The sequence below is a fragment of the Ranitomeya variabilis genome, chromosome 4, assembly GCF_051348905.1.
Source record: "Ranitomeya variabilis isolate aRanVar5 chromosome 4, aRanVar5.hap1, whole genome shotgun sequence".
Lineage (NCBI taxonomy): Eukaryota > Metazoa > Chordata > Amphibia > Anura > Dendrobatidae > Ranitomeya > Ranitomeya variabilis.
The window spans coordinates 415,047,779-415,110,705 of record NC_135235.1 but is presented as its reverse complement, the minus strand read 5'-3'; the positions used below and the strand labels follow the sequence as shown (position 1 = coordinate 415,110,705).

The following is a 62,927-nucleotide window of genomic DNA, read 5'->3' as shown; positions in this document are numbered from 1 at the left end:
GGTCAGAATTTCAAAAAACGGCAAGGTCATTAAGGCCAAAATAGGCTGGGTCATGAAGGGGTTAAAGTCAATGGGTCCATGTAAAACACGTACCGCACACGGATGCTGTCCGTGTGTTGTGCAGGAGATAGCGCTAAGACAGCGCTACAGTAAGCGCTGTCCCCCCAGCTTGTGGTGCTGAAGCCGCTATTCATTTCTTCTCTCCAGCCGCGTTCGCTGGAGAGAAGGAATGAAAAATCATTGTTTTTTTATTTATTTTTTTTAAAATAAAGATCCTTGTCACCACCCCCCTCCCACCCCCTGTGCGCCTGCCCGCTGGAAATAAAATACTCACCCAGCTCCCTTGATGCTTCCTCTCAGTGCCGCAGCTTGTCCTGTATGAGCGGTCACGTGGTGCCGCTCATTACAGTGATGAATATGCGGCTCCACCTCCCATATATTCATCACTGTAATGAGCGGTACCACGTGACCGCTCAGACAGGAAGAAGCTGCGGCGCTGAGAGGAAGCATCGAGGGAGCCGGGTATTTTATTTCCAGCGGGCGGGCGCACAGGGGGTGGGAGGGGGGAGGTGACAAGGATCTTTATTTTAAACACAAAAAAATAAAAAAACAATGATTTTTCATTCCTTCTCTCCAGCGAACGCTGCTGGGAAGAAGGAATGAATTCTGGCTTCAGCACCAGATGCAGGGGACAGCGCTTATCTCTAGTGCTGTCTCCTGCGCGGTCCGTGTGGCACACGGGCAGCACACGGCTGCCGCACGTGTGCCACACTGATGTGCCACGTGAGCAAACGGACACGGATAACTCCGGTACCGATTTTTCCGGTACCGGAATTATCTGGACGTGTGGGACAGGCCTTAGCTGGTTCTTAAAAATAGGAGCCACCCCACAACATTTTTTTTTCATTTATTTATTAACTAAATACAGGTACAGTAAACTACACACGCACTGCCCTAATTATATATCTCAGTGACATATTTCTATCTATTCTTACGGTTTGAGCTGTGAATTTACTGTACTTGGCTGTTGAAATGTAAGGTTTCCTTGTGTGTGTAAAATTTGGATGGCATACTCATGGTCCGTGTGCCGTGCAATTTTTTTTTTTGTCTCGCACCCATTGATTTGCATTGGCGAGTCTCATCTGATATATGCGGCCACTCACAGCATGCTGCGATTTTTTTCTCAGCCAGATTCAAGATGAAAAAAAAAAATCGCAAATCAGCACAGAATAATAGAATAACATTGGTCAGATTGCAGTCTGCAGCCCTTACTTTTAAGGCTTCTGTAGTTAGTCACGTGCCTCACCTCACGTAGGGAGACGCAGATCAGTGGAGATTGTCCTGTTTAAATAAAACTGCTTCATCTTAGGTATGTTTTATCAAAGCTAGCAGATAGTATTGGATACAAAGTGGATCCGAAACAAAACCGCATATGCGTTTTATACCTGTGGATTTTCCTTTTTTCATTCGAGTTTGTGGGGACTATCTGCAAATAAAATTAATCGTATTTATGAAAAGAGAAAATTGACATATAGCAGAGTTCAAAATAGTACCTCAGGTAAGGAAAAAAAATCAGTGTGCATGAGATCTCTATAAATCCAAGCCACTTTGCAGGAACTGTCAGGCCGGGTGCCCACAATCTGGAACTAGCAGCACTTTGACAGCAATGAATGTTTGCTTTGTCCAAAACGTTGGCTTCTATTGAGCGCAGGTGAATCCTTTGTGATCACTGAACCGTGCGGAATCACCTCGTCCAATACATTATACGGGTGAAATTTATCTTGCGGAGGCTCGCGTCTCCACAAGATAGACATGCTGCGGTCTGGAAAGACGCATGTCTGTCTCCACAGGTGATCTGGGGACATCTATGGACGCACAGTAGACATGGGATTGCTTGAATTCCCATCCACTATGCTGTAACATCTGGACACTGCGGATGTATGCCGCGTCCAACCCGCAGCGTTTACTTACTGTGTTCACATACTGGAAGACGCTGCGTTTATTTTTGTGCAATGAAAATTGCATGAAAAATGCACCAGATACTTATCATGTGAACTTAAGGTTTATGAAGAGCACACTTATTACCTGCTTATAAAGACATTTAGGTCCTATTCACATCACATATTATGTATTTCTGCTGCAATTTTGACATCATGGCAAAACATAAGAAATAACTACAACATGTTAGTAAACCTTAAGGATATAATAAATGTGTTTTGCTTTGTTTACTGCAAAGCGGCCATTACGTCTGAACATGCCCTCACACAAGAGCAACAGAACGTGCACTCCGACCTCCACCCACACTGCCTACAGCCTGACTCCGCCTTCTGTGACTGGTCACATGGTCCTGACATCAGCAAAGGTCCTGCAGCTCACCAGCAGCCCTAGCACAGGAGCCCACCAGCAGCCCCAGCCCAGGAGCCCACCAGCAGCCCAGGAGCCCACCGCAGCCCCAGCTCAGCAGCCCCTGCCCAGGAGCCCACCAGCAGCCCAGGAGCCCACCGCAGCCCCAGCTCAGCAGCCCCAGCCCAGGAGCCCACCAGCAGCCCCAGCCCAGGAGCCCACCACAGCAGCCCCAGCCCAGGAGCCCACCACAGCAGCCCCAGCCCAGGAGCCCACCACAGCAGCCCCAGCCCAGGAGCCCACCAGCAGCCCCAGCCCAGGAGCCCACCACAGCAGCCCCAGCCAAGGAGCCCACCACAGCAGCCCCAGCCAAGGAGCCCACCACAGCAGCCCCAGCCCTGGAGCTCAGGTTCTTTATTCACTAGGATCCAGCATCTGTTGACGCTCAGTAAGTGTCTTTCTTGTTTCCTCTCCATATGAGGTACACTTACTGTCCCCTTATATAGGGTGTCTGACAGACCCTATAAACAGAACCCTTATATACAGGTGATTTCAGAGCGGATCCATAGCCTGTAACTCTGCCATATACTCCTGCGGCTGCAGGGCACACTGTATGGTTACTGCTATATGTCTCGCAGCGCCTCTCTAGACAAAATGTTCTGACAAACAAAGGTTTCTGGTCCTTGGGATTTTTTTCTTTTTATACATTTGTTCTGCAGTAAATATTCCCTCTGTGACTTTCTGCTATTGCAGTCGGGGGGTTTTGAAGGGGTTTTCTGGAACCTTAACATTGATTCTGATAAATAGGGGGATGGATGTGCAGTAACCGGTCACAGCCACTATTCTGCCATCCAGCTGCTGCTGACATCGGGAGCAGCTGATCTGCAGTGGTGTCTGGTCTTGTACCTCCACTGATGAGAAATTGATGATCTGTCCTAAGAAGAGGCCATCAGTCTAAGGGTATGTGTCCACGTTCAGGATTGCATCAGGATTTGGTCAGGATTTTCCATCAGTATTTGTAAGCCAAAACCAGGAGTGGGTGATAAATACAGAAGTGGAGCATATGTTTCTATTATACTTTTCCTCTAATTGTTCCACTCCTGGTTTTGGCTTACAAATACTGATGGAAAATCCTGACCAAATCCTGATGCAATCCTGAATGTGGACACATACCCTAAAAGTCCTGGACAATCCCTTTAAAGGATTATAGACCATAAAGTGCAATCATTGTTATTGCACACTGGGCAACTTCTAAAAGTGATTCTAGTTGTTACAAGTCAAGTCTTCTTCCTTACGGGTGCCCACCTTTTGGAGTAATTGCACAGTATTTTGACGAATATTTTATTATTCCACGTTAATAATAAAAAAAAAAAACAACAAAAACCCCTCATTATGGGTATGAACACACACAGTCTTCAAAGCACCACTCCAGCTTTTTTTTCTATTGCACCGCTGGAGTGTTGCTTTAAATGTAAGTCCCGAGCCCCCTGTCTGATACTCACCTGTCGCCCCTTCATTCTTTTCCAGCGTCGCTCCGGTCCATCTCCATCAAAAAGTGACCTGCTGGCGCCATCCAGTGACTTGTCAGTAAGAGGTGAAGCCGCTGGAAGGTGAGTATAAGTATAAGGTAGTTACAGGGGAAGTATACCAAAAAACACTCTATTTCTACACCTCATTGTATACTTAAAAAGCATTAATGCCATGCTGAAAAAAATGCATAAAAAATACTTAAAGTGTCAAGTCGCTTTGATGAATTGGGGCCATGGTATGTGCGACACAAGAAAGAATCAGGATTGGAGCAAAATGTGAAATCCTTAATGGGGTGAAAATCTCTCAACTGTAACTACATCTACATCATTATAGCCAATGCCCCCATGACAGGGAGTGCTTCCAATTTACCACTATATCTGCAGGCTCACAGCATTTCTGGTTGTACCACATTCCCTTTAAGCAGTTGGTTAGAAAACTATGCTAATTATTTTTTTTTCATTCATGTCTCTTTAGTAAAATATGTTTTCTGTTGAAGTCTTACAGTACATATCATAAGACCATGGTCCTCTACCTGACTGAACCACAAATGGTAGTCAAGGACAAAAGTGGGATGATAAAGAGTATATTAAACCTCACCCTGGAGATTATCTACCAACTGACTGGAGAGGTAAGAAATTGTGGGAGTTATAATTCTATTAATCACACAGAAACATTATTTAAGAGGCGAGACATTCTGAGAATGTACATAGTGATGATATCTGTCTATTCCTCAGGATTACACAATAGTGAAAAAGACATTTGGTGAATGTCTGTTTCCCAAAAATTGTTCCTGTTTGTCAGAAAGATGGAGCAGAACCCAGGGGCCTATGACAGATCTTCCACCTCACTCACTGAACCCTGGGACATACAATGAGCAGAAGATCCTAGATCTAACAAACAAGATCATTGAGCTGCTGACTGGAGAGGTGAGTGCTAGTGAGATGAGTTGGTGCAAATCCATTCTCAGGACCTGGTCCATCGGCCACTTCAGTAAGCTGTGACCGCTGGACGGGAGCTCTGAGAACCGCCTCCTACCTGACTGTATCCGCGGATCTTCTTTAAATTACCCGGCCTGGTGCAATGTCACATGTGCGACATGCTACAGTGAGGCCAGACTCCCCTGGAAGAAGGCAAAATTGTCAAAACGCGCGTCGGGGAAGTGGCACCACACCACAGCAGAGTTTATAACTTGTCTTGGTTACCATTTATTTTTGTCTACTCTTCGATCAGTCAATTGTGGTTATGTGTATTCATAATGTACTTTTTTGATCAATCTGCCACTTGGTGCTTAGATTATTCACAGTATGACATACCGGTTTGCAGATTCTACATTATATTTCCACAGTTATGACTTATATTTCTGTCATAAACTTAACATTCTCTTCTGCTGTGGTGTAGTGCCATCCATTGACAGACTCACTTTATTTATTGTTCATGTTTTTATCCTTAATGAAAATATCAAGAGTTTACTAACTTGATCCCTTTGCACAATTATTTTTATATGCTGTAGTATTAAAAGAAGAGCCGCAGAAGCTGGGAGGTAGGAGGGAGTTTTCACGAGAAAATTATTAGCCTTCTGAATGGATACCACGCAAGGAAACCCGCAATGCCGCAGTTAGGAAACCATTTGTAGAAAATAGAAAACTATCCAGCGTGTTGGATAAAATTCAGAAGTCTTTATTGAAGAATTAAAAAGTCGCACCAGTGTACATGGGCAGAAAAAATGTGCAAATCTAGCATACTCGTTTTGTCATTTAAGCCTTATTCATTGCATACAATTTTAACACTGATTATCTTTTTTATGTCATATCTTGTTAAAATAGTATGTAATGAATAAGGATTAACCCCTTCATGACCCAGCTTATTTTGACCTTAATGACCTGGCCATTTTTTGCAATTCTGACCAGTGTCCCTTTATGAGGTAATAACTCAGGAACGCTTCAATGGATCCTAGCAGGTCTGAGATTGTTTTTTCGTGACATATTGGGCTTCATGTTAGTGGTAAATTTAGGTCGATAAACGCAAAAATTATTTGTGAAAAAAAAATGGAAATTTGGCTAAAATGTTGAAAATTTCGCAATTTTCAAATTTTGAATTTTTATTCTGTTAAACGAGAGAGTTATGTGACACAAAATAGTTAACAAATAACATTACCCACATGTCTACTTTAGATCAGCACAATTTTGGAAGCAACATTTTTTTTTTTTGCTAGGAAGTTATAAGGGTTAAAATTTGACAAGCGATTTCTCATTTTTACAACGAAATTTACAAAACCATTTTTTTAGGGACCACCTCACATTTGAAGTCAGTTTGAGGGGTCTATATGGCTGAAAATACCCAAAAGTGACACCATTCTAAAAACTGCACCCCTTAAGGTACTCAAAACCACATCCAAGAAGTTTATTAACCCTTCAGGTGCTTCACAGCAGCAGAAGCAACATGGAAGGAAAAAATGAACATTTAACTTTTTAGTCACAAAAATGATCTTTTAGCAACATTTTTTTTATTTTCCCAAGGGTAAAAAGAGAAACGGGACCCCAAAAGTTATTGTACAATTTGTCCTGAGTACGCCGATACCCCATATGTGGGGGGGAACCACTGTTTGGACGCACAACAGGGCTCGGAAGGGAAGGAGCGCCATTTGACTATTTCAATGAAAAATTGGTTCCAATCTTTAGCGGACACCATGTCGCATTTGGAGAGCCCCTGTGTGCCTAAACATTGGAGCTCCCCCACAAGTGACCCCATTTTGGAAACTAGACCCCCAAGGAACTCATCTAGATGCATAGTGAGCACTTTGAACCCCCAGGTGCTTCACAAATTGATCCGTAACAATGAAAAAGTACTTTTTTTTTCACAAAAAATTTCTTTTAGCCTCAATTTTTTCATTTTCACATGGGCAACAGGATAAAATGGATCCTAAAATGTGTTGGGCAATTTCTCCTGAGTACACCAATACCTCATATGTGGTCACAAACCACTGTTTGTGCACACGGCAAGGCTCGGAAGGGAAAGAGCGCCATTTGACTTTTGAATGAAAAATTAGCTCCAATCGTTAGCGGACACCATGTCGCGTTTGGAGAGCCCCTGTGTGCCTAAACATTGGAGCTCCCCGACATGTGACCCCATTTTGGAAACTAGACCTCCCATGGAACTAATCTAGATGTGCGGTGAGCACTTTGAATCCCCAAGTGCTTCACAGAAGTTTATAACGCAGAGCCGTGAAAATAAAAAATCATTTTTCTTTCCTCAAATTATTTTTTAGCCCGCAATTTTTTATTTTCACAAGAGTAACAGGAGAAATTGGACCTGAAAAAGTTGTTGTCCAGTTTGTCCTGAGTACACTGATACCCCATATGTGGGGGTAAACCAATGTTTGGGCACATGTTGGGGCTCGGAAGGGAAGTAGTGACGATTTGAAATGCAGACTTTGATGGAGTGGTCTGCGGGCGTCACGTTGCATTTGCAGAGCCCCTGATGTGCCTAAACAGTAGAAACCCCCCACAAGTGACCCCATTTTGGAAACTAGACCCCCCAAGGAACTTATCTAGATGTGCGGTGAGCACTTTGAACCCCCAAGTGCTTCACAGAAGTTTATAACGCAGAGCCGTGAAAATAAAAAATAATTTTTCATTCCTCTAAAATTATGTTTTAGCAAGCAATTTTTTATTTTCGCAAGGGTAACAGGAGAAATTGGACCACAATAATTGTTGCCCAGTTTGTCCTGAGTATGCTGGTACCCCATATGTGGGGGTAAACCACTGTTTGGGCGCACGTCGGGGCTCGGAAGGGAGGGAGCACCATTTGACTTTTTGAACGCAAGATTGGCTGGAATCAATGGTGGCGCCATGTTGCGTTTGGAGACCCCTGATGTGCCTAAACAGTGGAAACCCCTCAATTCTAACCCCAACACACCCCAAACCCTAATCCCAACTCTAGATATAACCCTAACCCCAACACACCCCTAACCCCAACACACCCCTAACCTTAATCCCAACCCTAACCCTAATCCCAACCCTAACCCCAACACACCCCTAACCATAACCCTAATCACAAGCCTAATCTTAACCATATTTCCAACCCTAGCCCTAATTCCAACCCTAACCCTAAGGCTATGTGCCACATTGCGGATTCGTGTGAGATTTTTCTGCACCATTTTTGAAAAATCCGCAGATAAAAGGCACTGCGTTTTACCTGCGGATTTCCCGCGGATTTCCAGTGTTTTTTTGTGCGGATTTCACCTGCGGATTCCTATTGAGGAACAGGTGTAAAACGGAATCCGCACAAAGAATTGACATGCTGCGGAAAATACAGCACAGCGTTTCCGCGCGGTATTTTCCGCACCATGGGCACAGCGGATTTGGTTTTCCATAGGTTTACATGGTACTGTAAACCTGATGGAAAACTGCTACGAATCCGCAGCAGCCAATCGGCTGCGGATCCGCAGCCAAATCCGCACCATGTGTGCACATAGCCTAATCTAACCCTAACTCTAGTTCTAACCCTAGCCCTAACCCTAGCCCTAGCCCTAACCCTAGTGGGGGAAGAAAAAAAAATATTTTCTTTTATTATTGTCCCTACCTGTGGGGGTGATAAAGGGGGGGGGGGGTCATTTACTATTTTTATTATTTTGATCACTGTGATAGGTTTTATCACAGTGATCAAAATGTACCTGGAACGAATCGGCCGGCCGGCAGATTCGGCGGGCGCACTGCGCATGCGCCCGCCATTTTGGAAGATGGTGGCGCCCATGAAGAAGACGGACGGACACCGCGAGGCTCGGTAAGTATGAGGGGGGAGATCGAAGCACGGGGGGGGGGGGGATCGGAGCACGGGGGGGGTGGATCGAAGCACGGGGGAGCGGACAGGAGGACGGAGGGGAGCGGACCACAGTGCGGGGCAGAAAGGAGGACTGGGGAGCAGATCGGTGGCGGTGGGGGCACAGATCAGGGTTTCCAGCCATGGCCGATGATACTGCAGCATCGGCCATGGCTGGATTGTAATATTTCACCATTTTCATAAGTGAAATATTACAAATCGCTCTGATTGGCTGTTTCACTTTCAACAGCCAATCAGAGCGATCGTAGCCACGGGGGGGTGAAGCCACCCTCCCTGGGCTGAAGTACCACTCCCCCTGTCCCTGCAGATCTGGTGAAATTGGAGTTAACCCTTTCACCCGATCTGCAGGGACGCGATCCCTCCATGACTCCACATAGGCGGCACAGGTCGGATTGGCACCGACTTTCATAACGCCTACGTGGCGTCACAGATCGGGAAGGGGTTAAATTCCGAAACGCGTATGCTAGATTTGCACATTTTTTCTGCCCATGTACACTGGTGCGACTTTTCAATTCTTCAATAAAGACTTCTGATTTTCATTCAACATGCTGGATAGTTTTCTATTTTCTACAAAAGGAGTTTTCAGGACTCGCATCCGACAGCTACAGATTATCGATCTGGCTGGTGGACCGTGTCATGTGGATCGTTTTGCACCATCTATACTGCTGGGACATTATACAGTAACACAAGGGATGATGTGTCTGGATGATGACTGTATCATTGTGTGTCAGGTTCCTATAAGGTGTCAGGATGCCACTGTCCATTTCTCCATGGAGGAGTGGGAGTACATAGAAGGACACACGGATCTGTACAAGGACATCATGATGGAGACTAAACCGCCCTGTGCATTAGTGGGTAAGTGGAGAAGAGAACCGTTTTGAGGATTACCTATATTCGCCCTTCATCTGATCATCAAATATAAATATTGTATTCATTGTAGGTGTAAATCTGTAAAGCAGAACAAGCAAAACTCCATATGACGTTATCATTTGGTACAGCTTATCATAATATATTTTGGTTAGGCGTGATTGATAAAATTCTGAAACCTCTTCATATGACGCACCACTTTTCCACAGATAATGGATTAGCCTTAAACACCTGTACAGTAAATACCTTTACCACACTATCTTTTCTACTATGTGCTGATCTACCTCAGCTTAAAGATGAAAAATCAGCCTCCCACATTTTGTTTGCATTCAAGTTCCTGACACAGTTTGCCGACCAAATGCCAGGAGCCCTAGACCACCACATATAGTAGTTGTGAACACATGGGCCACCAGTTACACAGATGAACCAAATTGTTGGTGCCCTTCTGTTGAAGTAAGGAAAACCCACATTGGCCCCTGAAATAGCTTGAAATTGACAAAAGTAATTTTCAATTTAACTTTTACTGAATATAATCTAATGAAAATCAGACATTGCTTTTGAATTGTGGTTCAACAGAAAAATGTAAAAGAAAATAGTGAAATGGCTGAACGTACGTACTGAACGGAGGATACAGACAGAAAAAAGAGCGACTACCATTTCACTTTGCCAAGCGCTACATGCAGGCTCTGTTATCCGCTCCACCCAACCTCCCTTCATAAATGCGAGCAGTGCAATTTGCAGGAATTGCACGGGGTGACTACCCCCACCATCTGGGGAAGATAGACCTAATTTATTATTCCGAAAGTGATTTGTGTCAGTATGCTCCTTGCAATGGAGCTGATTTTGTTATGGAAATTGTGTGTTACTATGTAATTGTTTGTTATAATATGTTTCCACCACCCACCTTGCAAAACAGGATAATAAGGGAGGTTGGGTGGAGCCTGGATGAAGCACTTGCCAGCGTGAAACGGCCATCACTTTTACTCTGTCGCCTCATTGGGGGACACAGGACCATGGGTGTTATGCTGCTGTCCACTAGGAGGCGACACTGTGCATAATCTGAAAAAGATTAACCGTGGCTCCTCCTGTGCAGTATACACCCCTGGACGGCATCAGCCTTCTCCAGTTTTTGCTTAGTGGCGTAGGAGGCACACCTAAAATTTTTTTTTTTACTCCGTTTTTTCCAGCGGGATACAGGTGAAGAAAAGTGGGTTTCCTGTGAGACTCCCAGCATGGCTCCTTCCTCTGCCCCCTATTATGGGGTGCCCGGTTGAAGTAGAGATGGCTATTCCACATGTTGCTCCTTCCCCAGTCCCTCGGCTGCTGGTCCGAAGTCGAGGCCCCCCTCCTTCCCCAATTCCTTTTGGTTTCTGGGTTGAGGTCGAGGCGAGTATAAAGCCCCCTGATGGTCACAGCAGCACCCTCTCTAATCCCCCTCTGGGGGCATTAGGTTGAGACGCCTCAGGTAGGGCCTGTACAGGCAGCACTCTGCAGCTCCCAGCAATGAGCCAGCACACTGCGCCTGCATCCAGGGACCCCAGCCCAGCTGTGGGCTCCTGTCGGGGCCGGGGGGGAATGCAGGCAGGCATGGCACAATAGAGACACAGGGCTCCCTGCGCCCCTGTCTCTGCGGCAGCACCAGCTCTATACTGCCTCAGGGGGGCCCCCCTTCCGCTTACAGCCCCACCGCTATCCTGCCTTTAAATCCGGGGGGGTCCGGTTCAGATTCGACCCCCTCCCGGACTTTCGCGCCGGTCTGGGCATCAGGCATCTAATTTAGGCCCGACTTTGGCCTAGCTGAAGCCGCCGCCTCCTCTCCGCCCCCGGCCTGCCCCCCGGATGACAAATATGACACTCTACAGTGTCATAGAGGGGGCGGATCGAGACAGAAGGGGCGCGTTTTTACACAGTTCTGCCGCCTTTTTCCAGCTCTCTGCCCCCTTCTCCCCCTGCCTCTTCTTTCTGCTGCACAGGGATTAACCCTGCATCTCCCAGTCAGCAGGACCAGGCCAGCCAGTCTCCGGGGGGCACAGGCCTGTGGATCTTCGGCGCTGGACCTAGGGGCACACTGGTGGGGTAAGATCACAGCTGGGTTTCTTTACTCAGCTGTGAATCCATATTCCCTATAAGGCTCCCCTATAGGCTTCTCTGCATAACTATAGGGTCCTCTGCATAGCCAGCCCCTCTGCACTCTGTGCACTATGCCGGGGTCAAGGTCCAAGAGAACCAGGCAGAACTGCTATTATGCATTCTGCACAGCCTGCGGGACCACTCTCCCCAGTGGCAGCACGTACCCGCACTGCCAGGACTGTATACAGACTAATGTGTCAGAGCCCCAAGAGGCCCCTGCCACTGCTTCGGTGTCTAATGCCACGCCAGAATGGGCTACTCAGATGTCGCAATCTATGACGCAGTCTATTGATAAACCTAACCTCCACATTGCTTCAGGCTCTGCAGGGTCATGCCTCGGCTATGACCGTTACCCAGCAAAGGGACAGCTTGACTCAGGAACAAGAAGACCCTGGCACATCCACGTCTAGGTCGGGACGCAAGCGGACCCATAGATCAAGTCCATCTGCGTCATCCCATAGCACACGGTCATACCCCTCTAGGGAGAGACAGCGTAGCTGGGTCCCTGATCCCAATCCCCCCTAGCAATACAGCTCTAGTTGAGGACATAATCTCTTCCATCCATCAGGTGCTGGATATTTCTGATCCGCCACCAGAGGCCCCAGAACACAAGATTTCCTTTGAAGGACCTCTGAAGCCGCCTAAGGTTTTCTCTAACCACCCAGAGTTTAAGGCGATCCTTAAAAAGCAGCTCTCACAGCCTGAGAAAAAATTCGCTAATCGCAAATATGTGGAGGCGAGGTACCCCCTTCCCGCAGAAGGACACCAAAGAATGGACAGATCCACCCGAAGTGGACCCCCCAGTCTCTAGGCTAGCAGCACAGACCCTCTTTTCACTGCCAGATAGCTCAACCCTCAGGGACGCAGCAGACCGGCAGGTAGAATGCATGGCTCGTTCAATTTTTGAGGCAGCAGGGGCATCCCTGGCTCCCGCGTTCACCTCAGTTTGGGCTGCCAAGGCCATTCTGGCCTGGGCAAAAAATTTACAAGCTCTCCAAGCATCCGCTCCTGAGCTGTCGGACCAAGCGGTTCAAATAGCAGTTGTAGCAGATTACATGCTTCATGCAGCTCTGGATTCAGCAAGGGGAGTAGCGGGGATAGCATCAAACGCCATCACAATTCGGCGTATCCTCTGGCTGTGGGAATGGAAAGCAGACGCAGCCTCAAAGTCCCTCATGCACCTCCCCTACCTCAGTGGGCGACTTTTCGGTGAACAGTTGGACATGATGATATCCAACGCTACCGGGGGTAAGAGTACTTCTCTTCCCCAACTAAGACCTAAACGCACTTACAAGAAGCGTAACCAAACTCAATTCCGATCCTTTCGGAACTCCTCGTGCTGGCCCGTCTCGCGTCCAGCACAAAATCGTAACCATTCCCCACGCAGGGACAACTCACGATCGATGCAAAGGTCGGACAAGACATGGCAGTCAAAAGCAGGCCAGCCTAAGCCCAGAGGAGGAAAATCTCAGAATTTCTCCTCATCATGACTCACGGACTCCGGAAGACACCACACCAGTAGGCGGCCGACTTTTGGTCTTTCATCAAGTCTGGCTGCCTATTACAGAAGACAGGTGGGTCAGGGAACTAATGTCTTCCGGATACAAGATAGAGTTCACCTCCAACCCACCGGACTGATTCTTCCTCTCTTGTCCCCCCAAAACCACCAGCCAAGGCTCGTGCCTACCACCAAGCAGTCTCCTCGCTTTTTCAAGCAGGAGTCATAGTACCGGTCCCCACGACCGACCGCTTCCGAGGGTTCTACTCCAATCTGTTCGTAGTTCCCAAGAAAGGAGGCTGTGTACGGCCCATACTAGACCTAAAATAGCTCAACAAATATGTACGGGTTCGTCACTTCCGCATGGAGTCCCTTCGGTCCATCATTGCGTCCATGGAGAAGGGAGAATATCTCGCCTCCATAGACATACAAGACGCATACCTGCATATACCTATTGCATCTACCAATCAGAGGTTTCTCAGGTTCGCAATAGGCCAAGACCACTACCAATTCGTGGCTCTCCCGTTTGGACTCGCCACGGCTCCCAGAGTGTTCACCAAAGTCATGGCAGCCACCATGGATGTCCTGCACTCCAGAGGCATAGTAGTCGTTCCACACCTGGACGATCTACTCATCAAGGCTCCCACCTTCAAGGACTGCGAGCTCAGCTTCTCAATCACAACCGATACTCTCAGTTGCATGGGCTGGTTAATAAACCTACAAAAGTCATCACCAACCCTGAGTCAGTCCCTGACCTTCCTGGGAATGCTATTCAACACCTCCAGAGGTCTAGTGCTCCTTCCCAAGGACAAGGCACTGGCTCTCCGCCTAGGAGTTCGCACCCTCCTCCACAAACCCCCTCGATCTCTCCATTTTGCCATGAGAGTCCTAGGCAAGATGGGGGCAGCAATAGAAGCGGTCCCATTTGCCCAGTTTCACCTCAGGCCTCTCCAACTAGCCATTCTCAAGTCCTGGGACAGGAATCCCTTTTCTCTCGACAGGGAGTTCCAGCTAACGTCGTCAACCAGGAGGTCCCTGCACTGGTGGCTCAAGCCAACCTCGCTAGCAAAGGGGAAATCCTTTCTCACAGGTCAATGGAAGTTTCTGACCACCGACGCGAGCCTAACGGGTTGGAGTGCAGTGCACCTACACCACAGGGCACAGGCCAAGTGGTCCCCAGTGGAAGCGACCATGCCCATCAACATCCTGGAAATTCGTGCCATCCTCCTGGCATTGAGGGCCTTCCATCACTTACTGGCAGCCTCTCACATCAGAATACAGTCGGACAATGCCACGGCCGTGGCATATGTGAATCACCAAGGGGGGACCCGCAGTAACTAGGCGATGCGAGAAGTGTCACACATCCTCCACTGGGCGGAGGACACAGGGTCGGTTCTCTCGGCGGTCCACATTCCAGGTGTGGACAACTGGGAAGCAGACTTCCTCAGCCGACAAGGAATGGACTCGGGAGAGTGCTCTCTCCAACCCGAAATTTTTCGCCAGTTCTGCCATCGCTGGGGGACCCCGGATGTGGATCTAATGGCATCCCACTTCAATGACAAGGTCTCCAACTTCATGGCCAGAACACACGATCCGCGGTCGCTCGGAGCAGACGCTCTGGTTCAGGACTGGACCCAGTTCCAGCTTCTGTACATTTTTCCACCTCTCCCCCTGATACCCAGGGTGGTGAGGAAGATCAAGCAAGAGGGAGTTCCAACCATCCTAATCGCACCAGACTGGCCCAGACGTACATGGTACGCCGACATCGTACAACTTACAGCAGACGCCCCCTGGCGTCTCCCCGACCGCCCCAATCTTCTATCACAAGGCCCGTTCTACCACCAGAACTCAGGGGCGCTCAATTTGACTGCGTGGCCCTTGAGACCTGGGTTCTAATCCAGGCAGGGCTCTCGCCGGATGTCATTGGAACCATGATCAGGGCACAGAAGCCAGCCTCTAAGATTTATTACCGTACCTGGAAAGCTTTCTTTACTTGGTGCGAATCTCATGGCCAGACCCCATTCCCTTATTCCCTCCCCAAACTTCTTGGTTTTCTTCAATCGGGTCTGGAGGCCAGGCTGTCTCTGGGCTCGCTTAAGAGCCAGGTGTCAGCCCTCTCAGTGCTTTTTCAAAGGCGCATTGCTACCAAGCCGCAAGTTAGGACATTCCTTCAGGGGGTTTCCCGATTGGTTCCCCCCTACAGACGACCACTAGAAACGTGGGACCTCAACCTGGTCATGACAGCATTGCAGGGACCACCCTTCGAACCCCTTAAGGAGGTCCCGCTTCGCCTTCTTTCCCAAAAGGTGGTTTTCCTGGTGGCAATCACCTCGCTACGCAGGGTGTCTGAACTGACAGCACTCTCCTGCAGACTGCCCTTTCTGGCCTTTCACCGGGACAAGGTAGTCCTCCGTACGGTCCCATCCTTCCTTCCGAAGGTTGTGTCCACCTTCCACCTCAGTGAGGAAATTTCTCTGCCTCCCTTTGTCCGGTTCATAGAGTGGAGAAGGCTCTGTATACGCTTGACCTTGTCAGGGCATTGCGTATATATGTGTCTAGGACTGCGTCCTTCCGGAGGTCCGATTCTCTTTTCCTTCTTCCGGAAGGCGGCCGCAAGGGTCTGCAAGCTTCCAAAGCTACCCTTACCAGGTGGATCAAATCGACCATACAAGAGGCCTACCGCCTTAAGAATTCTCTTCCTGCCGGTATTACGGCACACTCTACACGAGCGGTGGGGGCCTCCTGGGCCATTCGTCACCAGGCTTCAGCACAACAAGTGTGTAAGGCGGCCACTTGGACTAGCCTACACACGTTTACTAAACACTACAGAGTTCATACCCAGTCCTCAGCGGACGCGAGCCTGGGTAGACGGGTTCTGCAGGCGGCGGTGCCCCAAGTTTAGGGGCCTGTCTGCACAATATTCGTCCATTGCTTCCCACCCAGGGACTGCTTTGGGACGTCCCATGGTCCTGTGTCCCCCAATGAGGCGACAGAGTAAAGGAGATTTTTGTGTACTCACCGTAAAATCTCTTTCTCTTAGCCTCTAATTGGGGGACACAGTTCCCACCCTGTTGCCCTTTACGGGCCATTGTTTCTGTTGAGTTCTCATATTGTTCCTTGAGCTCGTGCATAGTGGCCTTCTTATAGGCATGTCTATGTTATTCATGTTACGCTCCTCCTAATGCTTTTGCACAAAACTGGAGAAGGCTGATGCCGTCCAGGGGTGTATACTGCAGAGGAGGAGCCACCGTTAATCTTTTTCAGATTATGCATAGTGTCGCTTCCTAGTGGACAGCAGCATAACACCCATGGTCCTGTGTCCCCCAATTAGAGACTAAGAGAAAGATTTTACGGTGAGTACACAAAAATCTCCTTTTTCTGTCTGTCTGTATCCTCCACCGGTATATAATAAAGGAATAAAATTTTAGCCACAGGATGAGTGCCACTTCTTTTTCTCTTCCTATTTTTGTTGGACATTTCCAGTGAGGGTCAGTACAACCCTTACCCATCAATATCAGCAGGTTCAGCCGACATTAGTCTAATGGACTTACATAGTCTAATCATCTGGTGAACTTGTTTGTCAGTTATTGGCCACATATTTATAGTGGCTGATGAACAAGAGCGATTTTATGACTACTTGTTTGCCAATTTTTGGTCGATTGTAAATGGGCCTTTTTTCTAGTTATAGTATACGTCCTGTTTGTTCTAGTTATGCATTGGACTCGGTGAAGGAAACTTTCCAGATATATCTTGATTTACCTACTTTGCATTTCAAGCAACAGAAATAAATAAAAATAAAATCCTTTTATCTCCAGCAGATGGTTGTGAAAGAGATGTAAAAAATATCACACAAGAGTCTCCAAGAGGAAAAACCGTTGCACAGATTCTTTATCCACAACACCATAGCAGAGATCTGTCATCACCTAATTTTAACCAAGAGCAACCTTTTTCTCATACATCAGATCTAATTACGGAACACAGTGGACAAGAATTATTTCTAAGATCAGAGCTGGAGAAGAAATTTACACAGGAAGCATCTTTTCTTATTCAGAGGACATTGACGGACATTGCACTTCTTCAGTCTTCTGAAGGCATGAAATATTTAAAGCAAAAAGCTAATTGTAATAATCATCTGGGGATTTATAAACCTGTAAAGAAGTTTTCATGTGCCCTGTGTCTCAAACGTTTTAACCGGAAATCATATCTTGTTCCTCATCAGAGACTTCGCAAAGGAATGGGGCCATTTTCTTGTCCACAATGTCGAAAATACTTTTCTACAAAGTCAAATCTTGTTAAACATCCAAATATTCACACAGAAGAGAAGCAGTTGACTTGTCCCAAATGTGGGAAATGTTTCATCAAGAAATCAGTTCTTACTAAACATGAGAAATGTCACAAACGAAAGAAGCTGTTTTCATGTAGCAAGTGTGGAAAAGGTTTTCCCAACCAATCACAACTAATTCATCATCGGAAAATTCACACTGAAGAGAAGACATTTTCATCTTCTAAAATTGGACAAACTTTTACCAAGAAACACGATCTTGTTGGACATCAAAGAACTCGGTCAGAATGTGAGGAATGTATGAGTACAAAATCAAAACTAGTTCAACATCAAGAATTTCACTTGGGAGAGAAGCGATTTTCATGTCCAGACTGTGAAAAATGTTTCTCCAAGAAGCTGGATCTAGTTAAACATAAGAAAAGCCACACCGGTTGTAGGCCATTTTCATGTTTAGAATGTGAGGAAAGTTTTACAAATGAATCAAAACTTATTTCCCACCAGAGAAGTCACGAAGGAGAAAATCAGTTTTCATGTTCAGAATGTGGGAAATGTTTTAGCCTCAAGTCAGATCTTGTTGATCATCAGAAAAGTCACTTTGAAGAGGAAGTAGTTTCATGTGTGGTATGTGGGAAAGGTTTTACCCAAAAAGCATACCTTCTAGAGCACATTGAAATTCACCTAGAGCAGAAGTTGTTTAAATGTAATGAATGTAAAAAATATTTTTCCCAAAAAGGAGGCCTGATTGCACATCAAAGAATTCACACTGGAGAGAAACCATATTCATGTCCGGAATGTGACAAAAAATTTGCCCAGAAAGCAGGCCTTATTGCACATGAGAGAACTCATACTGGCGAGAAACCATATTCATGTTTGACCTGTGGGAAAGGTTTTGCCCAGAAAGCTGGCCTTCTTGCACATGAAAGAACTCACACTGGCGAGAAACCATTTTCATGTGCAGTATGTGGTAAAACGTTTGCCCAAAAATCGGGCCTTGTTGCACATCAAAAAAATCACCAACAGGCATAGCCAATTTTCTTCTTCAGAAGATAAATGCATTACTCAGATTTCAGGTGTAATGTGCCAGTAGGATAAGGCCACACATTGCAGTTTTTGTATAAGCAAACATGGTTTTAGCAGTGTTTTTTTTGTTTGTTTTTTTTTTGTTTTTTTTTTACAGCATAGCCCAAATTTATGAGAGCAATTTAATTGTGAATGGCGCTGTTTAACTGATATGAAATCAAAAATATTAAACTGCATGCAGTTTTGCTATGCACCAAAACTACACTTCATGGCTTTAGCCTTAGAGAATAAGGGCTTGTACACACGTTGCAGATTTGGTACGTTTTTGCCATGCAGATTTTCTAGAAAAACCTGAAGCAATCCTGATGCCAGCAAAGTGAATGAGAAACCTGGAGGATGATGTACTCGTTGCTTATTTGGGGCAAAAAATATTCTGCAGCATGTCCGTTCTCTATATGTTTCAGCCCTATGTTTTTCACCATTGACTTCAGTCAAATCAGTCAAAAGTGCATTGTGAAATCCTACGTTTTTGCAGCTGCATTTTTCTTGCCAGGAGATGCTGAAATGGTGTATACATTTTACTCAATGTGTGCACATACCCTAAAAACTGCTGTTAATGGAAATTTGCCACCTGATCTGAAAGCAGCGTAATGTAGAGAAAGACACTGTTTTTAGTGATGTATCACTTACTGGGCTGCCTAAGTGTAGTTTTCATAAAATTACTGTTTTATTAGCAGGAGATTATTAGAGGTCTAGTAAACCTGCTGCCAGATAGTCCTCCATATTCATGAGCTTTGTATAACCCTACTACCACCACCAATAGGGATCTTTTTGTGTACACTGTACATAGGCAGAAAACTGCCTATCAGTAGCCGGGGTGGGGTAATACAGAGCTCAACATTTTGATAACTAGTAGATTTACAGTAGACAAAATAGTGATTTTATCAATATTATAGCCAGCATCTCAGTAAGTGACACAACCTTGGAATCAGAATCTCTGCCCCTACATCATGCTGCTCTCAAATAGAATAGAAAAATCTGGTGACAGATTCCCTTTAATAGAGTAATAAGTATTTCTGCACCAGTGGTAAAAGCTTTGTCTGATTTGTATTCCATACAAAAAAACTGATCATTCTTATTTTTTCTGAGAACGTTATATCTAAAATGCTGTTTTTGTGCCATGTTTACCATAATACAGTATATCGTTAGTGCTTTGTAGATTGTCTGTATTCCTACATTTCTAAATCCTCATCAGATCCTGAACCTTGGTACAGTCCTTATACTATGTGTTATCACAGAAGGAAGGAGTTTTCTGTTAATACTATTGTTTTGTAAGGAATGTATCACATAATGAAAACATTGCAGTTACATTTCAGAATTGACCCAAAACCCCAACAATAAGGTTTGAAGTTTATTTCAGAGGAACTACTGGGTCCTGGGTTTTCAAAGTTTTTAAGCAAAGTACCCCACTATTCAAATTATATTAAAAACCTATGATTATAAGCCATGCTTTACATTTACACTTTTAGGATAGCTCTGAGAATACTGCCTAGAAGGCACAGGGAGTGTTTGCATCTACCATGGAAGCCATGCACAGTATTAAATTCCAAAGCTAGACAATGGCAAGCATTAATACAAATGTCATGATTTAAGTGACGTGACCAATATTAATGATCACGACCGGATAAAAGGGGAGCTAGACACCTAGATTCATTCAAGGGCATCTGCTGTCACATTTGACCTATCTAAACTATTAACCCCTTCCCGACCTGTGATGCCACGTAGGCGTCATGAAAGTAGGTGCCAATCCGACCTGTGACGCCTATTTGGCATCATGGCGGGATTGCGTTCCTGCAGGTCGGGTGTAAGGGTTAACTGAAATTTCATCTGACCTGCAGGTACAGGGGGACTTGTAGTTGAGCCCAGGGGGGAGGCTTTGCTCCCCCGTTGCTATGATCGCTCTGATTGGCTGTTTCACTTTCAACAGCCAATCAGAGCAATTGTAATATTTCACCAATTAAACTTGGTGAAATGTTACAATCCAGCCATGGCCGATGCTGCAATATCATTGGCCACAGCTGGAGACCGTGATCTGCCCCCGCCACCGACCGCCGCCGTCAGTCTTTCCTCCCCTCCGTACTGTCCTCCGCTGCCCTCCTCCCCCCTCCGTCCTGTCCTCCGCTCCCCTCGCTGTCCAATTTCCCCCCCCCGGTACCTATCGAGTCCCGGTGTCCGTCCATCTTCCCCCATGGGTGCCGCCATCTTCCAAAATGGCGGGCGCATGCGCAGTGCGCCCACCGAGTCGGCCGGCAGATTCATTCATTCATTCATTCATTCATTCATTCATTCATTCATTCCACGTACATTTTGATCACTGTGATAGACCCTCACAGTGATCAAAATAAAACTATAGTAAATAAACCCCCCTTTATCACCCCCATAGGTAGGGAAAATAATGAAATAAAGAAAATATTTATATTTTTCCACTAGGGTTAGGGTTGGAATTATGGTTCAGATTAGGGTTAGGGGTGTGGGGTTAGAGTTAGGCTTGTGGTTACGGTTATGGTTGGGATTAGGTTTAGGGGTGTGTTCGGGTTAGTGTTGGAGTTAGAATTGAGGGGTTTCCACTGCTTAGGCACATCAGGGGTCTCCAAACGCGATGGCGCCACCATTGATTCCAGCCAATCTTGCATTCAAAAAGTCAAAGGTGCTCCCTCCCTTCCGAGCCCCCACGTGTGCCCAAACCATGGTTTACCCCCACATATGGGGTACCAGCGTACTCAGGACAAAGTGGACAACAACTTTTTGGGTCCAATTTCTCCTGTTACCCTTATGAAAATAAAAAATTGCGGGCTAAAAAAATAATTTTTGAGGAAAAAAAATAATTTTTTATTTTCACAGCTCTGCGTTATAAACTTCTGTGAAGCACTTGGGGGTTCAAAGTGCTCAACACACATCCCTTACGAGCCCTGCCATGTGTCCAGACAGTGGTTTATGACCACATATGAGAACAAATTTTAGGATCCATTTTATCCTGTTACCCATGTGAAAATGAAAAAATTGAGGCTAAAAGAAAATTTTTGTGAAAAACAAAAAAGTACTTTTTCATTTTTATGGATCAATTTGTGAAGCACCTGGGGGTTCAAAGTGCTCACTATGCATCCTAGATAAGTTCATTGGGGGGTCTAGTTTCCAAAATGGGGTCACTTGTGGGGGAGCTCCAAAGTTTAGGCACACAGGGGCTCTCCAAACACGACACGGTGTCCGCTAATGATTGGAGCTAATTTTCTATTCAAAAAGTCAAACGGCGCTCTGCCGTGCACCGAAACAGTGGTTCCCCACAAATTATGTAACAATTTTTATTGCACTAGTACACGCTATACCAAAAAAGAAAAACACAAAAAAATCTTTAAAAACATTTAAAGGGCCACTGTCACCCCCTCCAGCCGTTATAAACTAAAAGAGCCACCTTGAGCAGCAGTAATGCTGCATTCGAACAAGGTGGCTCTTTTAGTTTTTGGTGCATGTATTCCCAAAATAAAGCGTTTTATAACTTCCCCAAAATACCTGTCTTTCGCCAGGGAGGCAGGTCCTCACCCCCCTGCTTGAAACGCCACACTGCCGTCACTCAAATCTTCAGGGGCGCCGGGCGCCGCCCCCTCCGCGCTGTTTTCGCATGAAATTGTATATTTCGTTGTCAATAGAAACCAAAGTCATCAACAAATGAGGGCCGTCCCCTGGATCATTCGAAAATCAAAAGGAAAAAGAAAAAAAAATACATGCAGGCAAATCCAGTTTGTGTGACATTTATCACTCAGCAGTGTGTGCAGCTGCTCCACATCTGGACAGGCTCCTGAGGAGACAGCGGATTGAGTCCGGACGGATGGAGCTCCCCCCACATCTCGACCATGGCATCAGGGAGCTCCCGGACTGTGGCATTACTTGGTGGCAATTGCTGCACTGATCTAATATACGATATAAAACCCCAGAGACGGCATTGGATTCCGATCTAGTGATATGAGAGGGCCAGACACTGGCATCAATGCTGCCATCATCTGGGAGCTGGCTACACATGCTCACCACATGGGCATTATCTTGCACCAGGAGCAACACAGGGCTGACTGCACCATTTAAAGTCTAATTATGGCTCTGAGAATTTAATCTTGGTACACAACACCATTAAGGGCCCTGTTGGCATCTTTTGGAGGTTTATTTAACCCTCCTTGGAACTTAGCCGGGTCATCACTGAGTGACCCACTACACAAGGCACAGGGTGGGTAGTATGATGGGTGATGCCAGGCACAGGGTGGGTCCTATGATGGTTGATGCCAGGCACAGGGTGGGCAGGGTGATTTGTGATGCCAGGCACAGGGTGGGCAGAGTGATGGGTGATGCCAGGCACAGGGTGGGTATTATGAGGGTGATGCCAGGCACAGGGTGGGTCCTATGATGGTTAATGCCAGGCACAGGGTGGGCAGGGTGATTTGTGATGCCAGGCACAGGGTGGGCAGAGTGATGAGTGACGGGTGATGCCAGGCACAGGGTGGGCAGAGTGGGTGATGCCAGGCACAGGGTGGGCAGTATGATGGGTGATGCCAGGCACAGGGTGGACAGTATGATGGGTGATGCCAGGCACAGAGTGAGCAGTATGATGGGTGATGCCAGGCACAGTGTGGGCAGTATGATGGGTGATGCCAGGCACAGGGTGGACAGTATGATGGGTGATGCCAGGCACAGGGTGGACAGTATGATGGGTGATGCCAGGCACAGAGTGAGCAGTATGATGGGTGATGCCAGGCACAGGGTGGGCAGGGTGATGGGTGATGCCAGGCACAGGGTGATGAGTGATGCCAGGCACAGGGTGATGGGTGATGCCAGGCACAGGGTGGGCAGGGTGATGGGTGATGCCAGGCACAGGGTGGGTATTATGAGGGTAATGCCAGGCACAGGGTGGGCAGTATGATGGGTGATGCCAGGCACAGGGTGGACAGTATGATGGGTGATGCCAGGCACAGAGTGAGCAGGATGATGGGTGATGCCAGGCACAGAGTGAGCAGTATGATGGGTGATGCCAGGCACAGAGTGAGCAGGGTGATCAGTGATGGCAGGCACAGAGTGAGCAGTATGATGGGTGATGACAGGCACAGGGTAGGCAGGGTGATGCCAGGCACAGGGTGGGTATCCCCATAATGTCTAAACCAGACCAGAGGCAGATACATATTACACCCCCACCCCACTCACTATCTGGGACTGGGTGCAAACAATGCCAGTGCTGCTTCTGCTGTCTGTGCTCCAGCTTCCAGACAGAAATGAGCCTGAGGAGTCTGAGGGAAGTGGTGAGTCACTGACAGAGCCATGCTGCAAGCAGCGTGGGGGCAGGACGAGGGAGATAATGTTTACTCACTGTGTACTGCTCTGCCGCTGTGAGTCCCAGGCCAGCAATGTGTGTCCCAGCCAGGTCGGGAGACAGGGCGCCGCCATTCCACCTCAACCCCACCCCCGGTAAGTGGACTGTGTGTCAGCAGGAAGTAGGGAGAGTCGGCACCAGCATCACCTGTACTGACTGCCGCTCTGCCGCCCCCTGTTTTCAGGGATGCACCGACATCCTCTCATTCACTCCTCAGCAGTAACTCGCCGGAGACCCAATACCCCCACAGCAGCCGGAAGACTGAGGTGGGTGGGCGGGGCGACCCCGAACTTTTGAAAAAAAAAATTATTTTTTTTTTAAAAAACTTGCTCAGGTAACGCCCCCCTCGAATTGTCCCGCCCTAGGCACGTGCCCTCAAGTGCCTAGTGGCAAATACGGCCCTGCATTAAGGACAAAGATGGTAGATATAACCAATCCTAGCAGTCATAATGAACAAAAGTATATCCACCCCAACATCGTGTTAACATGTTAACCATATCTACCTGTTGCATTTTTTTGGCATGACCGGTGCTCCTGTAGTATGTTCCATTTCTGCATTTTAAAGGTTTTTAAATTTATTTTTTTTTCTTTTTTTGGTATAGTGTGTACTAGTGCAATAAAATTTGTTTAAATTTGTTGCATAATTTGTGGTGATCCCTGCTTTTGTACGGTATGTCTGCTTTCTCCTTGGTTGGAATTAGGTTCTAATTAGACATACTGCAGGTTGATCCCTCTTGGTATATGTATTAGATTTATTTTTTGTGATGGTGCCCTCCCAAGTGTAGTGTAACAAACAGTGGTCCCCGCCCCCACATATGGGGTTTCAGCGTACTCAGGACAAATTGGAAAACAACTTTTGGTGTCCACCTCCTTTTACCCTTGGGAAAATAAAAAAATTGATGCTAAAAGATAATTTTTTGTGACTAAAAAGTAAAGTGTTCATTTTTTTCCCTTCCATGTTGCTTCTGCTGCTGTGAAACACCTGAAGGGTTAATAAACTTCTTGAATGTGGTTTTGATCAGCTTGACGGGTGCAGTTTTTAGAATGCTGTCACTTTTGGGTGTTTTCTGTCATATTGACCCCCCCCCCCATTCCCCCAAAGTCACTTCAAATGTAATTTGGTCCCTAAAAGAATGGTTTTGTAAATTTTTTTTTTTGTAAAAATGAGAAATCGCTGGTCAACTTTTAACCCTTATAACTTCCTAACAAAAAAAAAATTTGTTTCCAAAATTGTGCTGATGTAAAGTAGACATGTGGGAAATGTTATTTATTAACTATTTTGTATCACGTAACTCTCAGGTTTAACAGAATAAAAATGCAAAATTTGAAAATTGCTAAATTTTTAAAATTTTCGCCACATTTCCAATTTTTTCACAACTAAACGCAAAAATTATCGACCTAAATTTACCACTAACATGAAGCACAATATGTCCTAATCACTAGGATCCGTTGAAGCGTTCCTAAGTTATTACCTCATAAAGGGACACTGGTCAGAATTGCAAAAAATGGCCAGGTCATTAAGGGGTTAATATGGGCATACAGGCTATAGAATGGTGAAAAAAGTCCTACCTGTATATCTCATATCAGATGGCTTGTTGCTGAGAAATCATCTTTTGTCACTTTAAAAAACAACAACCAATCGACACATTGGCGCTCTTAGCGTGAATGGAATACTGATTATATTCTGGGCACTCATTACATCAAGTCCCTATATACAGTGATTAATCAACAGGTTGTGAGGCAGCAGGCCATTTCTTATGCATGCTAGACACATGATGACTGATGAGGTTCAGTTCAGCACAGAAAGTATACAATTTTTCCTTACACACAATTACTGTAAGTATGACAACCAATTTTATCTACAAACATGGGGCACTGCAATGGGAACCAGATTTGCCCTGAGTTACACAAATTTATATGTGGGTAAGTGGGAAGAAATTTCTTTAATGGGGGTCGGTTACGGAAGGGCCTTTCATCAACAACATTTTATTTATTTGGGAGGGTGGGAGGGGTCTCAGGCTGATCTAAATCTTCTCAATTTGGAAATGAATAATAATGATTTTGGCTTAGAATTCACTCCAACCATTAGTAAAATCTAATGTCCATTTCTTAGATCTTAATATCTATACTGACCAGAATCGCCTAAACACCAAATGTTATAAAGAGTACAAAACCTACAAGAAACAAAATGAGCAAAAACCCTGCTGTAACTAAATAAGTAAAAAGCAAAAGTGCATTTAAATAACACAGGGTTCTTAGTAATACTGTTTTTGGTCAAAAATAGCATAAACGCCATCCTACCATGACAAGGAAACTCTGATCGGGACGGTCATACCCTGTCTAAAATTAAAAACTTACCATATGTCAGAGTTAAACACAGTGTGTGAATAAGGGTAGATAAAAGGACCGGGTCCCAACCAGTGGACACCAGTCTAGTGAAGCCTTTAAATGTAATTTACAGCTCAGAAGAGGGAGGCCACACCCCGGCTTGCACAGAATGCAAAAATACAAAGAAAAAAACACAAAAAGCTTGGTTTGTGTTGGTATACATGCAGCACATAAACGCATGTCCACATTGGCCACAAAACATACAAAACCTACAAGAAACAAAATAAACAAAAACCCTGCTGTAACTAAATATGTAAAAAGCAAAGTGCATTTAAATAACACCGAGTTCTTAGTAACACTGTTTTTGATCAAAAATAGCATAGGTCCCTACCACGTATTCCATCAACATTCAGATCAGCTATTTTTAACTTCCTCAATGTTTCACCCATGTCCTCCAATATGTACCAACTGGTCTGTTCAAAGGGTTTCACAATTCCGTGAAGTTCTTTGTTTGTATAATGTTAAAGTAAAAAACTTTTCCACTTTGTAATGAGTGATTTTATACTCTTTTCCTTGTTACGTTCTGCTTCCAGCCATTCTAAGTGAAATAAGGTCTTCATTTGACCTATTACAGCTTTCCTATTTGGAATGGAATCACTCAATCACTCAACCAATCCTTTAATAAGCTTATTTTAGCTGTCAAAGTATGGAAAGTCAAATATTGGAGTTAATGTTTCCTTCCCTTTTTGTTGTGTGGCTCCATCTCCTTTCCAGTAATAGAAAAAGAATGGTAACAGGCGCAGTGATATATTCCCAATGCCCATATTTTCCACCATATGCTTTGTCTTTCCAGAACTCTTGTACTTTAGGGCAGCCACAGAGTCCGTGTAATAAATCGGACTCTCTGAGTTTACATTTTGGACAATGTACCAGGCAATCTCTCATTGTTCTTGATACTGATATGTTGAAGGCCAGTGTAGCTCTATGCATAATCTTAAATTGTGAGTTTCTCCAAACTTTATTCAAAATATTTTTCCGTACTACCTGCTAGTATTTTTTCCCCAATTTCCTCAACCTCTATTTGTTTATCCCAGGATCTAAATGTTTCCTTTATGTCCATTTTCCCAAGGAATTGCTGTTTACTTAGCTTGAATTTTGATATTATCTCTTCCCTACTCAGTCACCTATTTTCTTCTTCATGCAGTAGATTAGCAGAAAATCAAATTGTATAAATTATATAAATTTATTTGCATTTTGCAGTGAGAAATAAGTATTTGATCCCTCTGGCAAACATGACTTAATACTTGGTGGCAAAACCCTTGTTGGCAAGCACAGCAGTCAGACGTTTTTTGTAGTTGATGAGATTCACGCACATGTTAGGAGGAATTTTGGTCCACTCCTCTTTGCAGATCATCTCTAAATCATTAAGATTTTGAGGATGTCGCTTTGCAACTCGGAGCTTCATCTCCCTCCATAAGTTTTCTATGGGATTAAGGTCCATGACCTTAATGTGCTTCTTTTTGAGCCACTCCTTTGTTGCCTTGGCTGTATGTTTTGGGTCATTGTCTTGCTGGAAGACCCAGCCATGACCCATTTTTAATGTCCTGGCGGAGGGAAGAAGGTTGTCACTCAGGATTTCACGGTACATGGCTCCATTCATTCTCCCATTGATGCGGTGAAGTAGTCCTGTGCTCTTAGCAGAGAAACATCCTCAAAACATAATGTTTCCACCTCCATGCTTGACAGTGGGGACAGTGTTCTTTGGGTCATAGGCAGCATTTCTGTTGCTCCAAACACGGCGAGTTGAGTTAATGCCAGAGAGCTCAATTTTTGTCTCATCTGACCACAGCACCTTCTCTCAATCACTCACAGAATCCACCAGGTGTTCATTGGCAAACTTCAGAAGGGCCTGCGCATGTTCCTTCTGAGCAGGGGGACCTTGTGGGCACTGCAGGATTTTATGTCTTATTTTATTTTAGAGCCCCCTTTTTATTACATACTACATTTTAAATATTTTTAATTAGTACTTAATAAACATGTTTTAACTACTTTTGTATACATATTCGAACCTGGGACCTTGCAGTTTTATTTCTTTAATTATAAACCATTCACACTCCCTTTTTATCCAAACCTTATGGGATCCCACATTTTCCCTATATTAATGCAGCTTCCTTCCAACATGTGTGCATGACTGATGGGCACAGATCTATAAATAGAAGGCTCATACAGGGGAGGCCATTCCCTGATGAAGAAGGACCACGTTTTTTTGCCAGTCTGACCCCATAGCTCTGCATTTGTGACGTCACCTTTTTGGCACGCCCACCGCTCGTCTTGCAGGTCAGCACCACCGCTTCCAGCCAGAGCGTGCCGTGTCTTAGTACCTCGGTGAGCCGTGGGTAGTTCATACATGGGAGGATTCTGTCGCACCGTTTCACCCACTGCAGCTGAACTTCACCAGTGCGCACTGTGAGGACTGGGGCTGCAACAGGTCAGAAACAGTAAGTGCCTTAATTACACTAATTTACTTACGTCAAGCACTTACACCTGCACATACCCTTTTGCATGTACAACACAAAATCAGTGTTCGTCTCTTGGCCGGTCCACTTTTGCTTACTAGGTTTTTTATTGTTTGGTTCATAAGCAGCAATTACCTCAGTGGTATAAGGGTTTTTTTCTATATCACCACACTTTCAATGGTTCTTGCTGGAATGTATGCCTAGATGCTTTTACTTTTTACATATAGGGATTGTGCTACTATCAGGAGCTATATCGCAGGGGTTTACACCTTATTCTTCAGATTGTCATCTTTTATCACTTTATATTAATGACCTCTTCCAGGCTCTGGGGAGGACACTGCCTGCAAGATAACTCTGCCCCCAGAGATTATTTTACAATGAGGGGGAGTTCCCAGTGTGAGACAAGTAACTAACACAGAACAAGAGAAATGAATTTTGTTTGCTTGTAAACAAATGTTTTGCTTCTCTCACCTCTGCAGTATTGTAACAATATTACACCCAGTCTGCCTTTGAGCTGGAAGCTGAAGTTGACAGGAACATACAGATGTGTCAGTTATCACACACAGCTCTGCATTGAGATCAGGGAGTGGCCATCACAATAGTAACTACCGTATTTTCCAGCGTATAAGATGACCTTTGAACCCCTGAAAATCTTCTTAAAAGTTTGGGGTCGTCTTATAGGGTGGGTGAGGACCAATGTGCATATGGTGGGTGGGGGGGGGAGTGGTCCCGATGACGAAGAGAGGGGGCATCTCACAGGGAAGGAGTAAGTGGAGTATCCCCCTATTACCTCATTGTGGCAGTGATGCTCTCTGTGCTGGGGGGCTGCGACGGCTCCTCCTTGTGCAGCGTGGGGGCTCTGTGCTGGGGGGTGGCAGCGGGTATCTTTGTGCAGCGTCGGGGCTCCGCCGGCATTTCCTCAAAACCCGGAGGCATAGGCAGCTCCATTGCTGCGATGCGGTGGCCTCTGGGAAAATGGCCGCTGGGGGCGGCGCATGCTCAGATTCAGATCTTTTCCTGAGATCTCGGGAGATGAGATCTGAATCTGAGCATGCGGCCATTAACCTGGAAGCCACCGCATCGCAGCAATGGAGCTGCCGGGGCCTCTGGGCTATGAGGAAATGCCGGCGGAGCCCCGATGCTGCACAAAGATATGCCGCTGCACAAAGAGGAGCCACAGACGCTCCCCAGCACGGAGACCCCACACTGCACAAAGAGGAGCCGCCGCCCCCCAGCACAGAGAGCATCGCTGCCACAATGAGATAATAGGGGGATACTCCACTTACACCTTCCCTGTGAGATGCCCCCTCTTCGTCATCGAGACCACTCCACCCCACCATACGCACATTGGTCACCCGCCCTATAAGCTGACACACGGCGTATAATAAGACCCCCGACTTTTAAGAATTTTATATTTTAACTAGAAAAGTTGGGGGGTCGTCTTATAGGTCCAGTCGTCTTATACGCTGGAAAATACGGTACCCCTTCATGTATAATAAGCTCTAGAGGCAGAGTTATCTTCCAGCCAGCATCCTCCCCAGAGCCTGGAAGAGGTCATTTTTATAAAGTGATAACAGATGGTTTCTCAACAATAAGACCTCTGATATGAGACATACAGGTATCGCTTTTATGAGCAGTCTATAACCTATGTTCCCATATTAATAGTTTAGGTAGGTCAAATGTGACAGATTAGCTTTAAAGGCAGGTCTCATGAAAGAGCACAACACTGGTTAGTGGGGAGTCTGTGTGCAACATTGTACTTATGAGCACTGTGTTCTAACAAAACTATATGAAGCTTCGTTCCCACGATGAGTACTTGAAGAGTTTTTGATGTTACGGATTTTGTGTAGCATTTCTGCACCTATTAAATAGTTTTTTGTTGTTTTCAGTGCTGGAGTGGTGCTACTAATCTATGGTCCCTGACCCTAGTATTATACTTGGCTGCCGTCATCTTCACCTTATCAGCGCCACATTGGTCCTGCATCGACACCATCTGACCACATCTTTTGTCTGACCAGAAGTCAGCAGTAACGGCCATAAGCTGAATGTTGGTCTATGAGAGGTGGGATGAGGCTCTCAGACTTGCATTGAAAGTGACCCCCAGCTCACCCAGCAAACACTGGAGTGACCTGGCAGGTCACAGACTGCTGGGAACCAACCGGAGAGGCGCTGAGAGAAGGTGAAGACGGCTGTTGGGAAGTATAAGACTAGGGTCAGGGGCCTTAGAGTAGAAGCATCACTCCAGCACTGCAATAAAATAAATCCCACTGAAGTAGGGCTTTAAAACACACTCCAGTGTTTGTTTTTTTTATTGTACATTTGGAGTGGTGCTTTAAATGTAAATTTCCGGCCCCCCTGTCTGATACTCACCTTCTGGCGTTTTCATCTGTTTTTTTGCTGCCTAACCTGCCTGCAGCTCCAGTATTTCATGGAGCTGGACACAGGTCACTTTTCAATACAAGCCTATGAGAACCTGATTCTGGCTATCATAGACTTACATTGAGAGCTTGGGACTTAGCTTCTGACTTCCAGCCAGTTAGAAGCTACTGTCACAAGATGGTGCCACGAGACCAGAGCTGCAGTGAAAAACTGAGAAAACCGCTGGAGGGTGAGTATATGACCAGGGGAAGGGGACTCACCTTTAAAGCGCCAGTCCAGCGCAGATATAAAAAAAAAACAAGCGCTGGAGTGGTGCTCTAACTGAATTTAGATGACTAGTGTAAAAAAAAACATTGTTTGACTGCGTTTTTTTTTCATGCATTTTTGACACTTGTTTTAAATAAATCTACTTTGTTTTGATAATTCTTGGTATTTAGATTTGACAAAACTGTATTAAGTCATGTGTGGAAAACAAGTGGTTTTAGTGTGTTTCCAAAATAGAAATGCAGTCAAAACGCACATGCATTTTTTTACCTGCAGATTTTCAGCATATTATGGGGGTCTCTGGGGTAAATAAACACATAAAGCCCAGCGTATCATCAAGAAAAATTGACATGTTGCAGATTTTAAACATTAACCACAGGTCAGATTACAGAGTAGGAAACAAAAGTACAGTGGGCAAGAGATATCTATGAATCCAAACCACTTTGCTGGAACCGCAAGACACTGTTTTTTGTGCTGCAAAATTACACCGCATCAAAAATAACTTAATCTAAGGTAGCGTTTGTGGGGTTAAAGTGATATTGAGAGTGACCAAATAACCTAGGGAAAGTAGAGACTAAAGCCATCCATCTGTGCGCCCTCAAGTTGGTCAGACATGCTAAATACTCATATTCCTTAAGTCAGCACACTTGCATCTGTATGCCATGCGACCACAGAACAGGTATTTAGGGCAAATACCATAGACTTAAGATTAGCTATTGTTTTTAGAAAAATTATCTGAAGCCACCAAACAATCTATGGAAAGGGGAGGCTAGAGCCAGCCACCCTTCACATCTTTTCTGCAAAGCTACCAGTAGAGGTTCCTCAGCTATCAGGTCTTTGTGCCTCTGGCATTGTGTCTTGTGCCTCTGCTTTTGTGTCTCTAGCTTTGTGCCTCTTGCTTCTCATCAGTCTCAGACTTTGCATTTGGTGTCACTAGCCTCAACTCCAGTTGGAGAGTCCTTGTGTCTGTGGACCCAGATCCAGCTTCCTTTTGTCTCAGTCTCTGCACCTTGGTTTAGCCAAAGGAGCAGCCATGCAAGGATTGGCCTAGTATTTCTTCAGTTTCAGAACAGGAGTCTTAATTCAGCTACTGTCCATGCTCTGTCTAATCAGAAGTTTTCAGACTTGGCCATTAATTTATAAAGTCAGAACGCTTTTCATAGTTATCGTTGAAGTGAGACATAGATTGGAGAAAAATAAGTATTTGATACACTGATGATTTTGCAAGTTTTCCCACCTTCAAAGAATGATGAGGTCTAATTTTTACTTCACCTGTGAGAGACAGAATCTAAAAATATAAACTAGAAAATCACATTGTATGAATTTTTTTATTGTAATTTCTATTGAAATAATTATTTCAGTTTTTACAGGAAAAGAAAAACAAATTAGTCATTTTACATTTTTCACTATCATTTATAGGTTTATATAACACAAAGGTCCTAAAAGAAATAGATATAACATCATAATAGTATTATAACAAAATCCTACCACAAAATGGAGGGATAAAGAGGCAAATAAGCACAATAAATTAAAATTACAATATTTTATTTTAGATTATTAAAAAGAAGTCACTTTTTACACAGGGGGGGATCGGCAGGCTGCGCATGCATAGAGAACCTCTGGGTCACTGACATTCACAACAGCTGCAGCAATTAAGATGGTATTTAAGTTAATACACAAAGCCCGTAACACACATGCCCCCTATGGAAGAAGCCATTTAGGTGAAATGGTGCTGTCACGGTCTTAGCAAGGACACATCACTAGCTTGGTTGGTACTATTGCAAGTATTTACTTATTTCATTAGATTTCTTTGCAGTCCTCTGCTGGTTTACGGTCACTTGACCCTTCGGATTTCCTTCATCCCAGCAGCACCAGGCATCAGGGGGTAGACACTGACAACTTGGGGCCCCTGTGCAAGAAATGTTTCTGGCCCCCCTTTCTTTTATGGCGACAAAGCTATACATATATATATATATATATATATATATATATATATATATATATATATATATATACACTAGATAGTGGCCCGATTCTAACGCATCGGGTATTCTAGAATATGTATGTAGTTTATTTATGAATAATGCAATTTATAGAAAGGATTCGGCCGGCCGCGACCATTTAGCCAAGCATGGTTCAAATTCCGTGCCAATTTGCGGGCGGACGGCGACTGTCGCTGATTGGTCACGCCCGGCCGCGAACAATCAGTGAAGCCAGGGCCGGCTCCAGGTTTTTGAGGGCCCGGGCGAAAGAGTCTCAGTGGGCCCCCCTCTTTAACACATACCACTAGGGTTGAGCGAAACGGATCGGTCATTTTCATAAGTCGCCGACTTTTGGCAAAGTCGGCGTCTCATGAAACCCGACCCGATCCCTGTGCGGGGTCGGCCACGCGGCACGCGAACTTGGCGCCAAAGTCGCGTTTCGAATGACGCGTCTAGCGCCATTATTGCAGCCAATGAAGGAGCGGCAGAGTGATGAGATAGGTGTTAGGGGGCATGCACAACTATCGCCATTTTTTCGCTTGCATGTTGCAGCGATTTGTAATGTGTAAAAGCAGTCTTACCGTTCCGGAGGAAGGAAGGAAGGAAGGGAGGGAGAGATATTCAATTTCTTCATTGGGTTTCGTGTTTCGGCCGATCCCCGACTTTTCACGGCGGTCGGCCGATTTCACTCGACTCGACTTTTAAGACAGTCGGGTTTCGCCAAACCCGACTCGACCCTAAAAAATAAAGGTCGCTCAACCCTACATACCACGATTCATGATGCACAGATGCAGCAGAGAAATATAGCACAGCCAAGTAGCGTATAACACAGCCCACGTAGTATAGAGCACAGCCCACGTAGTATAGCAAATAGATAATGGCTGCACTCAAGTTTATTGTGCTAAAGCAAGGAAATGTGCAATACATGAAATGTGAACAGCATAATGGCTTGTGAAATTTATGAAAAAACACATGAGATTTTTAGCACAAAATTTGGCCAAATATTGTGAGCCCATTCACCAAACGTCAAGGTAATCTCAGATCGAATGGGTAACTAACCTGTCTGCCTAGTGTGAACACTTACCTATGGCTAATAAAATGGTAAAGCCTGTATTTATAGAGGAGTAGTATAGAGCACAGCCCACGTAGTATAGAGCACAGCCCACGTAGTATAGAGCACAGCCCACGTAGTATAGAGCATAGCCCACGTAGTATAGAGCACAGCCCACATAGTATAGAGCACAGCCACGTAGTATATTGCACAGACACGTAGTATAGAGCAGAAACACATAGTATATTGCCCAGCCACGAAGAATATTGCCCAGCCACGTAGTATATTGCCCAGCCACGTAGTACATAGCGCAGATAAGTAATATATTGCACAGCCACGTAATATATAGCACAGCCACGTAGTATATAATTCTGCCCATGCAGTATATAACCCAGGCCACGTAATATAGAGCACAGCGATGTAGCATATTGCCCAGCCACGTAATATATACCACAGCCACTTAGTATATAGCACAGCCCACATAGTATATAGCACAGAGATGCAGTATATAACAGCCCATGCAGTATCTAACACAGCCCACGTAGTATATAGCAATGTGGGCACTGTTGTGAATTTGGTTTTTGGGCTCCCCCGGTGGTCACTGGTGGTACTGGACTTGTGGGCTTCACTTTCTCTGTTCACCTGTTTCCATCAGGATATGGGAGTATCCTATTTAGCCTTGCTGCTCAGTTATTCTAGTGCCGGCCATCAATGTAACCAGAGCCTTTCTGTTGCATGTTCCTGCTTCTAGACTACTATCAGCTAAGTTGGACTCTTAGTCCTAAGTTTGTTTGCATTTTTGTTCCAGTTCACAGTTATGTTATGTTTCTGTAGCTGGAAGCTCTTGTGGGCCGAAATTACCACTCCGGTGTCATGAGTTGACACATGAGTCTTAAAGTAATTTCTGGATGGTATTTTAATAGGGTTTTCAGCTGACCGTGAAGTTCCCTATTGTATCTTCTTCTATCTAGTAAGCGGACCTCGCTTTGCTGAACCTACCTTCCTACTGCGTATGTCTTTTCCTCTGAACTCACCGTCAATATATGTGGGGGGCTTCTGTCTCCTTTTTGGGGGAATTTCCCTAGAGGTAAGCCAGGTCTGTTTTTTCCTCTATTAGGGTTAGTTAGTTCTCCGGCTGGCGCTGGGCGTCTAGGGATAAAACGTAGGTACGTCACCCGGCCACTGTTAGTTGTGTGGTAGGTTTAGCTCACGGTCAGCTCGAGATTCCATCACCCAAGAGCTAGTCTGTTATTTAAGTTCTCTGACGTTCCCTTGCCATTGGGAACCATGACAGGGCACCATATCCCTGATAAAAAAAAAAAAAAAGAATTAAAATAAAAAATAGTTATATACTCACCTTCCATCGGCCCCCGGATCCAGCCCAGGTGTTTACCGATGCTCCTCGCGATGCTCCGGTCCCAAGAGTGCATTGCGGTCTCACGAGATGATGATGTAATGGTCTCGCAAGACCGCTATGTCATCTTGCAAGACCACAATGCATGGACAGGAGCATCGCGAGGAGCGGGAAAGGCCTGGGCTAGATACGGGGGCCGACAGAAGGTGAGTATATAATTTTTTTTAATTTTTTTAAAATTATTTTTAACATTAGATCTTTTTACTATTGATGCTGCATAGGCAGCATCAATAATAAAAAGTTGGTCACACAGAGTTAATAGTAGCGCTAACGGAGTGCGTTACACCGCGGCATAACACGGTCCTTTAATGCTGCCATTAACCCTGTGTGAGCGCTGACTGGAGGGGAGTATGGAGCGGGCACTGATGGCAGGGGAGTAGGGAGCGGCCATTTCGCGGCCGCACTGTGCCCGTCGCTGATTGGGCGTGGCCGTTTGGCCGCGACCAATCAGCGACTTGGGATTTCTGTGACAGACAAACAGACGGAAGTGACCCTTAGACAATTATATAGTAGATATATATATCTCCACACACATACGTGTATATATTACATAGTCTCCTTTATTATGTATATTGCTGTCCCTTATTATACAGTGCCCTCTCGTTATGTACAGTGCCGTTCCTTACATATTGGATTATATAGAGCCCTGTTTTTTATTACATACCGTCCTGACTTGTTAGCTGTGTAATGCAATGATGGCTGATGGAGCATGGGAAAGCTTCTTTTCTAATGGAGCTGATGGACTTGTTGTCTGGTCACCGGCTCCACCATCAGCAGTCATTTTATATCTAAAAAGAGAGGGGACTGTGTAATAAGAGTGCACTGTGAATAACAAGAATACACTATGTAAGAGACAGCACTGTACATAACAGCAGAGATAGCTATATAATAAGGGACAGCACCATATATAACTAGAGGATGGTCCTTAATAAGGGATGATGTTACCCCACCCCATAGTCCTTCATATAGTATACTTCACTCGCTATAGTCCTCCATGTAGTAAAATGCACCCCACCCTCTTCTAGCCTCTGACTCCCTCCTCCGGCCTCTGACTCTCTCCTGCAGCCTCTGACTCCCTCCACCAGCCTATGACACCCTCCACTCGCTATAGTCCTCCATGTAGTAAAATGCACCCCACCCTCTTCTAGCCTCTGACTCCCTCCTCCGGCCTCTGACTCTCTCCTGCAGCCTCTGACTCCCTCCACCAGCCTATGACACCCTCCTCCAGCCTCTGACGGTCACCATTCTCTGGTCGTAGGTCCTGCACACTAGGTCTTTCAGGAGAAGAAAGCCCAGGATCTGCCCTTTCGAGGGACGAGGGCTTTACCTTGCTGTCCCGCTGGAGGGACAAAAAATGGGTGTCCCACCAGCGGGACCCTGGTCCCTCTTGCGGGACGGGACGCGAGCTTTACCTTGCATTTGCCATGTGTAGTGTCTGGTAAGACGCCCATTTCGGTGCTTGCTGTTTCAGGCAATCCGTGAGCTCCCCTTCAATGCCATTTGCCAGTCCCCACGTTTCTTACCCAAATCTCACGACTTAGTCAAAATTGCATGGAAGGGGGGGGTTTCTCGCGGTTTCGGACATGCTTCTCCGGAACCACAAGTACCACCAACCGGGCCTCAGTGTCTATTTGAAGAACACCCTCCTCTGGCCTCTGACTCCCCTCTGACACCCTCCTCCAGCCTCTGACTCCCTCGTCCGGCCTCTGACTCCCTCGTCCGGCCTCTGACTCCCTCGTCCGGCCTCTGACTCCCTCGTCCGGCCTCTGACTCCCTCGTCCGGCCTCTGACTCCCTCGTCCGGCCTCTGACTCCCTCGTCCGGCCTCTGACTCCCTCGTCCGGCCTCTGACTCCCTCGTCCGGCCTCTGACTCCCTCGTCCGGCCTCTGACTCCCTCGTCCGGCCTCTGACTCCCTCGTCCGGCCTCTGACTCCCTCGTCCGGCCTCTGACTCCCTCGTCCGGCCTCTGACTCCCTCGTCCGGCCTCTGACTCCCTCGTCCGGCCTCTGACTCCCTCGTCCGGCCTCTGACTCCCTCGTCCGGCCTCTGACTCCCTCGTCCGGCCTCTGACTCCCTCGTCCGGCCTCTGACTCCCTCGTCCGGCCTCTGACTCCCTCGTCCGGCCTCTGACTCCCTCGTCCGGCCTCTGACTCCCTCGTCCGGCCTCTGACTCCCTCCTCCAGCCTCTGACGGTCACCGCTCTGTGGTCGTAGGTCCTGCACACTAGGTCTTTCAGGAGAAGAAAGCCCAGGATCTGCCCTTTCGAGGGATGAGGCTTTACTATGCCGTCCCGCTGGAGGGACAAAAAAACCTTGGTCCTTCTTGATGGACGGGACTCGAACTTTACATTGCATTTGCCATGCGTAGTGTCTGGTAAGACGCCCATTTCGGTGCAATCCGTGAGCTCCCCTTCAATGCCATTTGCCAGTCCCCACGTTTCTTACCCAAATCTCACGACTTAGTCAAAATTGCATGGAAGGGGGGGGGGTTTCTCGCGGTTTCGGACAAGCTTCTCCGGAACCACAAGTACCACCAACCGGGCCTCAGTGTCCATCTGAAGAACATCCTCCTCCGGCCTCTTACTCCCTCCTCCGGCCTCTGACTCCCTCCTCCGGCCTCTGACTCCCTCCTCCGGCCTCTGACTCCCTCCTCCGGCCTCTGACTCCCTCTTCCGGCCTCTGACTCCCTCTTCCGGCCTCTGACTCCCTCTTCCGGCCTCTGACTCCCTCTTCCGGCCTCTGACTCCCTCTTCCGGCCTCTGACTCCCTCTTCCGGCCTCTGACTCCCTCTTCCGGCCTCTGACTCCCTCTTCCGGCCTCTGACTCCCTCTTCCGGCCTCTGACTCCCTCTTCCGGCCTCTGACTCCCTCTTCCGGCCTCTGACTCCCTCTTCCGGCCTCTGACTCCCTCTTCCGGCCTCTGACTCCCTCTTCCGGCCTCTGACTCCCTCTTCCGGCCTCTGACTCCCTCTTCCGGCCTCTGACTCCCTCTTCCGGCCTCTGACTCCCTCTTCCGGCCTCTGACTCCCTCTTCCGGCCTCTGACTCCCTCTTCCGGCCTCTGACTCCCTCTTCCGGCCTCTGACTCCCTCTTCCGGCCTCTGACTCCCTCTTCCGGCCTCTGACTCCCTCTTCCGGCCTCTGACTCCCTCTTCCGGCCTCTGACTCCCTCTTCCGGCCTCTGACTCTTTACTCCGGCCTCTGACTCTTTACTCCAGCCTCTGACTCTTTACTCCAGCCTCTGACTCCCTCTTCCGGCCTCTGACTCTTTACTCCGGCCTCTGACTCTTTACTCCAGCCTCTGACTCCCTCTTCCGGCCTCTGACTCTTTACTCCAGCCTCTGACTCCCTCCTCCAGCCTCTGACTCTTTACTCCAGCCTCTGACTCCCTCCAGCCTCTGAATCCCTCCTCCAGCCTCTGACTCCCCTCTGACTCCCTCCTCCAGCTTCTGACTTTCTTTTCAAGCCACTGACTCCCTCCTCCGGCCTCTGACTCCCTCCTCCGGCCTCTGACTCCCTCCTCCGGCCTCTGACTCCCTCCTCCGGCCTCTGACTCCCTCCTCCGGCCTCTGACTCCCTCCTCCGGCCTCTGACTCCCTCCTCCGGCCTCTGACTCCCTCCTCCGGCCTCTGACTCCCTCCTCCGGCCTCTGACTCCCTCCTCCGGCCTCTGACTCCCTCCTCCGGCCTCTGACTCCCTCCTCCGGCCTCTGACTCCCTCCTCCGGCCTCTGACTCCCTCCTCCGGCCTCTGACTCCCTCCTCCAGCCTCTGACTCCCTCTTCCGGCCTCTGACTCTTTACTCCAGCCTCTGACTCCCTCCTCCAGCCTCTGACTCTTTACTCCAGCCTCTGACTCCCTCCAGCCTCTGAATCCCTCCTCCAGCCTCTGACTCCCCTCTGACTCCCTCCTCCAGCTTCTGACTTTCTTTTCAAGCCACTGACTCCCTCCTCCGGCCTCTGACTCCCTCCTCCGGCCTCTGACTCCCTCCTCCGGCCTCTGACTCCCTCCTCCGGCCTCTGACTCCCTCCTCCGGCCTCTGACTCCCTCCTCCGGCCTCTGACTCCCTCCTCCGGCCTCTGACTCCCTCCTCCGGCCTCTGACTCCCTCCTCCGGCCTCTGACTCCCTTCTCCGGCCTCTGACAACCTCCTCCGGCCTCTGACAACCTCCTCCGGCCTCTGACTCCCTCCTCCGGCCTCTGACTCCCTCCTCCAGCCTCTGACTCCCCTCTGACTCCCTCCCCCAGCCTCTGACTCCCTCCTCCAGCCTCTGACACCCTCCTCCAGCCTCTGACTCCCCTCTGTCACCCTCCTCCACACTCTGACTCCCTCCTCCAGCCTCTGACTTTCTCCTCCAGCCTCTGACTCCCCTCTGACACCCTACTCCAGCCTTTGACTCCCCTTTGACTCTCTCCTTCAGCCTCTGACTCCCTCCCCCAGCTTCTGACTTTCTTTTCCAGCCACTGACTCCCTCCTCCGGCCTCTGACTCCCTCCTCCAGCCTCTGACTCTCTACTCGAGCCTCTGATTCCTTACTCCAGCCTCTGACTCCCTCCTCCAGCCTCTGACTCTTTAATCCAACCTTTGACTCCCTCCTCCGGTCTCTGACTGCCTCCTCCAGCCTCTGACTTCCTCCTCCAGCCTCTGACTCCCTTCTCCAGCCTCTGACTCCCTTCTCCAGCCTCTGATTTTCTCCTCCAGCCTCTGACTCCCCTCTGACACCCTCCTCCAGCCTCTGACTCCCCTTTGACTCCCTCCTCCAGCCTCTGACTCCAGCCTCTGACTCTCTTTTGCAGCCTCTGACTCTCTTTTGCAGCCTCTGACTCCCTCTTCTGGCCTCTGACTCCCTCCTCCAGCCTTTGACTCCCTTCTACAACCTCTGACTGCCTCCTCCAGCCTCTGACTTCCTCCACCAGCCTCTGACTCCCTTCTCCAGCCTCTGACTTTCTCCTCCAGCCTCTGACTCCCCTCTGACACCCTCCTCCAGCCTCTGACTCCCCTTTGACTCCCTCCTCCAGCCTCTGAATCCCTACTCCAGCCTCTGACTTTCTCTTGCAGCCTCTGACTCTCTCTTGCAGCCTCTGACTCTCTCTTGCAGCCTCTGACTCTCTCTTGCAGCCTCTGACTCTCTCTTGCAGCCTCTGACGGTCACCGCTCTAGGTCTTTCAGGAGAAGAAAGCCCAGGATTTGCCTTTTCGAGGGACGATGGCTTTAACTTGCCGTCCCGCTGGAGGGACAAAAAAATGGGTGTCCCGCCAGCGGGACCCTGGTCCCTCTTGCGGGATCGGACTCGAACTTTACATTGCATTTGCCATGTGTAGTGTCTAGTAAGACGCCCATTTCGGTGCTCGCTGTTTCGGGCAATCCGTGAGCTCCCCTTCAATGCCATTTGCCAGTCCCCTCGTTTCTTACCCAAATCTCACGACTTTGTCAAAATTGCATGAAAGGGGGGGTTTCTTGCGGTTTTGGACAAGCTTCTCCGGAACCACAAGTACCACCAACCGGGCCTCAGTGTCCATCTGAAGAACATCCTCCTCCGGCCTCTTACTCCCTCCTCCGGCCTCAGACTCCCTCCTCCGGCCTCTGACTCTCCTCTGACACTCTCCTCCAGCCTCTGACTCACCTCTGACTCCCTCCTCCGGCCTCTGACTCGCTCCTCCGGGCTCTGACTCGCTCCTCCGTCCTCTGACTCCCTCCGCCGGCCTCTGACTCTCTACTCCAGCCTCTGACTCCCTCCTCCAGCCTCTGACTCCCTCCTCCAGCCTCTAACTCCCCTCTGACTCCCTCTTCCTGCCTGTGACTCTCTACTCCAGCCTCTGACTCTCCAGCTGACTCCCTCCTCCAGCCTTTGACTCCCTCCTCCAGCCTCTGACTCCCTCCTCCAGCCTCTGACTCCCTCCTCCAGCCTCTGACTCCCCTCTGACTCCCTCCTCCAGCCTCTGACTCCCTCCTCCAGCCTCTGACTCCCTCCTCCAGCCTCTGACTCCCTCCTCCAGCCTCTGACTCCCTCCTCCAGCCTCTGACTCCCTCCTCCAGCCTCTGACTCCCTCCTCCAGCCTCTGACTCCCTCCTCCAGCCTCTGACTCCCTCCTCCAGCCTCTGACTCCCTTCTCCAGCCTCTGACTCCCTTCTCCAGCCTCTGACTCCCTTCTCCAGCATCTGACTCCCTCCTCCAGCCTCTGACTCCCTCCTCCAGCCTCTGACTCCCTCCTCCAGCCTCTGACTCCCTCTCCAGCCTCTGACTCCCTCCTCCAGCCTTTGACTCCCTCCTCCAGCCTCTGACTCCCTCCTCCAGCCTCTGACTCCCCTCTGACTCCCTCCTCCAGCCTCTGACTCCCTCCTCCAGCCTCTGACTCCCTCCTCCAGCCTCTGACTCCCTCCTCCAGCCTCTGACTCCCTCCTCCAGCCTCTGACTCCCTCCTCCAGCCTCTGACTCCCTCTCCAGCCTCTGACTCCCTTCTCCAGCCTCTGACTCCCTTCTCCAGCCTCTGACTCGCTTCTCCAGCCTCTGACTCCCTTCTCCAGCCTCTGACTCCCTCCTCCAGCCTCTGACTCCCTCCTCCAGCCTCTGACTCCCCTCTGACTCCCTCCTCCAGCCTCTGACTCCCTCCTCCAGCCTCTGACTCCCTCCTCCAGCCTCTGACTCCCTCTCCAGCCTCTGACTCCCTTCTCCAGCCTCTGACTCCCTTCTCCAGCCTCTGACTCCCTTCTCCAGCCTCTGACTCCCTCCTCCAGCCTCTGACTCCCTCCTCCAGCCTCTGACTCCAGCCTTTGACTCTCTTGCAGCCTCTGACTCCCTCCACCAGCCTCTGACTCCCTTCTCTAGCCTCTGACTTTCTCCTCCAGCATCTGACTCCCCTTTGACTCCCTCCTCCAGCTTCTGACTTTCTTTTCCAGCCACTGACTCCCTCCTCCGGCCTCTGACTCCCTCCTCCGGCCTCTGACTCCCTCCTCCGGCCTCTGACTCCCTCCTCCGGCCTCTGACTCCAGCCTCTGACTCCCTCCTCCAGCCTCTGACTCCCTCCTCCAGCCTCTGACTCCCTCCTCCAGCCTCTGGCTCCCTCCTCCAGCCTATGACTCCCTCCTCCAGCCTCTGACTCCAGCCTCTGACTCCCTCCTCCAGACTCTCTCTTGCAGCCTCTGACTCTCTCTTGCAGCCTCTGACTTTCCCCTCCAGCCTCTGACTCCCCTTTGACTCCCTCCTCCAGCCTCTGACTCCCTCCTCCAGCCTCTGACTCCAGCCTCTGAATCTCTCTTGCAGCCTCTGACTCTCTCTTGCAGCCTCTGACTCCTGCTGGAGGGACAAAAAAAATGGGTGTCCCGCCAGCGGGACCCTGGTCCCTCTTGCGGGATGGGACTCGAACTTTACATTGCATTTGCCATGTGTAGTGTCTGGTAAGACGCCCATTTCGGTGCTCGCTGTTTCGGGCAATCCGTGAGCTCCCCTTCAATGCCATTTGCCAGTCCCCACGTTTCTTACCCAAATCTCACGACTTAGTCAAAATTGCATGAAAGGGAGGGGTTTCTTGCGGTTTTGCACAAGCTTCTCCGGAACCACAAGTACCACCAACCGGGCCTCAGTGTCCATCTGAAGAACATCCTCCTCCGGCCTCTAACTCCCTTCTCCGGCCTCTTACTCCCTCCTCCGGCCTCAGACTCCCTCCTCCGGCCTCAGACTCCCTCCTCCGGCCTCTGACTCCCCTCTGACACTCTCCTCCAGGCTCTGACTCACCTCTGACTTCCTCCTCCAGCCTCTGACTCCTTACTCCAGCCTCTGACTCCCTCCTCCAGCCTCTGACTCCCTCCTCCAGCCTCTGACTCCCTCCTCCAGCCTCTGACTCCCTCCTCCAGCCTCTGACTCCCTCCTCCAGCCTCTGACTCCCTCCTCCAGCCACTGACTCCCTTCTGACTCCCACCTCCAGCCTCTGACTCCCTCATCCAGCCTCTGACTCCCTCCTCCAGCCTCTGCCTCCCTTCTCCAGCCTCTGCCTCCCTTCTCCAGCCTCTGCCTTCCTTCTCCAGCCTCTGAATCTCTACTCCAGCCTCTGACTCTCTACTCCAGCCTTTGACTCCTTACTCCAGCCTCTGACTCCCTCCACCAGCCTCTGACTCCCTCCTCCACCAACTGACTCCCTCCTCCACCAACTGACTCCCTCTTCCACCAACTGACTCCCTCCTCCGGCCTCTGACTCCCTCCTCCGGCCTCTGACTCCCTCCTCCGGCCTCTGACTCCCTCCTCCGGCCTCTGACTCCCTCCTCCGGCCTCTGACTCCCTCCTCCGGCCTCTGACTCCCTCCTCCGGCCTCTGACTCCCTCCTCCAGCTTTTGACTCCCTCCTCCAGCCTCTGACTCCCTCCTCCAGCCTCTGACTCCCTACTCCAGCCTCTGACTCCCTCCTTTAGCCTGACTCTCTTCTCCAGCCTCTGACTCCCTCTTCCGGCCTCTGACTCCCTTCTCCATCCTCTGACTCCCTTCTCCAGCCTCTGACTCCCTCCTTTAGCCTGACTCTCTTCTCCAGCCTCTGACTCCCTTCTCCAGCCTCTGACTCCCTTCTCCAACCTCTGACTCCCTTCTCCAGCCTCTGACTCTCTTCTGACTCCCTCCTGCAGCCTCTGACTCCCTCCTCCAGCCTTTGACTCCCTCCTCCGGCCTCTGACTCCCTCTTCCGGCCTCTGACTCCCTCCTCCGGCCTCTGACTCCCTCTTCCGGCCTCTGACTCCCTCTTCCGGCCTCTGACTCCCTCTTCCGGCCTCTGACTCCCTCTTCCGGCCTCTGACTCCCTCTTCCGGCCTCTGACTCCCTCTTCCGGCCTCTGACTCCCTCTTCCGGCCTCTGACTCCCTCTTCCGGCCTCTGACTCCCTCTTCCGGCCTCTGACTCCCTCTTCCGGCCTCTGACTCCCTCTTCCGGCCTCTGACTCCCTCTTCCGGCCTCTGACTCCCTCTTCCGGCCTCTGACTCCCTCTTCCGGCCTCTGACTCCCTCTTCCGGCCTCTGACTCCCTCTTCCGGCCTCTGACTCCCTCTTCCGGCCTCTGACTCCCTCTTCCGGCCTCTGACTCCCTCTTCCGGCCTCTGACTCCCTCTTCCGGCCTCTGACTCTTTACTCCAGCCTCTGACTCTTTACTCCAGCCTCTGACTCTTTACTCCAGCCTCTGACTCTTTACTCCAGCCTCTGACTCTTTACTCCAGCCTCTGACTCTTTACTCCAGCCTCTGACTCCCTCCCCCAGCCTCTGACTCCCTCCTCCGGCCTCTGACTCCCTCCTCCAGCCTCTGACTTTCTCCTCCAGCCTCTGACTCCCCTCTGACGCCCTACTCCAGCCTTTGACTCCCCTTTGACTCTCTCCTTCAGCCTCTGACTCCCTCCCCCAGCTTCTGACTTTCTTTTCCAGCCACTGACTCCCTCCTCCGGCCTCTGACTCCCTCTTCCGGCCTCTGACTCCCTCTTCCGGCCTCTGACTCCCTCTTCCGGCCTCTGACTCCCTCTTCCGGCCTCTGACTCCCTCTTCCGGCCTCTGACTCCCTCTTCCGGCCTCTGACTCCCTCTTCCGGCCTCTGACTCCCTCTTCCGGCCTCTGACTCCCTCTTCCGGCCTCTGACTCCCTCTTCCGGCCTCTGACTCCCTCTTCCGGCCTCTGACTCCCTCTTCCGGCCTCTGACTCCCTCTTCCGGCCTCTGACTCCCTCTTCCGGCCTCTGACTCCCTCTTCCGGCCTCTGACTCCCTCTTCCGGCCTCTGACTCCCTCTTCCGGCCTCTGACTCTTTACTCCAGCCTCTGACTCTTTACTCCAGCCTCTGACTCTTTACTCCAGCCTCTGACTCTTTACTCCAGCCTCTGACTCCCTCTTCCGGCCTCTGACTCTTTACTCCAGCCTCTGACTCCCTCCAGCCTCTGAATCCCTCCTCCAGCCTCTGACTCCCCTCTGACTCCCTCCTCCAGCTTCTGACTTTCTTTTCAAGCCACTGACTCCCTCCTCCGGCCTCTGACTCCCTCCTCCGGCCTCTGACTCCCTCCTCCGGCCTCTGACTCCCTCCTCCGGCCTCTGACTCCCTCCTCCGGCCTCTGACTCCCTCCTCCGGCCTCTGACTCCCTCCTCCGGCCTCTGACTCCCTCCTCCGGCCTCTGACTCCCTCCTCCGGCCTCTGACTCCCTTCTCCGGCCTCTGACAACCTCCTCCGGCCTCTGACTCCCTCCTCCGGCCTCTGACTCCCTCCTCCGGCCTCTGACTCCCTCCTCCAGCCTCTGACTCCCCTCTGACTCCCTCCCCCAGCCTCTGACTCCCTCCTCCAGCCTCTGACTCCCTCCTCCAGCCTCTGACTTTCTCCTCCAGCCTCTGACTCCCCTCTGACGCCCTACTCCAGCCTTTGACTCCCCTTTGACTCTCTCCTTCAGCCTCTGACTCCCTCCCCCAGCTTCTGACTTTCTTTTCCAGCCACTGACTCCCTCCTCCGGCCTCTGACTCCCTCCTCCAGCCTCTGACTCTCTACTCGAGCCTCTGATTCCTTACTCCAGCCTCTGACTCCCTCCTCCAGCCTCTGACTCTTTAATCCAACCTTTGACTCCCTCCTCCGGTCTCTGACTGCCTCCTCCAGCCTCTGACTTCCTCCTCCAGCCTCTGACTCCCTTCTCCAGCCTCTGACTCCCTTCTCCAGCCTCTGATTTTCTCCTCCAGCCTCTGACTCCCCTCTGACACCCTCCTCCAGCCTCTGACTCCCCTTTGACTCCCTCCTCCAGCCTCTGACTCCAGCCTCTGACTCTCTTTTGCAGCCTCTGACTCTCTTTTGCAGCCTCTGACTCCCTCTTCTGGCCTCTGACTCCCTCCTCCAGCCTTTGACTCCCTTCTACAACCTCTGACTGCCTCCTCCAGCCTCTGACTTCCTCCACCAGCCTCTGACTCCCTTCTCCAGCCTCTGACTTTCTCCTCCAGCCTCTGATTCCCCTCTGACACCCTCCTCCAGCCTCTGACTCCCCTTTGACTCCCTCCTCTAGCCTCTGAATCCCTCCTCCAGCCTCTGACTTTCTCTTGCAGCCTCTGACTCTCTCTTGCAGCCTCTGACTCTCTCTTGCAGCCTCTGACTCTCTCTTGCAGCCTCTGACTCCCTCCTCCAGCCTCTAACTCCCCTCTGACTCCCTCTTCCTGCATGTGACTCTCTACTCCAGCCTCTGACTCTCCAGCTGACTCCCTCCTTCAGCCTCTGACTCCCTCCTCCAGCCTCTGACTCCTTACTCCAGCCTCTGACTCCCTCCTCCAGCCTCTGACTCCCTCCTCCAGCTTCTGACTCCCTCCTCCGGCCTCTGACTCCCTCCTCCGGCCTCTGACTCCCTCCTCCGGCCTCTGACTCCCTCCTCCAACCTCTGACTCCCTTCTCCAACCTCTGACTCCCTTCTCCAGCCTCTGACTCCCTCCTCCAGCCTCTGACTCCCTCCTCCAGCCTCTGACTCCCTCCTCCAGCCTTTGACTCCCTCCTCCAGCCTCTGACTCCCTCCTCCAGCCTCTGACTCCCTCCTCCAGCCTCTGACTCCCCTCTGACTCCCTCCTCCAGCCTCTGACTCCCTCCTCCAGCCTCTGACTCCCTCCTCCAGCCTCTGACTCCCTCCTCCAGCCTCTGACTCCCTCCTCCAGCCTCTGACTCCCTCCTCCAGCCTCTGACTCCCTTCTCCAGCCTCTGACTCCCTTCTCCAGCCTCTGACTCCCTTCTCCTGCCTCTGCCTCCCTCCTCCAGCCTCTGCCTCCCTCCTCCAGCCTCTGACTCCCTCTCCAGCCTCTGACTCCCTCCTCCAGCCTTTGACTCCCTCCTCCAGCCTCTGACTCCCTCCTCCAGCCTCTGACTCCCCTCTGACTCCCTCCTCCAGCCTCTGACTCCCTCCTCCAGCCTCTGACTCCCTCCTCCAGCCTCTGACTTCCTCCTCCAGCCTCTGACTCCCTCCTCCAGCCTCTGAATCCCTCCTCCAGCCTCTGAATCCCTCCTCCAGCCGATGACTCCCTCCTCCAGCCTCTGACTCCCTCCTCCAGCCTCTGACTCCCTCCTCCAGCCTCTGACTCCCTTCTCCAGCCTCTGACTCCCTTCTCCAGCCTCTGACTCCCTTCTCCAGCCTCTGACTCCCTTCTCCAGCCTCTGCCTCCCTCCTCCAGCCTCTGACTCCCTCCTCCAGCCTCTGACTCCCTCTCCAGCCTCTGACTCCCTCCTCCAGCCTTTGACTCCCTCCTCCAGCCTTTGACTCCCTCCTCCAGCCGATGACTCCCTCCTTCAGCCGATGACTCCCTTCTCCAACCTCTGACTCCCTCCTCCAGCCTCTGACTCCCTCCTCCAGCCTCTGACTTCCTCCTCCAGCCTCTGACTCCCTCCTCCAGCCTCTGACTCCCTCCTCCAGCCTCTGACTCCCTTCTCCAGCCTCTGACTCCCTTCTCCAGCCTCTGACTCCCTTCTCCAGCATCTGACTCCCTTCTCCAGCCTCTGCCTCCCTCCTCCAGCCTCTGACTCCCTCCTCCAGCCTCTGACTCCCTCTCCAGCCTCTGACTCCCTCCTCCAGCCTTTGACTCCCTCCTCCAGCCTTTGACTCCCTCCTCCAGCCGATGACTCCCTCCTCCAGCCGATGACTCCCTCCTCCAGCCGATGACTCCCTCCTCCAGCCGATGACTCCCTTCTCCAACCTCTGACGCCCTCCTCCAGCCTCTGACTCCCTCCTCCAGCCTCTGACTCCCTCCTCCAGCCTCTGACTCCCTCCTCCAGCCTCTGACTCCCTCCTCCAGCCTCTGACTCCCTCCTCCAGCCTTTGACTCCCTCCTCCAGCCTCTGACTCCCTCCTCCAGCCTCTGACTCCCCTCTGACTCCCTCCTCCAGCCTCTGACTCCCTCCTCCAGCCTCTGACTCCCTCCTCCAGCCTCTGACTCCCTCCTCCAGCCTCTGACTCCCTCCTCCAGCCTCTGACTCCCTTCTCCAGCCTCTGACTCCCTTCTCCAGCCTCTGACTCCCTTCTCCAGCCTCTGACTCCCTTCTCCAGCCTCTGACTCCCTCCTCCAGCCTCTGACTCCAGCCTTTGACTCCCTCCTCCAGCCTCTGACTCCCTCCTCCAGCCTCTGACTCCCCTCTGACTCCCTCCTCCAGCCTCTGACTCCCTCCTCCAGCCTCTGACTCCCTCCTCCAGCCTCTGACTCCCTCCTCCAGCCTCTGACTCCCTCCTCCAGCCTCTGACTCCCTCTCCAGCCTCTGACTCCCTTCTCCAGCCTCTGACTCCCTTCTCCAGCCTCTGACTCCCTTCTCCAGCCTCTGACTCCCTTCTCCAGCCTCTGACTCCCTTCTCCAGCCTCTGACTCCCTCCTCCAGCCTCTGACTCCAGCCTTTGACTCTCTTGCAGCCTCTGACTCCCTCCACCAGCCTCTGACTCCCTTCTCTAGCCTCTGACTTTCTCCTCCAGCATCTGACTCCCCTTTGACTCTCTCCTCCAGCTTCTGACTTTCTTTTCCAGCCACTGACTCCCTCCTCCGGCCTCTGACTCCCTCCTCCGGCCTCTGACTCCCTCCTCCGGCCTCTGACTCCAGCCTCTAACTCCCTCCTCCAGCCTCTGACTCCCTCCTCCAGCCTCTGACTCCCTCCTCCAGCCTCTGGCTCCCTCCTCCAGCCTATGACTCCCTCCTCCAGCCTCTGACTCCAGCCTCTGACTCCCTCCTCCAGACTCTCTCTTGCAGCCTCTGACTCTCTCTTGCAGCCTCTGACTTTCCCCTCCAGCCTCTGACTCCCCTTTGACTCCCTCCTCCAGCCTCTGACTCCCTCCTCCAGCCTCTGACTCCAGCCTCTGAATCTCTCTTGCAGCCTCTGACTCTCTCTTGCAGCCTCTGACTCCTGCTGGAGGGACAAAAAAAATGGGTGTCCCGCCAGCGGGACCCTGGTCCCTCTTGCGGGATGGGACTCGAACTTTACATTGCATTTGCCATGTGTAGTGTCTGGTAAGACGCCCATTTCGGTGCTCGCTGTTTCGGGCAATCCGTGAGCTCCCCTTCAATGCCATTTGCCAGTCCCCACGTTTCTTACCCAAATCTCACGACTTAGTCAAAATTGCATGAAAGGGAGGGGTTTCTTGCGGTTTTGCACAAGCTTCTCCGGAACCACAAGTACCACCAACCGGGCCTCAGTGTCCATCTGAAGAACATCCTCCTCCGGCCTCTAACTCCCTTCTCCGGCCTCTTACTCCCTCCTCCGGCCTCAGACTCCCTCCTCCGGCCTCTGACTCCCCTCTGACACTCTCCTCCAGGCTCTGACTCACCTCTGACTTCCTCCTCCAGCCTCTGACTCCTTACTCCAGCCTCTGACTCCCTCCTCCAGCCTCTGACTCCCTCCTCCAGCCTCTGACTCCCTCCTCCAGCCTCTGACTCCCTCCTCCAGCCTCTGACTCCCTCCTCCAGCCTCTGACTCCCTCCTCCAGCCTCTGACTCCCTCCTCCAGCCTCTGACTCCCTCCTCCAGCCTCTGACTCCCTCCTCCAGCCTCTGACTCCCTCCTCCAGCCACTGACTCCCTTCTGACTCCCACCTCCAGCCTCTGACTCCCTCATCCAGCCTCTGACTCCCTCCTCCAGCCTCTGCCTCCCTTCTCCAGCCTCTGCCTCCCTTCTCCAGCCTCTGCCTTCCTTCTCCAGCCTCTGAATCTCTACTCCAGCCTCTGACTCTCTACTCCAGCCTTTGACTCCTTACTCCAGCCTCTGACTCCCTCCACCAGCCTCTGACTCCCTCCTCCACCAACTGACTCCCTCCTCCACCAACTGACTCCCTCTTCCACCAACTGACTCCCTCCTCCGGCCTCTGACTCCCTCCTCCGGCCTCTGACTCCCTCCTCCGGCCTCTGACTCCCTCCTCCGGCCTCTGACTCCCTCCTCCGGCCTCTGACTCCCTCCTCCAGCCTCTGACTCCCTCCTCCAGCCTCTGACTCCCTCCTCCAGCCTCTGACTCCCTACTCCAGCCTCTGACTCCCTCCTTTAGCCTGACTCTCTTCTCCAGCCTCTGACTCCCTCTTCCGGCCTCTGACTCCCTTCTCCAGCCTCTGACTCCCTTCTCCAGCCTCTGACTCCCTCCTTTAGCCTGACTCTCTTCTCCAGCCTCTGACTCCCTTCTCCAGCCTCTGACTCCCTTCTCCAACCTCTGACTCCCTTCTCCAGCCTCTGACTCCCTCCTCCAGCCTTTGACTCCCTCCTCCAGCCTCTGACTCCCTCCTCCGGCCTCTGACTCCCTCTTCCGGCCTCTGACTCTTTACTCCAGCCTCTGACTCTTTACTCCAGCCTCTGACTCCCTCTTCCGGCCTCTGACTCTTTACTCCAGCCTCTGACTCCCTCCTCCAGCCTCTGACTCTTTACTCCAGCCTCTGACTCCCTCCAGCCTCTGAATCCCTCCTCCAGCCTCTGACTCCCCTCTGACTCCCTCCTCCAGCTTCTGACTTTCTTTTCAAGCCACTGACTCCCTCCTCCGGCCTCTGACTCCCTCCTCCGGCCTCTGACTCCCTCCTCCGGCCTCTGACTCCCTCCTCCGGCCTCTGACTCCCTCCTCCGGCCTCTGACTCCCTCCTCCGGCCTCTGACTCCCTCCTCCGGCCTCTGACTCCCTCCTCCGGCCTCTGACTCCCTCCTCCGGCCTCTGACTCCCTTCTCCGGCCTCTGACAACCTCCTCCGGCCTCTGACTCCCTCCTCCGGCCTCTGACTCCCTCCTCCGGCCTCTGACTCCCTCCTCCAGCCTCTGACTCCCCTCTGACTCCCTCCCCCAGCCTCTGACTCCCTCCTCCAGCCTCTGACACCCTCCTCCAGCCTCTGACTCCCCTCTGTCACCCTCCTCCACACTCTGACTCCCTCCTCCAGCCTCTGACTTTCTCCTCCAGCCTCTGACTCCCCTCTGACACCCTACTCCAGCCTTTGACTCCCCTTTGACTCTCTCCTTCAGCCTCTGACTCCCTCCCCCAGCTTCTGACTTTCTTTTCCAGCCACTGACTCCCTCCTCCGGCCTCTGACTCCCTCCTCCAGCCTCTGACTCTCTACTCGAGCCTCTGATTCCTTACTCCAGCCTCTGACTCCCTCCTCCAGCCTCTGACTCTTTAATCCAACCTTTGACTCCCTCCTCCGGTCTCTGACTGCCTCCTCCAGCCTCTGACTTCCTCCTCCAGCCTCTGACTCCCTTCTCCAGCCTCTGACTCCCTTCTCCAGCCTCTGATTTTCTCCTCCAGCCTCTGACTCCCCTCTGACACCCTCCTCCAGCCTCTGACTCCCCTTTGACTCCCTCCTCCAGCCTCTGACTCCAGCCTCTGACTCTCTTTTGCAGCCTCTGACTCTCTTTTGCAGCCTCTGACTCCCTCTTCTGGCCTCTGACTCCCTCCTCCAGCCTTTGACTCCCTTCTACAACCTCTGACTTTCTCCTCCAGCCTCTGACTCCCCTCTGACACCCTCCTCCAGCCTCTGACTCCCCTTTGACTCCCTCCTCCATCCTCTGAATCCCTCCTCCAGCCTCTGACTTTCTCTTGCAGCCTCTGACTCTCTTGCAGCCTCTGACTCTCTCTTGCAGCCTCTGACTCTCTCTTGCAGCCTCTGACTCTCTCTTGCAGCCTCTGACGGTCACCGCTCTAGGTCTTTCAGGAGAAGAAAGCCCAGGATTTGCCTTTTCGAGGGACGATGGCTTTAACTTGCCGTCCCGCTGGAGGGACAAAAAAATGGGTGTCCCGCCAGCGGGACCCTGGTCCCTCTTGCGGGATCGGACTCGAACTTTACATTGCATTTGCCATGTGTAGTGTCTAGTAAGACGCCCATTTCGGTGCTCGCTGTTTCGGGCAATCCGTGAGCTCCCCTTCAATGCCATTTGCCAGTCCCCTCGTTTCTTACCCAGATCTCACGACTTTGTCAAAATTGCATGAAAGGGGGGGTTTCTTGCGGTTTTGGACAAGCTTCTCCGGAACCACAAGTACCACCAACCGGGCCTCAGTGTCCATCTGAAGAACATCCTCCTCCGGCCTCTTACTCCCTCCTCCGGCCTCAGACTCCCTCCTCCGGCCTCTGACTCTCCTCTGACACTCTCCTCCAGCCTCTGACTCACCTCTGACTCCCTCCTCCGGCCTCTGACTCGCTCCTCCGGGCTCTGACTCGCTCCTCCGTCCTCTGACTCCCTCCGCCGGCCTCTGACTCTCTACTCCAGCCTCTGACTCCCTCCTCCAGCCTCTGACTCCCTCCTCCAGCCTCTAACTCCCCTCTGACTCCCTCTTCCTGCCTGTGACTCTCTACTCCAGCCTCTGACTCTCCAGCTGACTCCCTCCTTCAGCCTCTGACTCCCTCCTCCAGCCTCTGACTCCCTCTTCCAGCCTCTGACTCCTTACTCCAGCCTCTGACTCCCTCCTCCAGCCTCTGACTCCCTCCTCCAGCCTTTGACTCCCTCCTCCAGCCTCTGACTCCCTCCTCCAGCCTCTGACTACCCTCTGACTCCCTCCTCCAGCCTCTGACTCCCTCCTCCAGTCTCTGACTCCCTCCTCCAGCCTCTGACTCCCTCCTCCAGCCTCTGACTCCCTCCTCCAGCCTCTGACTCCCTCCTCCAGCCTCTGACTCCCTCCTCCAGCCTCTGACTCCCTCCTCCAGCCTCTGACTCCCTCCTCCAGCCTCTGACTCCCTCCTCCAGCCTCTGACTCCCTCCTCCAGCCTCTGACTCCCTTCTCCAGCCTCTGACTCCCTTCTCCAGCCTCTGACTCCCTTCTCCAGCATCTGACTCCCTCCTCCAGCCTCTGACTCCCTCCTCCAGCCTCTGACTCCCTCCTCCAGCCTCTGACTCCCTTTCCAGCCTCTGACTCCCTCCTCCAGCCTTTGACTCCCTCCTCCAGCCTCTGACTCCCTCCTCCAGCCTCTGACTCCCCTCTGACTCCCTCCTCCAGCCTCTGACTCCCTCCTCCAGCCTCTGACTTCCTCCTCCAGCCTCTGACTCCCTCCTCCAGCCTCTGACTCCCTCCTCCAGCCTCTGACTCCCTCCTCCAGCCTCTGACTCCCTCCTCCAGCCTCTGACTCCCTCTCCAGCCTCTGACTCCCTTCTCCAGCCTCTGACTCCCTTCTCCAGCCTCCTTCTCCAGCCTCTGACTCCCTTCTCCAGCCTCTGACTCCCTTCTCCAGCCTCTGACTCCCTCCTCCAGCCTCTGACTCCCTCCTCCAGCCTCTGACTCCAGCCTTTGACTCTCTTGCAGCCTCTGACTCCCTCCACCAGCCTCTGACTCCCTTCTCTAGCCTCTGACTTTCTCCTCCAGCATCTGACTCCCCTTTGACTCCCTCCTCCAGCTTCTGACTTTCTTTTCCAGCCACTGACTCCCTCCTCCGGCCTCTGACTCCCTCCTCCGGCCTCTGACTCCCTCCTCCGGCCTCTGACTCCAGCCTCTAACTCCCTCCTCCAGCCTCTGACTCCCTCCTCCAGCCTCTGACTCCCTCCTCCAGCCTCTGGCTCCCTCCTCCAGCCTATGACTCCCTCCTCCAGCCTCTGACTCCAGCCTCTGACTCCCTCCTCCAGACTCTCTCTTGCAGCCTCTGACTCTCTCTTGCAGCCTCTGACTTTCCCCTCCAGCCTCTGACTCCCCTTTGACTCCCTCCTCCAGCCTCTGACTCCCTCCTCCAGCCTCTGACTCCAGCCTCTGAATCTCTCTTGCAGCCTCTGACTCTCTCTTGCAGCCTCTGACTCCTGCTGGAGGGACAAAAAAAATGGGTGTCCCGCCAGCGGGACCCTGGTCCCTCTTGCGGGATGGGACTCGAACTTTCCATTGCATTTGCCATGTGTAGTGTCTGGTAAGACGCCCATTTCGGTGCTCGCTGTTTCGGGCAATCCGTGAGCTCCCCTTCAATGCCATTTGCCAGTCCCCACGTTTCTTACCCAAATCTCACGACTTAGTCAAAATTGCATGAAAGGGAGGGGTTTCTTGCGGTTTTGCACAAGCTTCTCCGGAACCACAAGTACCACCAACCGGGCCTCAGTGTCCATCTGAAGAACATCCTCCTCCGGCCTCTAACTCCCTTCTCCGGCCTCTTACTCCTTCCTCCGGCCTCAGACTCCCTCCTCCGGCCTCTGACTCCCCTCTGACACTCTCCTCCAGGCTCGGACTCACCTCTGACTTCCTCCTCCAGCCTCTGACTCCTTACTCCAGCCTCTGACTCCCTCCTCCAGCCTCTGACTCCCTCCTCCAGCCTCTGACTCCCTCCTCCAGCCTCTGACTCCCTCCTCCAGCCTCTGACTCCCTCCTCCAGCCTCTGACTCCCTCCTCCAGCCACTGACTCCCTCCTCCAGCCACTGACTCCCTTCTGACTCCCACCTCCAGCCTCTGACTCCCTCATCCAGCCTCTGACTCCCTCATCCAGCCTCTGCCTCCCTCCTCCAGCCTCTGCCTCCCTTCTCCAGCCTCTGCCTCCCTTCTCCAGCCTCTGCCTTCCTTCTCCAGCCTCTGAATCTCTACTCCAGCCTCTGTCTCTCTACTCCAGCCTTTGACTCCTTACTCCAGCCTCTGACTCCCTCCACCAGCCTCTGACTCCCTCCTCCACCAACTGACTCCCTCCTCCACCAACTGACTCCCTCTTCCACCAACTGACTCCCTCCTCCGGCCTCTGACTCCCTCCTCCGGCCTCTGACTCCCTCCTCCGGCCTCTGACTCCCTCCTCCGGCCTCTGACTCCCTCCTCCGGCCTCTGACTCCCTCCTCCGGCCTCTGACTCCCTCCTCCGGCCTCTGACTCCCTCCTCCAGCTTTTGACTCCCTCCTCCAGCCTCTGACTCCCTCCTCCAGCCTCTGACTCCCTACTCCAGCCTCTGACTCCCTCCTTTAGCCTGACTCCCTTCTCCAGCCTCTGACTCCCTTCTCCAGCCTCTGACTCCCTCCTTTAGCCTGACTCTCTTCTCCAGCCTCTGACTCCCTTCTCCAGCCTCTGACTCCCTTCTCCAACCTCTGACTCCCTTCTCCAGCCTCTGACTCTCTTCTGACTCCCTCCTGCAGCCTCTGACTCCCTCCTCCAGCCTCTGACTCCCTCCTCCAGCCTCTGACTCCCTCCTCCGGCCTCTGACTCCCTCTTCCGGCCTCTGACTCCCTCCTCCGGCCTCTGACTCCCTCCTCCGGCCTCTGACTCCCTCTTCCGGCCTCTGACTCCCTCTTCCGGCCTCTGACTCCCTCTTCCGGCCTCTGACTCCCTCTTCCGGCCTCTGACTCCCTCTTCCGGCCTCTGACTCCCTCTTCCGGCCTCTGACTCCCTCTTCCGGCCTCTGACTCCCTCGTCCGGCCTCTGACTCCCTCGTCCGGCCTCTGACTCCCTCGTCCGGCCTCTGACTCCCTCTTCCGGCCTCTGACTCCCTCTTCCGGCCTCTGACTCCCTCTTCCGGCCTCTGACTCCCTCTTCCGGCCTCTGACTCCCTCTTCCGGCCTCTGACTCCCTCTTCCGGCCTCTGACTCCCTCTTCCGGCCTCTGACTCCCTCTTCCGGCCTCTGACTCCCTCTTCCGGCCTCTGACTCCCTCTTCCGGCCTCTGACTCCCTCTTCCGGCCTCTGACTCTTTACTCCAGCCTCTGACTCTTTACTCCAGCCTCTGACTCTTTACTCCAGCCTCTGACTCCCTCTTCCGGCCTCTGACTCTTTACTCCAGCCTCTGACTCCCTCCTCCAGCCTCTGACTCTTTACTCCAGCCTCTGACTCCCTCCAGCCTCTGAATCCCTCCTCCAGCCTCTGACTCCCCTCTGACTCCCTCCTCCAGCTTCTGACTTTCTTTTCAAGCCACTGACTCCCTTCTCCGGCCTCTGACTCCCTCCTCCGGCCTCTGACTCCCTCCTCCGGCCTCTGACTCCCTCCTCCGGCCTCTGACTCCCTCCTCCGGCCTCTGACTCCCTCCTCCGGCCTCTGACTCCCTTCTCCGGCCTCTGACAACCTCCTCCGGCCTCTGACTCCCTCCTCCGGCCTCTGACTCCCTCCTCCGGCCTCTGACTCCCTCCTCCGGCCTCTGACTCCCTCCTCCAGCCTCTGACTCCCCTCTGACTCCCTCCCCCAGCCTCTGACTCCCTCCTCCAGCCTCTGACACCCTCCTCCAGCCTCTGACTCCCCTCTGTCACCCTCCTCCACACTCTGACTCCCTCCTCCAGCCTCTGACTTTCTCCTCCAGCCTCTGACTCCCCTCTGACACCCTACTCCAGCCTTTGACTCCCCTTTGACTCTCTCCTTCAGCCTCTGACTCCCTCCCCCAGCTTCTGACTTTCTTTTCCAGCCACTGACTCCCTCCTCCGGCCTCTGACTCCCTCCTCCAGCCTCTGACTCTCTACTCGAGCCTCTGATTCCTTACTCCAGCCTCTGACTCCCTCCTCCAGCCTCTGACTCTTTAATCCAACCTTTGACTCCCTCCTCCGGTCTCTGACTGCCTCCTCCAGCCTCTGATTTTCTCCTCCAGCCTCTGACTCCCCTCTGACACCCTCCTCCAGCCTCTGACTCCCCTTTGACTCCCTCCTCCAGCCTCTGACTCCAGCCTCTGACTCTCTTTTGCAGCCTCTGACTCTCTTTTGCAGCCTCTGACTCCCTCTTCTGGCCTCTGACTCCCTCTTCTGGCCTCTGACTCCCTCCTCCAGCCTTTGACTCCCTTCTACAACCTCTGACTGCCTCCTCCAGCCTCTGACTTCCTCCACCAGCCTCTGACTCCCTTCTCCAGCCTCTGACTTTCTCCTCCAGCCTCTGACTCCCCTCTGACACCCTCCTCCAGCCTCTGACTCCCCTTTGACTCCCTCCTCCAGCCTCTGAATCCCTCCTCCAGCCTCTGACTTTCTCTTGCAGCCTCTGACTCTCTCTTGCAGCCTCTGACTCTCTCTTGCAGCCTCTGACTCTCTCTTGCAGCCTCTGACTCTCTCTTGCAGCCTCTGACTCTCTCTTGCAGCCTCTGACGGTCACCGCTCTAGGTCTTTCAGGAGAAGAAAGCCCAGGATTTGCCTTTTCGAGGGACGATGGCTTTAACTTGCCGTCCCGCTGGAGGGACAAAAAAATGGGTGTCCCGCCAGCGGGACCCTGGTCCCTCTTGCGGGATCGGACTCGAACTTTACATTGCATTTGCCATGTGTAGTGTCTGGTAAGACGCCCATTTCGGTGCTCGCTGTTTCGGGCAATCCGTGAGCTCCCCTTCAATGCCATTTGCCAGTCCCCTCGTTTCTTACCCAAATCTCACGACTTTGTCAAAATTGCATGAAAGGGGGGGTTTCTTGCGGTTTTGGACAAGCTTCTCCGGAACCACAAGTACCACCAACCGGGCCTCAGTGTCCATCTGAAGAACATCCTCCTCCGGCCTCTTACTCCCTCCTCCGGCCTCAGACTCCCTCCTCTGGCCTCTGACTCTCCTCTGACACTCTCCTCCAGCCTCTGACTCACCTCTGACTCCCTCCTCCGGCCTCTGACTCGCTCCTCCGGGTTCTGACTCGCTCCTCCGTCCACTGACTCCCTCCGCCGGCCTCTGACTCTCTACTCCAGCCTCTGACTCCCTCCTCCAGCCTCTGACTCCCTCCTCCAGCCTCTAACTCCCCTCTGACTCCCTCTTCCTGCCTGTGACTCTCTACTCCAGCCTCTGACTCTCCAGCTGACTCCCTCCTTCAGCCTCTGACTCCCTCCTCCAGCCCCTGACTCCCTCTTCCAGCCTCTGACTCCCTCTTCCAGCCTCTGACTCCTTACTCCAGCCTCTGACTCCCTCCTCCAGCCTCTGACTCCCTCCTCCAGCTTCTGACTCCCTCCTCCGGCCTCTGACTCCCTCCTCCGGCCTCTGACTCCCTCCTCCGGCCTCTGACTCCCTCCTCCGGCCTCTGACTCCCTCCTCCGGCCTCTGACTCCCTCCTCCGGCCTCTGACTCCCTCCTCCGGCCTCTGACTCCCTTCTCCAACCTCTGACTCCCTTCTCCAACCTCTGACTCCTTCCTCCAGCCTCTGACTCCCTCCTCCAGCCTCTGACTCCCTCCTCCAGCCTTTGACTCCCTCCTCCAGCCTCTGACTCCCTCCTCCAGCCTCTGAGTCCCCTCTGACTCCCTCCTCCAGCCTCTGACTCCCTCCTCCAGCCTCTGACTTCCTCCTCCAGCCTCTGACTCCCTCCTCCAGCCTCTGACTCCCTCCTCCAGCCTCTGACTCCCTCCTCCAGCCTCTGACTCCCTCCTCCAGCCTCTGAATCCCTCCTCCAGCCGATGACTCCCTCCTCCAGCCTCTGACTCCCTTCTCCAGCCTCTGACTCCCTTCTCCAGCCTCTGACTCCCTTCTCCAGCCTCTGACTCCCTTCTCCAGCCTCTGACTCCCTCCTCCAGCCTCTGACTCCCTCCTCCAGCCTCTGACTCCCTCTCCAGCCTCTGACTCCCTCCTCCAGCCTTTGACTCCCTCCTCCAGCCTTTGACTCCCTCCTCCAGCCTCTGACTCCCTCCTCCAGCCTCTGACTCCCCTCTGACTCCCTCCTCCAGCCTCTGACTCCCTCCTCCAGCCTCTGACTCCCTCCTCCAGCCTCTGACTCCCTCCTCCAGCCTCTGACTCCCTCCTCCAGCCGATGACTCCCTTCTCCAGCCTCTGACTCCCTCCTCCAGCCTCTGACTCCCTCCTCCAGCCTCTGACTCCCTCCTCCAGCCTCTGACTCCCTCTCCAGCCTCTGACTCCCTTCTCCAGCCTCTGACTCCCTTCTCCAGCCTCTGACTCCCTTCTCCAGCCTCTGACTCCCTTCTCCAGCCTCTGACTCCCTTCTCCAGCCTCTGACTCCCTCCTCCAGCCTCTGACTCCAGCCTTTGACTCTCTAGCAGCCTCTGACTCCCTCCACCAGCCTCTGACTCCCTTCTCTAGCCTCTGACTTTCTCCTCCAGCATCTGACTCCCCTTTGACTCCCTCCTCCAGCTTCTGACTTTCTTTTCCAGCCACTGACTCCCTCCTCCGGCCTCTGACTCCCTCCTCCGGCCTCTGACTCCCTCCTCCGGCCTCTGACTCCCTCCTCCGGCCTCTGACTCCCTCCTCCGGCCTCTGACTCCAGCCTCTAACTCCCTCCTCCAGCCTCTGACTCCCTCCTCCAGGCTCTGACTCCCTCCTCCAGCCTCTGACTCCCTCCTCCAGCCTCTGGCTCCCTCCTCCAGCCTCTGGCTCCCTCCTCCAGCCTATGACTCCCTCCTCCAGCCTCTGACTCCAGCCTCTGACTCCCTCCTCCAGACTCTCTCTTGCAGCCTCTGACTCTCTCTTGCAGCCTCTGACTTTCCCCTCCAGCCTCTGACTCCCTCCTCCGGCCTCTGACTCCCTCCTCCAGCCTCTGACTCCCTCCTCCAGCCTCTGACTCCAGCCTCTGAATCTCTCTTGCAGCCTCTGACTCTCTCTTGCAGCCTCTGACTCCTGCTGGAGGGACAAAAAAAATGGGTGTCCCGCCAGCGGGACCCTGGTCCCTCTTGCGGGATGGGACTCGAACTTTACATTGCATTTGCCATGTGTAGTGTCTGGTAAGACGCCCATTTCGGTGCTCGCTGTTTCGGGCAATCCGTGAGCTCCCCTTCAATGCCATTTGCCAGTCCCCACGTTTCTTACCCAAATCTCACGACTTAGTCAAAATTGCATGAAAGGGAGGGGTTTCTTGCGGTTTTGCACAAGCTTCTCCGGAACCACAAGTACCACCAACCGGGCCTCAGTGTCCATCTGAAGAACATCCTCCTCCGGCCTCTAACTCCCTTCTCCGGCCTCTTACTCCCTCCTCCGGCCTCAGACTCCCTCCTCCGGCCTCTGACTCCCCTCTGACACTCTCCTCCAGGCTCTGACTCACCTCTGACTTCCTCCTCCAGCCTCTGACTCCTTACTCCAGCCTCTGACTCCCTCCTCCAGCCTCTGACTCCCTCCTCCAGCCTCTGACTCCCTCCTCCAGCCTCTGACTCCCTCCTCCAGCCTCTGACTCCCTCCTCCAGCCTCTGACTCCCTCCTCCAGCCTCTGACTCCCTCCTCCAGCCACTGACTCCCTTCTGACTCCCACCTCCAGCCTCTGACTCCCTCATCCAGCCTCTGACTCCCTCCTCCAGCCTCTGCCTCCCTTCTCCAGCCTCTGCCTCCCTTCTCCAGCCTCTGCCTTCCTTCTCCAGCCTCTGAATCTCTACTCCAGCCTCTGACTCCCTCCTCCGGCCTCTGACTCCCTCCTCCGGCCTCTGACTCCCTCCTCCGGCCTCTGACTCCCTCCTCCAGCCTCTGACTCCCTCCTCCGGCCTCTAACTCCGTCCTCCGGCCTCTGACTCCCTTCTCCAGCCTCTGACTCCCTCCTCCAGCCTCTGACTGCCCTCTGACACTCTCCTCCAGCCTCTGACTCCCTCCTCTGACTCCCTCCTCCCTCCTCTGACTCCCTCCTCCCTCCTCTGACTCCCTCCTCCATCCTCTGACTCCCTCCTCCATCCTCTGACTCCCTCCTCCATCCTCTGACTCCCTCCTCCATCCTCTGACTCCCTCCTCCATCCTCTGACTCCCTCCTCCGGCCTCTGACTCCCTCCTCCGGCCTCTGACTCCCTCCTCCGGCCTCTGACTCCCTCCTCCGGCCTCTGACTCCCTCCTCCAGCTTTTGACTCCCTCCTCCAGCCTCTGACTCCCTCCTCCAGCCTCTGACTCCCTACTCCAGCCTCTGACTCGCTCCTTTAGCCTGACTCTCTTCTCCAGCCTCTGACTCCCTCTTCCGGCCTCTGACTCCCTTCTCCAGCCTCTGACTCCCTTCTCCAGCCTCTGACTCCCTCCTTTAGCCTGACTCTCTTCTCCAGCCTCTGACTCCCTTCTCCAGCCTCTGACTCCCTTCTCCAACCTCTGACTCCCTTCTCCAGCCTCTGACTCTCTTCTGACTCCCTCCTCCAGCCTCTGACTCCCTCCTCCAGCCTCTGACTCCCTCCTCCAGCCTCTGACTCCCTCCTCCAGCCTCTTACTCCCTCCTCCAGCCTCTGACTCCCTCCTCCAGCCTCTGACTCCCTCCTCCAGCCTCTGACTCCCTCCTCCAGCCTCTGACTCCCTCCTCCAGCCTGACTCCCTTCTCCAACCTCTGACTCCCTTCTCCAGCCTCTGACTCCCTCCTCCAGCCTCTGACTCCCTCCTCCAGCCTCTGACTCCCTCCTCCAGCCTCTGACTTCCTCCTCCAGCCTCTGACTTCCTCCTCCAGCCTTTGACTCCCTCCTCCAGCCTCTGACTCCCTCCTCCAGCCTCTGACTCCCCTCTGACTCCCTCCTCCAGACTCTGACTCCCTCCTCCAGACTCTGACTCCCTCCTCCAGACTCTGACTCCCTCCTCCAGCCTCTGACTCCCTCCTCCGGCCTCTGATTCCCTCCTCCGGCCTCTGACTCCCTCCTCCGGCCTCTGACTCCCTCCTCCGGCCTCTGACTCCCTCCTCCGGCCTCTGACTCCCTCCTCCGGCCTCTGACTCCCTCCTCCGGCCTCTGACTCCCTCCTCCGGCCTCTGACTCCCTTCTCCAGCCTGACTCCCTTCTCCAACCTCTGACTCCCTTCTCCAGCCTGACTCCCTCCTCCAGCCTCTGACTCCCTCCTCCAGCCTCTGACTCCCTCCTCCAGCCTCTGACTTCCTCCTCCAGCCTTTGACTCCCTCCTCCAGCCTCTGACTCCCTCCTCCAGCCTCTGACTCCCTCCTCCAGACTCTGACTCCCTCCTCCAGACTCTGACTCCCTCCTCCAGACTCTGACTCCCTCCTCCAGACTCTGACTCCCTCCTCCATCCTTTGACTCCCTTCTCCATCCTTTGACTCCCTTCTCCATCCTTTGACTCCCTTCTCCATCCTTTGACTCCCTTCTCCATCCTTTGACTCCCTTCTCCATCCTTTGACTCCCTTCTCCATCCTTTGACTCCCTTCTCCATCCTTTGACTCCCTTCTCCAGCCTTTGACTCCCTCCTCCAGCCTCTGATTCCTTACTCCAGCCTCTGACTCCCTCCTCCAGCCTCTGACTCCCTCCTCCAGCCTCTGACTCCCTCCTCCAGTCTCTGACTCCCTTCTCCAGCCTCTGACTCCCTTCTCCAGCCTCTGACTCCCTTCTCCAGCCTCTGACTCCCTCCTCCAGCCTCTGACTCCAGCCTTTGACTCTCTTGCAGCCTCTGACTCCCTCCACCAGCCTCTGACTCCCTTC

The 62,927-nt window shown here is 51.8% G+C and overlaps 1 protein-coding gene across 2 annotated transcripts; it reads left to right on the top strand.

The window, feature by feature from the left end:
- Window positions 1-2,346: 2,346 nt before the first annotated feature.
- LOC143765030 (uncharacterized) lies at window positions 2,347-19,727 on the top strand. Of its 2 annotated transcripts, none has more exons than XM_077251262.1 (6): window positions 2,347-2,791; window positions 3,871-3,953; window positions 4,370-4,501; window positions 4,608-4,799; window positions 9,444-9,567; window positions 17,026-19,727. In XM_077251262.1, exons 3-6 carry the CDS (start codon window positions 4,394-4,396, stop codon window positions 18,513-18,515), a joined length of 1,914 nt encoding a protein of 637 aa, XP_077107377.1. In that variant the 5' UTR covers window positions 2,347-2,791; window positions 3,871-3,953; window positions 4,370-4,393; the 3' UTR covers window positions 18,516-19,727. The 2 variants fall into 2 exon arrangements, with proteins under 2 accessions (XP_077107377.1, XP_077107375.1); XM_077251260.1 differs by having other exon boundaries at window positions 2,348-2,791; window positions 17,023-19,727.
- Window positions 19,728-62,927: the final 43,200 nt, after the last annotated feature.

What these genes read in the sequence shown, in the direction of transcription:
- LOC143765030 (XM_077251260.1), top strand. Translation starts at nt 4,394, where the DNA reads ATGGTCCTCTACCTGACTGAACCACAAATGGTAGTCAAGGACAAAAGT. An exon ending in TTGAGCTGCTGACTGGAGAG is followed by an intron (nt 4,800 to 9,443) that starts GTGAGTGCTAGT and finishes ATTGTGTGTCAG; the next exon opens with GTTCCTATAAGGTGTCAGGA. An exon ending in ACCGCCCTGTGCATTAGTGG is followed by an intron (nt 9,568 to 17,022) that starts GTAAGTGGAGAA and finishes TTTTATCTCCAG; the next exon opens with CAGATGGTTGTGAAAGAGAT.